The sequence below is a fragment of the Haliotis rubra genome, unplaced genomic scaffold (genome assembly GCF_003918875.1).
Source record: "Haliotis rubra isolate DU_JTF1 unplaced genomic scaffold, ASM391887v1 Scf29, whole genome shotgun sequence".
Taxonomy (NCBI): domain Eukaryota; kingdom Metazoa; phylum Mollusca; class Gastropoda; order Lepetellida; family Haliotidae; genus Haliotis; species Haliotis rubra.
In genome coordinates, this window is record NW_025766957.1 from 1,409,599 (window position 1) to 1,464,330 (window position 54,732).

Genomic DNA, 54,732 nt, shown 5'->3' on the forward strand with positions numbered 1-54,732 from the left:
ATTGAAAATCCCATGTTTGTCTAGAGGCACTAACGTAGCACTCGTGTTCCCCGCGTCCTCCCAGTGATAGAGTACTATCCTGTATTGATGGCGATACAAACACGCATTCAGTGAGTCATGGAAACAAGTTAAATATTGACGAGAAAATGGTCTACCATGTCTCTCTCTCTATTCGTGTGATCCTTGGTGAATTTGGTAGACAATGCATCATCTAAAGGGATATATTCCATGAATATTCTGTATTGTCAAAACACAAGATTTTATCATTCAATAGAACGAATGTTTTATTGTCCAAGCTACGATAGAACCGCCGCCTTTGTATACTGGACAGTCTCTTGGTACTTTCCAGTAGTACGTCTGAGAGTGACCATTTATTCACCTGAGAATCAGTGCCGTTATTTAACAAGGATACCAAGCTCACTCATATTATGACTCCGAGGCAGCTGCCCAGCTAACACACAGCGTTTATACAACGTTTTTAAGTGATTCTGTCAGGAATGTTTCATGAAAACATTCCTGTACCCTTCTAGAACGATTTTTAACGTTATTTTGAAAAGTTAGGAAATTGTTTCGAGTACCGTTCTTAAAATGTTTCCAAGAAACAAAATCCAAACTTCTACACACCAGCTTTTTAGAAACGTCGTTCAAACATTGGCGAAGGTTTTCCTAAAGTGTGACTGAAACCAAATCACAACGTTGTAAAATCGTTGTTAAAACATTTCGAGGTAATCTTTTCCTAATAAGCATGTCTCTGTTCACTGCAGGAATGTATATTAACTTGAAAATAATGGTCAATCAATTACATCTGTACCTAAATATTTGTGAGGATTTACAACTGTAGTGAACATTTTGTCAAGTGGAATAGTATGTCATGTGTTTCATTACTATCACTGATTTTTTTACTGTACTATTTACAATAGAACTAACATTTCATTGCGTTTACTGCTCTGCGTGTAAGTTCAGCCTTCTCTGCGTGGAAAACTTGTATCGGTCTCAGCTCACAGATTTTCCCAAATACTTTATCAGTTCAGAGCAGAATCCGTGCATTCCAAATCGGACGCTGTACATAGCAGGCGGGAAGTTCCACCACATTGCTAGATATAGAAGATTGTCCATTTTACCCTTGTGACATGTTTGGAGGTATGTATATTCACATTATTGTTCTAAAAACGTCAATTTGCACAGTCAACTGATAAATTATCACTTACGAATTTCAGTCAAATTCTATGTCTTGCCTTGTGAACGTTTATTCTTTGTTTGCAACTGTGCTTACTCCTAGGATGTTCTCTCAACCTATGTGTGATATGTTTTACTTGTGCCATCAAATTTATGTGACGATTACAAGCATAAATTTATTCGTGGTGTTAGATTGAGTGGGTTTTCTACTCCATGAGCACCAACGTTCACAAGATCAAAATCGATTGTACAAGCAAAATTAGAAAACCTGTTTTTTAGGTTTGCAGAGTGGTAAATAAATAAATGTACATTCATACCCAAACTGTTTCACAGTATATCTGTGTATGCAAATAATGCAATGTAGAGTGCATGGTGATGTCAATTAAATTACAAACAAACGTCGACTATTAATAAAACTATAATATTACCTTTTATTAAATGACCAAAATGTAAACATGGTTTCAAATATAAAACATTTCCTTGTTCCCTCTGCCCCGTATCCAATCGGCCGACTTCGATTTGATCACGTAAACACAGTCTTGCTTATCATCGATGTACAGGAAATCAGGGGATAAATTACATTCGAGTCGGTGATTCTCAGTCCGTTATTTTATAGCATAAACAATACTGTTATAAGGTAAACATGCATCCCTAAACCCATGAGAGAATTACATCAGATTCCGTATTTAGATTTGCGGTTTTGCTCATGGCCCTACGAGCTCAGTGTGCGGGTTGTTCGAGCTCAACATTTAGGAAGCTAATCCACGCCACTCAGCTGCCTGTGTGGTACGAACCTGCCCTGTCTGTTGTTGAGGTGGTAGTAAAAACTATGTGAGTATAAACTTGGTGTTGCGTTTATCTATGAATGTATGTCTGCCAGTACATGAATGTTATGTGGTTAGTTAGGAGTCACGGTCGTCCGACCCCTCACTCCTTGACTTAGCATCCTGCAACGGACCAAGCGAGTGGAGCGCCAGAGCTACCATCTCCCAGGAAAATGTGGAACGACCATAATTAATAGGTAACTGTGGTAGGAATGACTGAGGCCCAATCGCCGGTTACGACAATACGTCACTTCCCCAGCAACCAGACCTCACAACAAATGTCAGCACTCTCATAAAGTAAATATAGTATGCCACTTTGAAACAAGAAATGGTGTGTCATGAAGCCATACTTTTAAATAAAAGTTGATCCTGCCATTAAAAAGGCAGCTGATCATTTATAACTTGAGTCAAGTCTAAGAAACACACAATATTCACTCCCGTAAATACATTGCGAGTAACAACTTTCTTCTGTACATGACGCCCGTATTTTGGGAAAGTATCATACAATATAACCAGATGAAATAAGTTGCACACTTTGACAAATTGCGTTTATTTGGCTGGTAATACATTCATATTGTATATGATTTATGGCCTGGGGGTCATGGTGGGCGAGCTGTCTAAGTCGTCGCGCTAGAAAGGGAAAGGGGCTTGGATCGATTACCACTTGTTACCGTGTGTAAAAACCTTGGAGCTAACATTACTTGCAGGCTCTATCAGTGTTATCACAGCCCCGAGTGTGAACCCAGTCATCCGATGGTAGGTGACCAGATGGTGGACACACGAACACGTACAGATACCTAGTTACGGGTATAGTAACGTGCAGTATCATTGGATAAAATACTGTGACTGTGTGTCCTAGTTCACCCAGCTGCAAATGGGTACCTTGTGGGGATGAGGCTGTGTGATAACTCGCTGCGCTCACAGGCTGCATGAGTTGAATACTCCCCAGGGAGTTGAGCTTGTTAAAAAAGAATGCCAGAACAAAATACATCGCTGATCAAGGGAACACTCCAGTGCCTTGGGCATGTACTAGTTGCAAGGATATGTGTGCTATAAAAATATCCTATAATAATAGGTTAATTGATCTGTATTTACTTTTTAAGCTTTCGAAAATTGCTGGTGGGAATTTGTACTCTTCAACATACTTTCACAACACAGGAACATTATTTAGCATCAATTTAGCATCATCAAGAATGAAGTGACAGTAAATATTTATAGAATTTCTATGCGTTTTTTTTCAGAAACAAACGCAAGAAGATCCCGATGAGAAAGATGACTGATTATTTTCCATAATATATGTACATAGACGTGTATTGATGAAATGAAGTATTCTTTAAAGCATATCATTATTTTGTTTTCATGTTTACTAAATTATAACGGATGACAGTAAATAACAAATTTACTTACGTGTATGTATTTATTGGATGGGATTCAAAACACTAAATGTTGGTAAACGAGCCTTGCAACCATATGAAAAGATGTCCTTCCTATATGATATCTCTACAATTGCAAGTAGTTTCAACCCTAAGGGGGCGGTGGGGTAACGTAGTGGTTAAAGCGTCCGCTCGTCACGCTTATGATCAGGGTTCGATTCCCCACATGAGTACTATGTGTGAAGCCCATTTCCGGTGTCCCCCGACGTGATATTGCTGGAATATTGCTAAAAGTGGCCTAAAAACCATACTCATCCACTCACTCAACCCTTACGTTTCTGAAACGTTTTGGAAACCCCATGGAAAAACGTTTTAGAAGGTTTCTAAGGTTTCTCGTCAACGTTTCGTCAAAACGTTTTCAAAACGTAGACAAAAACTCACAAAATTATGTTTTCGAAACGTTGGCTTGAACATTTTTAAAAAGATAGGGAAACGGCCAGAGGATCGAACGATTGACTTTCCACTCTCCAGTGAGATGCTCCAGAAACTGTAATATGGATGCAGTGGATGGAATGGTGCCAAGGACTATAGTAGTAATATTCCAGCAATGTCACAGTGGAGGACTCAAGAAATGGACTTCACACATTGTAACCATGACAACCAGCACTCTATCCTCACATTTCTTTGCACTCGATAATTGATTTCCAACACTTCCATAATAAGTAAAGATAGCTTGGTGTGCCTCGAACGATTTGTTGTTTCTCTGACAGTCGTTCCTCCCTAGAGTGTGTCAACAGCAGGAACTCGTATTGGAAGAACTATACCGTTATAAATACATTATGCCCCTGGTGGGAAAGCCGCATTTAGTAATAAGATGTTCTGACTTAAGTTAATTACTTGCAGCTAAAAAGGTTCATAGGAAGGTCGTATTGTCCTCGTGGAGTAGTTTTAGGAGACACGTATTTTCATATAAGCATGCAGTAATTAGCTGAGTCGTTATTTCAAGAAAAATCTTGGTTAAAACAATATGCATTTCCCCAGACATTAAGTACTAGAATGAAAAGGTATAATATAGACTCCATTAATATATACTTATAACTGTATCATTACAACAGGAATGCATAGCTCGTTGCATAAAAGCTCCTATATGCTTAACAACTGATACGTATATCTGGTATACATGTTCCAGTTAGTTCAAAACACCCCGATGTATTTGTACATATCTTTCGCCCAGATAAATAAGGAATAGAGACAACGATCCACTTGCACAAAGCTAACAATCGTAACTCAATACGTTTAACATAGTCTTACGGTCGTCGTAGGGCTAAGATTTTGTGTTTTTTTCCCGTTGCTTTGAAAGTTGGTGTGTGGTATATTTATCGTGTCAGTAACCCATCCAGGGTAAAACATGTTCAGGGTAAAAAATAATCGTAAAACGTTTTGGATCTACATTCTTTCTTGCATTTCACAATGCTTACACGTTCCATAAAACTGGATATCTGCTTTTATCACTTTTTGACATGACAGGACAGATTGCAATGGTATTATATCTTGTTTCGCTGATGTCTTGACGTCTTTTCTTCTCAACGTTGTCCCGGACTTTCCTTGTTAGAGTGCGCCGGTGTGGTCTGTCCAGTGCATCTTGATCTATCTGTTTCGGGGCGATTCCAGTGTGTGCAGGGTCACAATTTGTATTGGGAATGGTAGGCCATCCAGCCCATATTTCACAAGGTATATATACATAGAGTCATAAAGTCAATACATTATCCTATCAATGGTATTGTGTTTTGCATTTTAAAGAATGTATGTGAAAATAGCACTGTTCTTCTTGAGGTGAGTTCTTTATGTAAACTAAGATGATTTGCGTCATGAGTATCACCATAAATTGTTTGCAGATGATCATGCTGAAGGACGGGGCCGGTGAGTCATGCCCCAAACCGGATTCTATTATCCACTTGGGCACAATGTGTCCATCCCATTTCTTGTGTCAAACAAATGTGGATCTTTGGTAGGTCAAGTACATCATAAACAGTACCGGACCCAAAACTGAGCCTTGTAGTACTCCCACTGCTCTATGCACTGTTGCCAATCATTTGGAAATCAGCAAACCGTTGGCATTAATTTTCTATGTGTTTTACTGCCAGAACTCTTTTCTCTTGGGAACTCTCTACAAAGCCATTATTACAAAACTGATTATTTAGTGCAATCTAGTTTTCCATGATGTAACGTTACTTTTTACTGGCTTTCGTTTTATGAACCAGGATTACATCAGCAGTTTTTAGGAATACTGGGAGATTTATGTACATGTAAGGGATCACTTGAAGGCGTGTTTTGACAGGTATGGTGTTTCATGGTGCTTCAGTTACTGTAACTTAATTTGGTAGGAATAATAATTTGGTAGGCAGGACATGTTTCCCGCATTTAGAAATAGTTTAGCAATATCACACTGGGGGACACCAAAAGTAGGCTATACACATTGTACCCAATCGAATCACACACACACACACACACACACACACACACACACACACACACACACACACACACACACACACACACACACACACACACACACACACACACACACACACACACACACACACACACACACACCTCTATGGTGATACGATTGATTTTCAGTGATCCATTTATATAATTTTCACCGCTAAGTAGCTTTTTCTACCGCAAGGAATCTGTTTTGGTTAAAATCGGGACTGTTAAAAAATTACTTTGATGTTTGGTGTTACATGAATTTGCCGTTTATTCGAAACGCTTACAAAATCTAAAGAACGGAATATGTGGAGAAGATAATGTGAGCAAATATAAATGTCTGTTTCCATTTGTGCCATGTGTTTCCGTGTTATTCTTTTTGGCGAACGATTGACTTGCTTTTGCGTGTGTTTATCACAGTTTGTATGGTAGGGGCAGAATACGCTTACCTTTTCTCACTGTTTGACGATGACTCATAAACACACGCTCAATATATAATCGGAATCGTACAGAGACTTCTTATGGATATGCAATACGAGCCCAGCAAAACCATTTTCGTGAATGTTGTCAATCACATGTGTGTCCAAAGGGACAGATAATTCAAGTATATAAATAATTTGAGTGAATTTATTAAAAAGGACAAGGTCAGGTCCGTAAGCCCGAATACGCCTGAGGTTATATACAGACTTATTCCAAAGAAATATATACTTGTCATTTTCTGTGACACTATAATAATGCTCTTTTAATCAAAATGGGTTCAGTACCTGTCCTTGAAATAACTTCTCAAGTTTGGCAATTCATGAAAGACTTGATTTATTACAGGAAATTCCGATCAAAGGATTTGTTGTTGTGTTTCGAATAAAGATGGATGCTTTCGTTTCCTTGTAAAACTGACACTATACAAAAATGAAATCAATAGCCCGATAGTTAGAAGTGTATCTAAATATGCACACACGGGCAAACAAACGCCTGTATAATGTTCCATAAATTATCCACACGAAGAGCTCGTTGATACAGCATGTTTTTGTCTCAGACAAAACAGTCGTGTCTCTAACTGAGGACGCTATCGCGTTTTAAACAACAGCTCCACAAAGGGTGACCCAGAATTAACGCTTGACAGGAGTACATAGAACAGAATAACACACACGTTTGTTTGTGGTTCTAATTTTAACTACGTTTCAGTCTCAGTTGTCATTGATCAGAAATGTTCTGGTTTGCTCAACCAAGTAAGAATTTATCACAACTATATTCATTAACTATTTGTATTACAAGGGGGTATGCAAATTAAATGAAACACCGAGAACAAGTAGGGTTGGTCTAAGTTAACGCTCATCACGTACTGCACGTGCATTTGTATGACTGTTCCAATTACTGCGTTTACGCCCTTGTAATACTAACCAATAACAGCGATTTGAATCTATGATCGTCTGTTAAACAACTTTTATCCTCAGTTGAATAAAATTCTGAGATTTAAATGTTTAATTGGCAAGGTAAAATTATGAGGATTCGCAATCTTAATTTCACTTTATTTGATTTACTTTTTTGTTTCAAGTGAAATTCATCGGTACGTTTTCACTGCAAACAGACTATAGGGCTACGAACGTTTCGAGAATAAGGGCCCTGCTCCTCAAACCTTACAGCAGAGCAGTCCTACTTCAACTCTCGTCTCAGCAGTGCATGAATGATGATAGGGAATAGCTTTGGGCGATTGAAAGGAGGTTCAGACGTTTCCTGGAAAGACTGGATGTTGACATTGGCTTTGTGTCAACTCCTATGGCTGTAGTTGTAACCTGGAGTGGGACTAATAACAGAGAAGGGCACTGCCCAACCAGGATCTGGATACAACGAGGCTAGACTCAATGCAAATGGCAAGAACATAAGGGATGTCAGCGAGGCACTTTGGGAGCAGCGTAAGAAAATGAACAGAAAACTTCAACGAACATTTCACTTCACTTTAATCAGTTAAAGTCAAATAATATTCCAGAATATGTTTCTACTTTGTTAACGCAAGAATAATGTGAAATACAATTTGACAAGAAACATCATTTGCTTGAAATAAAACATTGTTTGACATTTATTACGTTATTTTTAAAATAACGAACTAAAAAACGCAATCTGGCAGCAAAGAGGAAACAATAATTTATGACAACCAATATTCTACCTTTTCTGGCATAATGTAATTAAAAGGTCCCTTTAAAAAGCACAACGTTAAAGAGATTGGACTAACGATAAACAGTTCCATGTCTACATATTAATGAACGTCTTGCCATTGGCGCCCATGGTGACAGACCGACGCCAGCCAGTTGAGGTATCCATCAGGCCGCTGGAATCATCAAGTCCTCTCACAGGTGTGGACTGGAGGTTGACGGCTGCAAGGTGGTGTTAGACGGGCCTGGGGGTTGGAGTTGCGCAGAGCTAGGACCTGGATACTTCTGAGCACGGCTGTCAAGAAGCAACTGAAACATTCGGAGCTGATGTTGTCTGTCTGCAGCTTTCTGTTTTTTCTTCCATCTCCATTTTCTTCAGCTCAAAATCACGTTTTGCTGCTTCGTCATCTCATAATCCAAACGTGCCTTCTCAAGTTCTATCTGCCTGCCTTCAATCATCTCATTAGACTTGGTAAAATTTTCCATCACATTATTAAGTGAAACCTCTAGACTACTATTCACCGCTTCCCCTGCCGCGGAACCGTCATCATCATCATCATCAGACTGCAGTTGGTCAGATGTTCCGGTAAAGCACCATATCCGAGGTTGATGCACAGTAAAGTTGCGCCTGTATGTGTAATCCATTCCAGATATCGAGAAGACACTTTGTTTCTTCTTCACTCCAAGCATTTCCACGGGATCGTTTGGATTTAGGAGGTATTTTCAGTGCTGACCCAAGCGCTTGCAAACAGATTGAATGTCTAAATGTGGTTGCGTGATATCTATAAAAAGATTTCCTGGAACTGATGCTTTGATGAATAGGTGTGTTCTGACGTTTGGTCGTTCTGACCAAAACCAACGCTTTATAATGTTAAAAACGCGTTTATATGCATCAAATTCCCCTGTATTCTTTATTCTGTATAGGCGACGTTTTGACAGGCCGAATCAAAGAAGTCACTCATGGAAGGCTATGCAAAATTGAGCCACATCATGCTGCATGCAAATTGGGCACACTCTCCATTCATTATCAGCTGGTACATCTGGTGACATAAAAAAACAAACTATTCTTGAAGTAAAAGGAAATTGGAACCTTGTCAGCTTCTATAATGGCAAGAAATTTGAAATCTTCTACCTGTAACTTTTAGAGAATAACCCACGAGGTACGATATATTTCCCATTGGATCGTTCATGTGTGTTTCAAATGTCGCCTAGTTACCAAACAAAACAAACTCGAACTTCGTCTTCAGAAGTAGAATAAGAGTAGTACTTGTATGATTTCTCTGAACAAACCCATAATATGGAATCTCTACTAATAGCAGTCCTTTGTACTTTTTTCTATTACACTAATTCCGACTATATCATAATGCACTTAGTAATCACGATTAAAGTCCAGCTCATCCTTGGTCAGGTAAAATGGGATGTTCACTCTCACAGCTAGTATTATTGAGAAGTTGCAGATCAGTGTGGCGGGTAGCCTAGTGGTTAAAGTGTTCGCTGATAACGCCGAAGACGGGTTCGATTCCCCACATGGGCACAAAGTGTGAAGCCCATTTCTAGTGTCGCCCGCCGAGATATTGCTGGAATGTTGCTAAAAGCGGCGTAAAACTCACTCACTCAATACGTGTTGTGTCATTATTTTGTGACTTTCCTTATATATGTACTCTTTCTTTGGATATATGATTTATTTGGGTAGATCGATGCTTATGCTGATGATCACTGGGTTGTCTGGTCCAGACTCGATTATTCACAGAGCGCCGTCATATAGTTGGAAAATTGAGTGCGGCGTAAAACAAAACTCACTCACTCGTTCTATCATTGTAACTACCATGCTTTATCATGAAACTTACGATTACCTTAGTGCTAAGATCATTCAATGAGCACAGTACAGCAAGGGTTGCTGGGGTCGGTTCTTGTAATTACAGTCATCTATACATTGATAACGGTACCTCACGCTGAGCGGGTAGAGGAAGCTTATCGATGTGTCCAACCTTGTCCTTTAACGACTTCAATTGTAATAACAATAATGTGTCAACTCCGTGTACTAACTTACGTAATCATCGTCAGTATACATAGGTAGTGTGAAACATACAGTGAGGCCAGACATCTGTCAATCACGGCCTCTTGGGAAATCTAACTTCGCTGTAGCAGTCATTAAATCAGGATACACAATCCATTTGTGATTTTCACTGCAGATAGACCCTGGTAGCTGGTAGATAGAGTTACACAACGCCTGTTCACAACTTGTAGTTCAAAGCAAGAACACTCTGATGCGAGGCATCAACACGGTGGCAACTAAAGGTGAACAAATCAAAAGTACAATAAAATATGTTCCCCAGTTTTTTAATCAACACACGCAAGTTTACAACAATATTGGTTTCTACGGAAGTCTTTTATAGGTATGGAAGTCCATCAGTACGGAAGCCTTTTAGGGCCATGCGTTTTCTATGTTTTTTTAGTGAAATTTCAAGATTGTAAGTTGAAATTTCAAGATGTCGATCTTAACATTTCAAGAAAATAAGCAGTAGGCTTCAATTCATTTCCTGTTCTTTAATGAGTTTGTGGGGCTTTGTTAAACATAGAACTGGAAGATGAACAACATCACGGGGATGTACCAAACCAGTGAAGATCTGGGTTAGAACTGTTCTTCGGCAAGACATACTTGTCGTATGAGGCGACTAACGGGATCGGGTATTTAGGCTATTCGAACCCCCTGAACCCCTCTTGGCTCCTACAATGAACGTGTATTATGAATTTCTTTGAGAGGCATATTTAGAAGTTGTAAAGAAGAAGTCAACTTCTTTATTGCAATGAATGTGACGTTTTGGTGTAGATACGGTGTTATTCATAGAACATAGTTTTCCTTCATGTATTATGAAGGTTACAATTTTAAAATGCTCAAGTATATATTTCAGCCTGTAGAAATGGCAGAGTACGTTAACAATGTGTTTACTTTCGTGTGTGTTGTTTATGTAACAATTGCCAGTCATATTTGAGGAGCAGTCAGAAACCAATGGAGCAACGTAGCTTGCCTGTTCCCTTCAACAATGACATCGTAACTTCTTTGAGAGGCTTTTAGAAGTTGAAGCAGTAAGGAAGGATAACAAGATATGGATGAACAACTTCTTTTTTACAGTGAGAGCGACGTTTCAGTGTAGGTTCTAACACCGTTATGAAGCAAACTAAAAAGACTGAAAAGGTTTGCAATGGAGACTTTGGTGGCCCATATCATACTTCCTCTAATAACATGTTTTATTACCCATACGGTCTAGGATACACAGATGATTATTTTTGTGATAATCGCACACTATTATGATCTTTTCAGTGATTCTCAACGTTGATTGGTCAGCTAAGCAGAGAAGAAATATGATTGGTTGACGGAACTACTTTTCATTACCCAAGTTCATTGACAACTTTTCAACGTTTCATTGATAGAACGTGCTGTACTCACACATTCCGAGATTTAAAAAAAGAAAACAAGATGGTTAAAGAATATGAATACTCTTTTTATTAGACATCATTATTTTGCAATGAAATTGCGTTATAAATAGTAGTCTGTTTAAAATAAATAAATAAATAACCTTAACAAAACCAAAACAATCGTTTGCATTGTTTGTAAACAAACATGGCCGCCATTAGACTTACCTCGATCAACATCAATGACATAGTTAAAGTTGACGGTGACCTAATAGGAAGACTGATAAGAATATTACAGCCCTTGAATTCCTACAACCTGCTTGTTGTTAAAACTGAATTTGGGGAAATAGAATTAGCAAGATACTGACTAAAGGCGTTACCTTAAGTGGGACAAGTGAGTCCCTAAAGCTCGGGACAGTGAACTTTAATTTCACTCGGGACATATTTCCCATAATCACTCGTACCTCGTGGGTTATTGTTTTTATTACCCATTCTGTAATTAAACCGAGAAACCAGTACTTATGAACTCAAAGCCACACCTTGTTATGCGTTTACAACGTAATCAGCTGATCCGTATTAAGGCGCAGAGGAAACCAAATGGCTCACGCCTACTGGAATCGCATACGAACCCCAATATAGTACTGTAGAAAACGGTACGAAAAACAACACAATTCATCAGTTTCCAACTTCGTTTCATGACGATTTTATTACCCACACCCCCTTGTAAAGATTAAGTTTATTCTTAACGAGTACAATCGCATATTTAATATTTAGTCGTAGATCGCAAATGTGTAGCCTGATCTATTCGTGACAGAAAGTTGGTGACTGTGGTTGGATACAAACAGCAAAAACCTGTCAATATATTTCAACGTTAACTGATACAACAGTGAAAGTCTGCAAGAGAACAATAAAACGCAGGAATGGTGAACTTTTTGCTAAGAAGACGGTTCACAATTATTGACGTTTGTCAACATTTTGACTTTGACCTAGTTTTGGATCGCGTCAGTGTCCTTGTCAGGAACGATAACTCTAACTTTAGTCCGATCTCCCAGTCGACAACAGGCAAAATACGCCTTTTCGGTGCAGGTGGTTGGTTGAAAGAAGAATCATTTGAAATAGTGAAGTTGAATACTCCACCGTAAATTGGACCAGAAAAAAGAGTATGAACAGCATGGATATCATGGGAAATTGAATTCATCTGGAACATGACTGATTGGGACTGATTCGACTGAGGCTTTGGTGCATTTTGTTGGCAAGGGAGAGACAGGCCTGTGTCACGTGGTGTGGAATCACAGTTGGACGACAGAAGTCTGTTTATGTTTTGGTGTTGTTCTTCATTCATTGTGGAATAACTGTTGGTGGATTGAACTTTTTTGTGCCCCGACACTTGCATGATCTGGTGAGCTGGACACCTTTGTCAGACAAAGTTTGAATCATGCGTTTCCTGGCGCTATGGTTTGTCAACCGTTTGTCATTAGAAAGCCCTGCTTTACTTGCCATTGTTTTTTTATCAGTAATCCCAGTTTATTTCTGCCAACCGGTTGACGTTTAAACCAAGTATTCCCGGTTCGTACCCCAAACTGGGTGTTTGTTGCCAAATAGAATGGATGATCGTCAGCACTTTATCACATTGACTGTATATAAGGAGTCCGACACAAATTGATTGCACCACATTTATTCAGTGGATAGGTCATATCAGATTACAGACAAGATCACAACAACATATTTGTGGGTACCTTTACAATTTTAGTGGGACATTCAACAGACAGTATTATTAACAGTGCTTAAGAGGGAAATTGTACGTCTATAATAACACGAGTAACGTGTCAAACGCCCATCTTTTTTATAATGCATATATTATTGAATGCAGATACACCCCATTGAGGAAATGAAATAAACACATCTCTGTGTGCTGTAGACATCTATACATACTTATTTCAAAGTTGAAATATAACCAGAACAAAAGGAAAAAACTTGGTGTAAAACCAACAAACGACATAAAGATGGGATGTAATCAACAACTGTATTCTTAAGTGAAGTGCTTTTACAAATTAATACAAATCACTACAAAGGTATTACGGTGGCAGGTAAAATCAAACGCTGTTTAATAAAAAGAAGCAGTGATTAGAGCAATATAGGTAATGATGGTAATATTCACCTCACTGCACTGATGGTGGAGTATTCTGAATATATGTATACCTGGAGAATGGTATAATCGTATTTGAATCGTATTCGCTAGATCAATGTCCTATCTCGGCCACCATTTTGTGGAGTGGAACCAAGGACAATTTTCTGGTAGCATGTTAGCAGCTGGAAGCAACTAATCTATCGATGATTGCCATCGAAAATCGACAATGCTCGAATACGCGGAAGGATTGGGCTACTTTGATAACATATCCCCGGCAATTTTTATTCTGGTATGGAAGTATGTGATATTTTTTTTAAATCATGAAATATATACTTAGTCAGTTTGCATTACAAAGAACATAGCTAACAGAATCGCGTTGCCTAATTTAACGTTTTTGATAAGGATAGGGCCATAAACGGTGAGAGATCCAAATACACACACACGTGCGTTTGTTTCAGTTGCTTTTTCTGTCATTTTTGAGTGTCTATTTTGGGACTAATTACAGCTGAAATCAAATGTTATTTTAATTGCCTATTTAGGAAGAGAAATCCCATTTGCTGTTCTTAAACCGTATTTAGACATGTACATTTGGAAATGAAAGGTGTACAACTGGCAATAATCACATTAGAATATGTTTCCAACAGTTCAACGATTGGTTCAGTAACGTTTATAAATGTTAGAATAAAACAGAAATAGAGTTCTCCGTCTTGTTTGATGTAGTTCTGATACCCACACACGGATGTGAAATCCTTCGAGAGGCGCACAAATCGCTATTCGGCTTGAATAACACGAGTGGGTCACGAATGGCCCAGTACATGTGTTTTCGTCGCAATACCCATCAAAGTCATAAGGAGCATATTTCACACATTTCTGTCCATCCATGTTTCCCAAGTGTTGTCAGGGTGGATATCAACGGGTCGTGCTCGTTCAAAGTATAACTGGCAGGTGTTGGTTGTGTTCTGGTAGCTGACTGACCTACAACTGATCCTGCCTTGGCAAATTTCGATGCAGTTTACCATAGAGGTGGCCGTCACTGAAGACAACATTTTGCGTGTACTCCAACCATAAGGCACCACCCGCTCAAAGTAATTCCCGGGGTAGCCATCTAAACAAAGAGCATAGTTTTAGAGCCTGTTTTATATCCAGATCAATGCGTGAAGAATCAAAGTGACAAGGAGCTGTTCACAAAGTCCAATAACTGTTCAACAGTCAACCTTCCTTTACTGTCGAGCGATATTCAAGTATGTCTAGCCACAGGTATGTACATTTCACAACTTTTGAAAACAATTGAGCATGCTCTTGTCAGCGGAGACGTGCTCCAATGTTAGTTGATGAGGGTTACATTTAGGCCCCCCAAAAGGCTGTCAAAAAGTGTAATATGGATTCAGATGTTAGTTTGACTTGACATGGAAGGTTATGCAAAATTCAGCCGCATCATGCCGCAGCCCGCAAATTAGGCATGAACATTCTGATGGAACTTGAATTGGAATGACCTTGTATTCTTTTGTTTTTCCACGTGAACAGTTTACTTGCTTTTAGATGTGTTTGCGACGGGTTGCATTGATAGGGCAGGGCGCGCTCACCTTTTCGCAAACACCTGATATCATTACTGTTTGAAAGTTATTAGAACACATTCTTATGATACAGCTTGAATCGCACAATTCTCTCAGCCTTTAGCAGACATGTCTTATGGTAATGAAAATGGTTTTGTAGCTGTGCAAATGTTCTTAATTAGAGAGAGAGACACACATCATTTATCCAAATTGTATACATGTGATTATTTACAAAGCACCGCCATATTACCGCAATATTGTTTAGTACAACAAATAATAACAAACGATAAATTATGAGGTCACCCACTTTGACTTTATAGGTGTAGCAATGACCATTTTATTATCGTCAGTAAAGAGAGAACTTCGGGTAATTATTTGCACAAAGATCTTCTTGGCCAGAAGCACATACAATATAATACGACAGTAGTAAATATTCTGTCAATGCTTCAAAAAATAGATAAATATTTTTGATGCACTTATGAGCACAGCAATAAAGATAACAACAAAAGGACACTGACTGTTAAACAACCGCTTGGTAGTTCGATCAAATACGCAAAATTTTGAATATTTTTCAAAATGATGAAAATATCTGCAAAACAAATCAGGACCCACACGTATCTAAGAGCTATTGGTTATACTTACCAAATTCCCAGTCAAATATTGCTTTCCAACCGGATCCAACTGCAAAATATTGGACCTCAAAGTCCCTCTGCTGTTCAGTAAACATGAAGGTTTGTTCTCCCACGTAAGCCCCTTCACCGACGCTAAGCAGTCTGCCAGTCCAGTTGACCCACATTGGCCTCATCTCGTTACAATTCAAGTACCGGTATCTTTGCGAGTATCGGGTTGAACAACTACTGCACGGCTCCATCAAACACTTATCATTTCCCCATCCACCAAGCAAAATGTAGGCGTTCTTGGCTGTGCTGAAGTCGTGGCCATCATACAGTCGTATGTGTCCATCGTTGCACCCCTTGACCCTGAAGAGAGTTGCTGACCTATTCTTGACGTCAACGCCGTAGTCGTGTGTATTGTACATCTTGTAGTCTCCGGTAGAAATGACGTTGATGTTTGTGCAGGAACCACAGACGATAAAATAGAAGCCTGTAATAAATGTAAAACACTAGAGTCTGGCTTATATTTAGTATGGATGCATTTTGAGACATATCACTTTTTGTGTATTCACAATACATGACATGCCCTGTAAACAAATTAACTCCATGCATTCTTAGGCAAAGCTGTCAATATCATCTGAAACAAGTTATCGTTTTCATCCCCGCCCAGATCATCAAGTGATCGACCCACTGATCGAACGCAATGCCATCGATTCAGCAATAAAGTCAACTCAAGTCATAATCTGGCCGTAATGAAAGAAGACATAACGACCGTATGGTATCAGAACAGGTAACTGGTCGTAGGGGTAGCATGAGACGATTTGTACAAATTATATACGAATAGCTAACTGGTCGAAATAATTGGAGAAGACAGTACGACCTTACTTTATTGAGGAAACAGTTAATTGGCCGTAATTGCGACCATACTTTGTTAACTGGTCGAGAGAATGAAAGGAGACATCACGTGCCTGTTTTTTCTCGGCACAGGACGAGAGGTGAGTTTAGTTTTACGCCGCACTCAGCAATATTCCAGCTAGATGGCGGCGGTCTGTAAAAAATCGAGTCTGGACCAGACAAACCAGTGATCAACAGCATGAGTATCGATCTGCGCAATCGGGAACCGATCACATGTGTCAACCAAGTCAGCGAGCCTGACCACCCGATCACGTTAGTCGCCTCTTACGACAAGCATAGTCGCCTTTTGTGGCAAGCATGGGTTGCTGAAGACCTAATCTACCCCGGATCTTCACTGATCGGACGAGAGATGACATAACAATATTGCTTTGTTTTCGGAACAGTTAACTGGTCGTCAGGAGGAGAAAAAACATCACGAGTGTACCTTGACCAATTGAAAGAAAACTTAAACATATGACGTCTTGTGGTATTGACAGGAATGGCATTGAATGGCTACAATCGTTGAATAGAAAATATATTGTTAGATCTGCTGTTATGTGGAGTTTACGGTTCAGCAAGGAGAAAAACAAGACCAATCATTTCAGAAAAACGATGTAACACGCAATGAACGCTGTTGGTATACCATTGCACAAAGCCCATATTGTTTTTAAATGATAGTAAGATTCGGTAGAATGATAACATGTATGTACTGTGTGTACTGATAATGATCAGTTAACAGCAGGACAACAAGAGCAGGGAAACAATTGAATAAAATAATGAAATAAAAACCAACGGAAAAATTTAACTTTCGAAATAAACTTGAAATAATGCGAAAATAAGTGAAATGATCAGAGAAACTCGAAATTTCCAAAAACAACTAATAGATACAAGAAGAAATTGTGATTCAGAAAATAGCTTTATGTAAGTGTTACGGTTAACAATTTTGCCGTGACAAAAGGTTTAAGAGTCCCCTATGCACAGAATAGTAAGTCTAAAATATTCAATAATATATTGAACAAACAATGAGCAAACTACAATGAATGACAATACATATTTCTAGGACAATACAATTGAGTCACAAATATAAAATATTGGGTCACAAATATAAAATATTAACTCACCAGTCTTGACATTTAGAGTGAGAACAGATATACTGAATGAAGGTTGTTTACAATGACAGCAGTTGAATAGACAAGCACTGTCCGTTTTGAAACGTTGATCAGCTTAATGATGGCAGACATATGTATATAAATCCAGTCATGTGAAATCCCATGTCGCACAACTCAACAACCAGCCTTCATATAGTTCTTACACAGTTCTCGAGCATTCTAGCAAAGCTAGGCTCTATCAGAACGTTATGGAAAACTCCACGGCATGACGAGAGCCGGAAATAAACAAGATTGCAAAGGGAGGCAACTCTGAAACGCTATCAAAAAGGTGTGTCGCTACAAATGCTATTGCCATTGAATATATATGTATGATGCAAGATGCGAGCCACAACCCACATTCAAAACTTTAAACATTGTGACCCATAATAACTATCACTTAATCAATGTGATATTACAAATTAGAAATTAAAAGAAAAACACTCTAATAACATAAGAAAGTAGCACCATAATATTACACTTGCGTAAAAAAGTTAAGGGACAAAAGCACATTTCAGCATGACATTAAATTATGCATAGCAAACATATAAAACAGAATTTCCAAGCATGAATATGAATATGCATTGTGTGCAAACATGTGATCTATGCAAACACAACAGTTGTGGCAATCCGTCGAAAATTGACCAATTTGATATGAAAGAAAGTGTCAACAAAATTGTTTGCATCGCACGAATACAACGTTGCCTGAACTTTGTTAGGTCGTTTTGTTATTGCACGTGCAGTCTGCGTTTTCTATGCAAATTTGAGAATAAAAGTCGCCACCGCGATCATGCTGTTCTCAAATGACTTTTCATCATGGTTCGACGTCATCTATGCAAAGTTGATAGGGCAAGAGCCATTGCGTGGCTCCAGGATGGTTTGACACAAAGACATGTAGCCCGGAGGATTGGTTGTAGCCAGCGTGATTGGTAGACTATGGAAGCGGTTCCAGGCAACCAATTCAATTAAAAATCGTCCCGCTCTGGGAGGCCAAGATCAACATCACAGCCTGATCACCAGTATGTCGTACAGTTGGCCTTACGTCAGCGCGCCGTCACAGCTAGACGTCAGAGAGATGATATGTGTACCACAGGACTCCTCTGTATGTTGTCCAGGGAAATTTGACTGGTATCAGATACAGGGACGAAATTGTGCGTCCGTTTGTTTGTTGTTCCTACTCTTCGCCAAATTGGAGCTTGTTCTCTTCTTCAGGATGATAATGCTAGGCCACATCGGGCCAGACATGTGAATGATTTTCTCAATCAAACTGGCATTGTGAGAATGGACTGACCTTCATACTCGCCTGATCCGGCACTGATTGAGTATGCTTGGGACGAGTTAAGAAGGAGGCTGAGGGACAATGATTATCAATCTGGTAATCTTCAAGAATTGGTCCAGTTTCTTCAGGCAGAGTGGCAGGCTATCCCACAGATGTGTATTCGCGGTCTGATTGACAGTATGTCTCAACGATATGCTGCATGTTTAGGAGCGCATCGTGGTGTCACCCGTTATTTCCGGAATTAAAGATTGTTCAAAGGATGCTTACAGTCATTGAGTTTGCATAGGGCATATGGTTTGCACACAGTGCTTAGCTTTAGGACAGCATACACCAATTCGAACCATATTCATGCTTGGAACTGTTTTATATGTTTGATTTGCATAATTAAATGTCATGCTGAAATCTACCCTTGACTCTTAACTTCTTTTGAGTAGTATATATTCAGTTTAAAAAATTACGTAAATTCATTTCTCTGATTATATTTCAACATTAATATAATCTATTCAAATGAGATATTCTGAGATGTTTGTGAAATTGGACAGAACTATTACGTATACTCTCAACAGTATCATTCACATGGGTACAGTGTGTGAAGCCCATTTCTGGTGTCCCCCGCCGTGATATTGATGGAACATTGCTAAAAGCGGTGTAAAACCATACTCACTCACTCACTCAACAATATCAAACTGAGAGAACATCTGTATTTCATACTAAAGGTAAAAGGCGTTAATTTCCATTTCCCCCCTTTCTATCAGTAACAATACGTTTCAGACAATGTATAGGCGATCAAGTGAAACAGCTTGCCTTTGAAATGAATTACACAAACTTGATTCCAAGTTCACAAAGAAATAAAGTACCGGGCAAAAGAAAGTTATAACCGACTTCACCTGGCCAAAACATCGAAACAAAGACGTGTGTGAGATTTATGATAAGTATTTTACAAACAGAAATCATTTTCCAATGAATTGACAGAAAATTTAGTTTAATGCTGGTCTTGCGCGTGTTGAAATTCATTAACAAAGAGACAAGGGGTCTAAATTAAAAATTACACAAATCAGAGGTTCATTCAAAAAGTGCATAAAGACTCACATAATGAGACAAGAGTCTGGGGACACACCATCAACAGCGAGGATGACCTCCCTGGACATCCATACACGCCAACACACGTCTCTCCATTGACATCGTAAGTCAAGAATCCTGTTTAAGTTCCTGTCGGTTCGTTGGAGGCAGTACATGCTGACGATCATGATGAACCTAGGGAAGTTCAATGGGGTTCATGTGTGGTGAACGCGCTGGCCAGGACAATACGTTGACGTTAACGTTGTGCAGGTATTCTCGAAAATTCTATCGGTGTGAGGCCTCGGGTTGTTGTGCTGCAAAATGACGCATCTCGGCTGTTGTCGAATAAAGGGAACGACAAAAGGTCTCAGCACTTCATCCCTATCCTGTGGTTCTTTGGCCATATATGCCGCCCCATACCATGATGCCTCCTCCATCGGACAGATTAACTTCTTGAACGCAGTTTGGCGCCAGTCGATCTCCTCTACGTCCGAAAACTTCGCCGTCATTTCTGAACAGACTAACAGACTTTCCTCTATAAAGAGCCCTCTCTGCCAGTCATGTCGCTACCACCGACGTACAGCTCATGCCCATTGCAGTCTGCGTTGACGTGTAGACGGGTCACGGCCATTCCACGGAAGGGGAAATAGACTCGTACACCAGCAATACCGAGTCGTCGAAGGACCGTTCCTCTGTTGATTACGTGTTCTAGTGGTGTTGCCGCCGTTGACCTTGCCTTCACGAATCTGTTCTGAAGATGGACGTGCTTGATGTTGCGGTCTTCGGCCGGTGTCGTGACTCTTGGTCTTTCTGATCTTGGGCGGTTTGGGGTCTGGTTTGTTTGCTGGTAGCGGTTTATCAATTTGGTGGTCTGGCTGAAGATGAAGGTTCTTGCCAAATCACGTTGTGAAGCCCTCGTTTTTGCCATACCGATCGCGCTTTCTCATTGCGCTTTCGTAAGTCTTGGCATATTCGTTGTAGTCTTTTTGTTACTCTGTCCAACATCAATATTGTGCCACAACCAGGCACGTGCATTTGAACAATATCCCACAACTATGTTTTTCATGTTTTTAAAAAATGCTCGATTCGTACGAAGTTTCCAGGCAGCTGTGTTGTTATCGGGACCATATTGCGTTTTGGCGATTACTTTAAAAGTGATAACTTTCTTTTTCCCGGTAGTTTATCTCCAAATTGACAACATATTTGAGCCTGAACTTTTCTTTGTCCCTACTCATGTCTTGCCTACTTCATGTAAGAACCTGACGCTACTCCAGCAACATTGAACAAGCTTGTAGTCAAAGATACTGTTCAAGTGCATTATGGAAATAAACATTGAACAAAACAAACATGTTCGAATTCTTTCATACGTAGACAATACTGTTTAGCAATAAAATACAATTTGCGTTTAATGTCGATGGAATGTATTGTGAGTTGCGGGGTTTTTTCAAATTCAGCCCTGAAATGAATCTTGTGATGATTTCAGGAGTCGACGAAGGTGTTTCAATTGAATTATCAGAATATTACAAGCTATTATGAAATATCCCCAACCTAGAGATTGTTTGAGGGTTATTGCCGTTTCACGCCCCATATAATCAAATGTGAATAAAAGTCCTACTTCAGATATCATTTGTACTCCATATCACAGATATGAATCGCTTCTACTATCTCGTGAATATTTGTGGAATATTCTGGAATTCCACCAGTTAATGTTACGCAGTTCCTTTGTATAACCCTGAAATGTTTGAAACTGGATTATTAAAAAGCACATGTAATCTGTGACAACTTGTAATTACCTGCAAAAATGGTCATAGAGAAGTCCATCTTTGTCCAGAAGCACTAGCGTAGCACTGGCGTAGATCCTGCCCTCCCAGTGTAAGAGTGCTATCCTGTACTGATAGCGATACACAAGCGCAGTCATGAAAACATGTTAAATATTGACGAGCAATTGCAATTGGTCTAACATGCCTCTCTTCATTAGTGTGATCTTTTGTGAGTACGATAGATAATGCATCGCCTACTGGGAAATATTCTATCAATATTCTGTCGTGTCAAAGACAAGACTTTATCATTCAGTGATACTAGTGTTGGGAATTGGTTAAAATCTCACAATTGATGATTTGTTCATTACCACCGATCACTCATCGAAAATAATTGGTTAGCGTCACTTATGAAATTTGTTAATGCACACAAAAATAAGGAAAAAAAACATGTAGTTATTTTGGGGTTTGGGGCAAAATTTCACATCTTTAAAGTATGACTAGTATGTTAGGAACATAAATCTCTTGGTGTCTTTAAGATAAATTCAATCATGACTTGGAACGCTTGTAGTGCTTATGAAATGTAACAGACAAATCCAACCTTGTAAAAAATATTGTTGATGAAAACAAGTGTTCCAGAATTGTTTGTGTTCGATTATGAGAAAACATGATCGATTGCTTGGTCGTTTAGTCACTGCGACCAATCTTCGATTATTTCAATTAATCGGATCACCACTAATACTCACAAAGTGAATCGATGTCATTAGGAGGAATGTTTTATTGTCCAAGCTACGATAAAACCGACGCCTTTATCTATAAAATGGATAGTCTCCTGGTTCCTGCGCAGAACTATCAAGCAGTACGTATATATGTGAGTGACTGAGTGCAATAAAATGAGCTTACACCGTCATGTATCGGTTATGCACCCGATATTCAATCTGTCATGCCAGCTGGCACTCTGTACTCACATTTCTTGGCAAAATTGATTTCCAACAATTGCGTAATAAGTTAAGGTTAGTTGGTGCGCCTCGAGGGATTTGTTGTTTATCTGGCAGTCGTTCTTACCTGGAGTTTCTGTCAACAGAAGGAACTCGTATTGGAAGAACTATACCGTCATAAATATATTATGCCCCTGGTTGGCAGGAACCGTACATGACAATTGTGTAAAGGTTTTGCATTTAAATAATCTATGTGAAAACGTCGCTGTTCCATATTCTTACAAAATAAGATAATTTTCGTCATGAGTGGGATCCTAAGTTGTTGTTGACGATCATGCTGTGCGACGGGAGAGATAGGGTAGTCTAGTGGTTAAAGTGTGTGTTCGTCACGCCAGTGGGCACAATGAGTGAAGCCCATTAGGGCTGGGACAGGTCAATATTTTCTACCCGGGTACCCTACCCCCTATTACCCTACCCTACCCGGATACCCGATATGTTTATTCTTGACATCAAATTTGTAAGAAATGGCAATATATTCTTCAGCTCGACGGCTAAATATCTTAATCATGAATTATTTTTATAACAACTGACTGCAAAATCTGTCTAAATCTTCAAAGACAATACACCTTTTGATCATAAAAGAATAACATATAACATTGTTTCATCTATTAGTCACATGATCATAACGGGTCCGGGTATTGATATAGGTACTTCTCATTACCCACCCGTCCCAGCCCTAAAGCCCGTTAATGGTGTCCAACGTTGAAAGACAGGCACAACCGCCCTCACTCATCCAACATTGTGGAACGTAGAAGTCTAACGTTTTCGAGTTGAATGAAGAACTTTACCAACAAACAAAACTGTCTGATAATATTCATCGCCTGAAAACGAGAGTGTTCTATGTCCACATTTGGTGAAATTTGAGTTATTCAGTTCAGGGTATGTTTTACTGCATATTCTCCATGCAAGATTTGACCGTGATATATAGCCTAGACAGTGGTTTTACATTGTTGTATCTCCATACAATAACACAAATTTTTAGTTCCAGAGTATTCTTAGTGATCACGTGACAGGCAGATGGAACAATCTGAAAGTTTTATTACCATCATAATAGACATGCACGTATATAAATTGAACATTTTCTTTATTTATGCTTTATTTAATGTAATTGGTGATCTATGCAATTAAAACCTGTTAAAACAATAAAAATACAACCTGTGACGGAAGAAATAATCATACAACAGTTGTACAAAAATGATTCAGTTGCATTTCTGATGCACAGATCGCTCTGGTTCTGAACAAAATTACGAATCTATTTGGCCGAAGGATCTATCTCCAAGCCTTTTTCGTTAATTTCTTATTTATTTCAAGACTTTTAACATACTTGTGGTTATTTTCCCAGTCTTTTGGATATAGCACAAGTATATGCACAATTCCACAGAATTTGAAAACATTGTTGTTCTAAACTTCAAGAATGATTTTATCGAAAATAATTTATTTGGACCAGGAACTCTCTGGTTTTCGGTGAGGTGCCTGAGCCGGAAGTAGTCACACTGTAATATTCCACCAGTGTGTCCATGATGTAAGACATGGGATAGTTGTAGCATTATCATATACTCTCCCAAAAAGAAAAGCAAAGGTGTGTTTTCACGAATTTAATCTGCTAACTACTATAAAGTGACATAACCGATCCCCCAACCCCCCTTCGGGTATTATGAATGATTTTCGGTGATCGATTTATATCACTGTCACAGCTAAATAGCCTTTTTCTAGGAGGAATATGTTTGGCCTGACATCGAGTGTTTTTAATCACTGACCTTAATGAATTTGCTGCTTATTTGAAACATTTACAAAATCTAAAGAACAGAATATGTGGAGGAGATAATGTGAGCAAAGATAAATGTCTGTTTCCATTTGTACCATGTGTTTCCGTGTTTGGGTTTTGGTTGGTCTTTTCGGTGAGCAATGTACTTGTGGATATGCAATACGAATCAACCAACCAAGACTACTTTTTTCGGAGAATAAGAAGACTCCTCAACACTGTAGCCTTCTGCATTCACCAGAGTACCAGAAAGGCTGTATTCCTGGCAACAAACCCAAGTAATAGTGACATTTCGTGAGCGAGTTCCGCACATTTGCCATCTTTTTTTTATGAATTTGTTAATCACATGTGTGTCCAAAGGGACAGAAAATTCAATGTAATAAATAATTTGAGCGAATTTATTAAAAAGGACAAGGACAGGCCTGTTGGTCTGAATACGCCAGAGACCGTGTAAGGTCTTATTCCAATGAATTATATACTTGTCATTTTCTGTGACACCCTCTACTCAGATTACACCATAAATGGACCGCAAGCATGGCGAAGAAGGAGAAAAGCACATGAATATTTTAGTGACGAACAGAAGAGCGAAGGACCTAAAGAATCGCCATGGTGTATTCTTCTTTAAATGGAAATGGTTTTGGATGTCAGTACGTTCCCATACGACCCGTGAAGGTCCGGGTTAGAATGAACCTTCAGTAACCCATGCTTGTCGTAAGAGGCGACTAACGGGATCGGGTGGTCAGGCTCGCTGTCTTGGTTGACACATATCATAGGTTCCCAGTTGCGCAGATCGATGCACATGCTGTTGATCACTAGATTGTCTGGCACAGACTCGTTTATTTACAGACTGCCGCCATTTGGCTGGAATATTGCTGAGCGCGGCGTAAAACTAAACTCACTCACTCACTCACCTTACCATACAAATACGTCTGAAGTGTGGCTGACCAGCAATTCATGAAAGACTTTAGTTGAACTGGTAATCACTCGACATGCATTGACGTAATCCATTCATGAGGTACAGAAACATCATTATTATCATTACCATTATGTTTTTACAGATTTAGATAAAAATGCAGCAGAGAGGGCTCGGGTTATCCTGGCACAGTCAGGCTGGTAAGGCTCATCGTCGGCTCAGGGCCCTTGCCCCCTCTACACGCAGCCCAAACAGCGTATGGGGCTTCTGCCAGGAAACGAACCCACCAATAACTTTCCGGAGTATGTAGACTCCCCAACACTGTAGCCTTCTGCATTACCCAGAGTGTCAGAAGGGCTGTGCTCCCGGTGGAGAACCCGGGCACTCTCCTGATCTGCGCCAAGAGATCAGGAGGTACTAAACCAAGGGCACCGAGAACAATGGGGAGTCTGACGGCAGTGTACTTGGGATGCAAGCGAGACATTTTAAAGGCGAGGTCCGCATATTTAGCATGCTTTTCCTGAATCTTGCCAATCACGTTGCTGTCAAAAGGGACGGAAATGTACTATTATTATGAAAAGTTTTGTTGCTTTCCTTTCCTTGTAAAACTGACACAAAAATGAAATCAATATCCCGATCACACAAGTTGAGTCAGAAGTGTATGTAAATATGCACCCGCAGGAAAACAAAAACAAAGGAGAATGATCCACATTGAGATGTTCTATAAATTATCCATACGAAGAGCTCGTTGATACAGCATGCTTTGTCTCTGACAAAACAATCGTGTCTCTAACTGAGGACGTTATCGAGTTTTAAACAACAGCTCACAAAAGGCGACACAGAATTAACGCCTCACAAGAGTACACAGGGCAGAAGAACACATACATTATGTTTGTGGTTCTAATGTTAACTACGTTTCACTCTGGGTGGTAATTCATCAGAAATGTTTCGTTTGGGGTCAAGGACGTACGAGGAATTTTCAAAAAGAATTCATTAATACTAACGTGTACTTAGTTCATGTCATCAAGGGACCAGAGCGTGGTTGAAGAATGCCCTTCACAAACATTGTGCACCAAATGTCCCGACGTAACTAGTCCCGATTTAGGACAGTTTTCAAAGTGGATCGTCATTTTCACATGTCACCATATCCTAGCTGCGTAGATCGATGCTCAAGCAGCCCCTATAACGTGTACTCATTGAGTGAGTGAGTGAGCAAGTGAGTTTGGCTTTACGCCGCTTTTAGTAGTAATCCAGCAATGTCACGGCGGAGAAAACCAGTAATGGGCTTCGCACATTGAACCCAGTACTCAATGAAGAAAGAAGTAAGTTTGATAGTGTCAAACGATTTGTGGTATATCAGGTTATAGAGAAGTCTAAGTAAACTTGGGCTCAGTATTATTCGTTACACTGCAAAACTGGGTCTGCAAAACCTAGTAGAAGATCGCATCAGCTGATCTTCTGGCGACCTATGACTGTCCAATAAACGCGAGACGGCCAAAACGGATTTAACCAATCAGACAACGTCTACTTGTTAGGGTTCGGCGGGACTTACAAAACGATTTTTGGATTTTATCTTCCCTGGTCGCCGACACTGATATATCAACAAACGAAAATCCGCATTAAACACAGATATTTGACCTGAGGTATATACGCTTATGGGTTTCTAATGACATGGTTACTATTAGCTTATATTTTCGCAAGATAACATCCTTCTTGAATATTGACAAAAACGCTATTTTCTGCGACTGTTTACTCAATACGTGTATCACTCGGAAGCGATCAATTCGTCACCACTCGCCCCTTTCCGTAACCTCCAAGAAGATTCGTCCCCCTATCGATGCTTATGCGCGAAAATACGACAAACCAATCAGATTACGCGTAATGGATGAGGTACTTTGATAAACATAATCCCGACTACTTAAATCGTTTATGGCATTATCTAATTGTTTAAAAATCATGAAAAATATGTATCGTCTTATTGAAAGTACTAAGAACGTAGCTAAAAGAATTGTGCTGTCTAATGTGAAGATTTTTTATAAGAACCGTGCGACTGACGGTGAGAGATTCAAATACACACACGTGAGTTTGTTGACATAACGGCTCTCATGGGTCCAACTGAGTGTATTTCTGGCGATCTTGCGGGCTTGTTGTGGTGATTGTACGTGCATGGAATGCATGTTGACCCGTTTTTTGGTAAAGATCTCTTCATCCAATGATCCAATCGATCTCAAACTGTGCAAGTGGATGTTTTGTCAGACAACCTAATCACATTGTAAATCACCGATTTTATGCATTTGTATTAAAGAATCAGTCTATGTAACTGTCAACAAAATAAACAGCAGAACGCAGACGGCTTGCAGAGGGAGGGAGCCAATGACCTGTAACAGCGGCAGTGCTGGGTCATAAAGGTAAACGTTCGTCAATGTAGGTCAGCTATGCACTTGACAGGTATGAAGAGGTGTCACAGGTCGTGAATAGGGTAGGGTGGGTGCCACCAGTCCTGTTAACCATCATACGGAGTTTGTTTCTCTGAGTTGTTCAACATTAACCACAAAACCCATTAGTGAGAATTTTTCTGTAGGTTAAAATCTTTAAATTTTTAATGTTAAAGTCATATTTTGTTTATGCATTACCTCAGTGGAAATGTATTTAAAGAACACAGAAAGTATATTTACACTAAATCATTAATTGGACCACCTATGGTTAGAACTCAACAACTGTTAAAGCCCCGTTCCCTCGGACACAAGCACACACAATCATGCACATTCATTGAAGAAAAGATAGAATGAAGACAAAAGTGTTATGTTTTGATGTCGTTCACATTCCAAATAAAGAAATGTATTTCTAATAGCTTTAAGCATAAAGATAGTTAATATTTATATTTTCATGATAATTTTATGTGAAATGAGTGTTTCATGTTACACTATAAGTCGTTGGAACTAGTCAGTGCTGTCATTGTTAAAAGAAGTTATATTTCTTTGAGCATATCTGGTTGGATACTATTATTATCTGTAAATACAGTGAGACCTCGGATATCCGGACACATTCGTTTTTACGTGAATCGTCCGGATAATTGAATATCCGGATATCTGGATTTTTGGTTTTCATACACCTCAAGGAAAATCCAAAACGTTTATGATCATCAAGCGTTTATTGTACATGTATAGACATTCAAAAACAGCATCACAACATAACAATCATACCTTTACAATTATTCAGTTTTGAAAAAGTCTTTCATTGAGGACTGATTACACTGGGTGTCGCTCCTTTGCAACACGACGGACAACATTTTGTCCAGGTTTTCACGGTCGCCATTGTTCTCAAAGTTGCTGAGTAGGCCTTCGTAATATTTATTTGCGTCAGCAAACGAGCAGGGTAGTGGGGCTGTCTGATCCTCCGTATCACCGCCACTTTCTTCTTCGGTATCTTCTTTATTGGTGACCATGTCGATGATTGAAGCATCTGTCAGTCTCAACCTGGATGTCAATATCAACATACTCCTCGGCAGTGGGCGTGGCTTCTGTGGTGTCTGTATTGCTGGCATCGGCAAATTTTCTGAGTTGTTCGGCCAGCTCAGAAAGCACCATGTCGTCGTCTGTGTCTTCCTCTGTATGTTGACGCAGGATATCAACGTGGCGGAAGCAGTTGGCTATCGTCGAAGGTTTCACTGCATTCCAGGCTTGTTGACCATCCTCAGTGATTGTCGCAGGTTCACTACCGGGGCCTCATCATTATCCACACAGTTGAGGAGATGTCGGACGAGGTGTTTCTTGTAATGGGCCTTGAATGTGCGAATACTTCCGCCATCCAAGGGCTGAATGTGGGCCGTAGTGCCCTGGGGTAGGAAGTGAACCGTGACATTTGATAATTTCACATTAGCACAGTTGTATGACACGCCTACCACGCGACCACATCTGTCTATCGGGCTGTGGGGTAGCCTAGTGGTTAAAGCGTTGGCTCGTCACGCCGAAGACCCGGGTTCGATTCCCCACATGGGCCCAATGTGTTAAGCCCATTCCTGGTGTCCCCCGCCATGATATTGCTGGTATTTTGCTTAAAGCGGCGTAAAACTAAACTCAGTCAGTCAGTCAGTCATCTGTCTATCAAAGTAGATCAGCCAATCGCTGAACAGGTCAGATGTCATCCAGGCTTTTGTGTTAAATCGGTAGCGAGCATACACTTCGGGGTTGAAATCTCTTCCGAAGCAACGTGGTCAACTTTTCTAATAGCTTTAAGCATATAGATAGTTAATATTTATATTTTCATGATAATTTTATGTGAAATGAGTGTTTCATGTTACACTACAAGTCGTTGGAATTTGTCAGTGCTGTCATTGTTAAAAGAAGTTATATTTCTTTGAGCATATCTGGCTGGATACTATTATTATCTGTAAATATAATAACATAATTAAACTGCATCAAGTTCACTCCATTCTTCCACAGAGGAGTCATCAGTGTCCAGACGAATGACAACTGGATTAACTGTTTGCTCCTTCAAGCAATCTTTGAGCCAGTACTCTTTCTCCACCTTCTTGACATGTTCAACACATGCATGCCAGCGTGCAATGTCAATGTCACATATAGCAGTGTTGACAATGTGCTTGACATCTATCATTCAACTTGAATGATTGATTTTTCCGGGCCACTGAACTTTTAAGGTCTCCCCAGATAAGTTCGATTGGGTTGAGATCACAGTGGTACGGTGGTAATCTCAAGACCTTATGGCCGTGTTGGCGTAGCATGTTGTCAATGTTATATGTGGGTGGAGGTTTGTTACGTTTAATCAAAGAGTACAACTGTGGTTTAGTGGCCTTAATTGAAAATTGTATATTGTTATTTGCTAGCCATTGCTGCATATCTGACTTCTTTGTATTGGAAGTTGGGCACCTATTGTTTGGATCTCGAACACTGTGATAGGGAGCATTGTCCCTGACAACAAGACTTTCGTAAGGCAGAGCTGGCAACAATTGTTCCTCAACATACTGTGTGAAAACCGTTGAGTTCATTTCTGTATGATAGTCCCTACAATCTGTGCTCTTTGACCGAAATACCAGATCACACCCAGGTAGGAATCCACGGTCGGAACCAGCATGAAGAACGATTAAACGTTCACCTTTGCCTGTTGGTATTTTCCTACCATCACTGGGATCAGTGGGTAGCCACTGTCTGGCAGCAGTATGGTTTGCATTGACCCAGGTCTCATCTAGGTATATAGGTTCGAACCCATCCTCTCTTGCCTGCATAATGTCTCTCAGATAGTTACACCTTATTTTCACAATATTAGATCTCTCAGACATTACAAGTTTCTGGTTTGCTACCTTCTTGTACTTGTATCCAAATTTGAGCAGTAGTTTGCTTAGCATAAACCTAGAAACATTAATGTCGTGATCCTCTGCAAGGATGTGTTTTAACTTTCTTGTGGACAGGTGTTAATTTCTAGCAAATAGCCGGCGAATGACATCTCTGATGACCCTGATGTCAAAAGAATCTAACTTTGGATGCCTACCTTTTTGTACAAGGTTTTGTTTATTGGTTGTTGGTTTATTTTTCACAATTTTTAGCACGATGTTCTTTTTCATGCCAAGGGCAAAAGTTGTACGTTTCATGTAATCCGACACCTTATAAATCGGTTTGCTACGTTTGCTCTCTTTTTAAAAAAATTCAACACATTTCTAATTAAACGTTTAGCATCATCTGCATAAGCTTTCATGATGACAGCTAGAAGTAGTAAATGTGAATGATCCAAACGGTCTATCACTGTGCAGTGCACAGGTAACTATCATGAACTGCACGTGCATTTACCTTTATGACCCAACACTGCCGCTGTTACAGGTCATTGGCTCCCTCCCTCTGCAAGCCGTCTGCGTTGAACAACTCAGAGAAACAAACTCCGTATGATGGTTAACAGGACTGGTGGCACCCACCCTACCCTATTCACGACCTGTGACACCTCTTCATACCTGTCAAGTGCATAGCTGACCTACATTGATGAACGTTTACTTTTATGACCCAGCACTGCCGCTGTTACAGGTCATTGGCTCCCTCCCTCTGCAAGCCGTCTGCGTTCTGCTGTTTATTTTGTTCACAGTTACATAGACTGATTCTTTAATACAAATGCATAAAATCGGTGATTTACAATGTGATTAGGTTGTCTGACAAAACATCCACTTGCACAGTTTGAGATCGATTGGATCATTGGATGAAGAGATCTTTACCAAAAACCGGGTCAACATGCATTCCATGCCAAACTATAGCATCGGTTTCAAACAGTCGGCAATGAATCCACAGTCCATAAACAAAGAGAACAATTTCGTATAACACCATTTATCGTGGCGCTGAATGCAGTGGATTCCTTGAAATGGCACCAACATACCTTCTTGACCTTCGAATAACACAGTGTATCCTCTGACAATGTTGCACTGCAATGGTTGAAAGTTCCATGATTCGAAGAAGAACATGAGAGTTTAAAGTCCAGCAAATTTCGCACATTAATATTGCCGTTCAATCCACTCACGAGGTCGATAATCGCACAATACTGTATGCAGATCTCACAGTCACAACACACACATATTTCTTACTATAGGTCAATGTATTCCCTGTGAGATTTGACTCTTCACGTGATATGACTTTGTTATTCCGGGACAAGCCTCTTCTTTGAGGTTACGGAAAGGGGCGAGTGGTGACGAATGACTTCACTCTTGTTTATTTAACAACGGTAAATGGATCCATGCCGACGTTGCCATCCATGAAATATCTTGTTTTGACTTTAAAGCTTCCAAAAACATGTTTCCTTGACCATTCATATATGCACTAAAAATCAAATGCACACATTTCTCCATTTCTCATGTTTATACTTTCTTGCAAATCATTATATCCAGCGACAAAAGAAGACGGGGAGTGGTCTCTCCTCAACAAGCCTCTTAGAGTATGCCTCGACTCGTCACGTGACCAGTTTTAGCCGCTTATTTTTTTACAATTGAGCCTGATTTGTTTTCAAAAGCTGATTACATTCGCCGAGTGTTGTGACAACTGAAAACCTATATGTAGAAGTTAAGTCACCTATTCTGGCACTTCATTTTAAGTCAAAAAATTGTTATTAGTGACAGTATTAGTACAGTAGATTTGTAGTAAAATTTCAATTCGGCATGTTGTAGCTCACTGGCTTCCATTCTCGGTACACAGCGAAGAAAGACTAAATTTTATGGACAAAAACTTCTTTCACATATTCCTTTAATTCTTAGAAGGGAAATATACCTTTAGTCGAAAGGTTTTTGCAAGTAATAGTGATAGTTTTATGATTTAAAAAAAATTGTTAGGGTGTATTTGAGCCGTGTGCAAAATATGACATATCGCCGATCTGATCCGATCCGCCATTGAAATACTACAGGGCGGTGTTTGAGTGTTTCTAGTTATTATTCTAAAAACTTCTTTCAGACACACCTTTGATTTTTTTGAGGGGAATATACCCTCAGTTGAAAGGTGTTTGCATGTAATAGTGATAGTTTCATAATTTAAAAAATATATTGTTAGGGTGTATTTGAGGTGTGTGCAAAATATGACATATCGCGGATCTGATCTGATCCGCTATTGAAATACTACAGGGCGATTTTTGAGTGTTTCTAGTTATTATTCTAAAAACTTCTTTCAGATACACCTTTTATAACTTAATTTTATTATTATTATTATTCCAGATAGAGACCTGTTACATTTAGAGGTCCGTGCCCAGGTTTGCAACGGGCCTCTTTTAGCATATGTCATATTACATCATTGATCTGGATTTTTTTAGGCATTACAAACACACACAAACACACACACACACAAAGAGAGAGAGAGACATCCACTAATACATGACTAAATATTGTTTGTAGTTTTCGATAATCTATTTTATTTTATTTTTAAACAACTTTCTGTTGACTGATCCTTTGCAAGTATAATTGAACATTTTAACTATAATTTGAATATTTCTATTCCGTACCTGTGCCATCTCAACCTTATTTTTTTATGAGGTGAATATACCATCAGGTGTAATTTGCGAGTAATATTGATAGTTTTATAATTTTAGAAAATAATTGTTAGGGTGTGTTTGATGTGTGTTACAAATATGATATATGGCCGATCTTTTCTGATCCGCCATTGATGCCTGTGATACTTGAGTGTTATAGTTCTAAAACTCTTTCTTTCTTGTTGATCTTAGTATTGACAAAACTGGAAAGGTGATTACGACGCTTTGTGATAGTTCTAAACTCTCGGTATTTGAGGGGTGTGTGACATTGTCAATTAACTTTCTGTCTATGTCCATGCCATTCCACATGTGCAGGAAGATATCTGAATGCTAAATTGCTAATGTAAAAAACGTCTCAAAGTAGATTTAAAAAGAATTGACAGCATGCGATTGTTTTGTGTTCTTTAAAATGTTTGGGGAGGGATGGCCGGGGTGTATCATTTATTCTTTCATTCAGTCACACATGTATGTATTTCTTTCCTTTTTTTTTCTCTATTTCTTTCATTCATTCACATATAATTCTTGCTATAATTCATTCATTCATTCATTGTAAAATTTGGAAGATAATTTAGAAATTGAGAGAAAAAGGCAAGGGGAACTCATAAGCATTCAACATAACCAGAAAAGCATTGATACATAGTGAGACATTTTGCTCCAATTTACTGAGTATTATTTCCGACTGATATTACAAACGGGCTGAAGTACTCTTAAACGCAACCGAAGTTGCACTGGGAACGAACCAAGTCCCTGTGAGCGTTGGAGCATAACGAGGCACACACCAATTATAGTACAAATGGTATAAAAAGCAAGCGAGTGACCTATCCCTGCTGTAGATTATCCCTGGTTATATCAAATGAAATCAATATTGCGTAAACATAAAAAAGTCGGAGAGCTTTAAGTTGCTGATAATTGTGCCCAAACGTATATGTGTGAATTTAAAATGTTTATGCAATTCCTTGCTTTAATGAACATAAGGACATTTTACTGAGAAAAAATCAATTACACTCCAGCTTACGAGGCAAGTGTTGCGCTCCATTGCTCCAAGACTAACTGGTCAGGAAATATGTAAATAGAGTATAGCTGATTTAACATCATGCAGTGTTTACCTTTATGTCGGGCAACGAAAATGTTGATCGCTGAGCGGTACTGGAGGCAATTCAGATGATGTATGACACTGCAATTGAGTGGTAACCCGGGATTATCATTTGTTCATTTGGGTAAGATGTGACTGAAAAGAAATGACGCATCGCGACCGGTGAAATGCCGAGGTGCCGTAATAAGTGATAAGGACACGAGATAGCGACAACACTGTCAACAGCTAAATGCATGCCATCCTACTTTTTGACGATTTCTGACTCGAGTTGGTCAGTAAATGAGTAATGGCGATTTGACGTACACGATAAGCACAGTATGTAATATGATTAGGTCTAGTAACATACATGAATATTTAAAACATCCCCAGGCTAACCACGGTACATAGAGTGAATCTGGTGATAGAGAAGGAGAGGCACAAGAGAAACACGGATTATTGTTCATTTCAGTAAACTACGATTTTAACGAACACAGATAAAACAAACTTACAGATATATTGAGCTGCTTTTAAGTCCTGGCTGCTTGTTTGATATTTTAGTCGAAATATGTACGTCTAACAGCATATCATCCTGTGACTGACAAATATACTGTGTGTATCATCCTGTGGCTGACAAATACTGTGTGTATTATCCTGTGACTGACAAATACTGTGTGTATCATCCAGTGACTGACAAATACTGTGTGTATTATCCTGTGACTGACAAATACTGTGTGTATCATCCTGTGACTAAGAAATACTGTGTGTATCATCCTGTGACTGACAAATACTGTGTGTATTATCCTGTGACTGACAAATACTGTGAGTATTATCCTGTGACTAACAAATACTGTGTGTATCATCCTGTGACTGACAAATACTGTGTGTATTGTTAAGTTATATGTCATGTCTGGAGATGTCCTAGGAAGACTCAGATAACATGAAACTGTGGTGGGAGACGAACACTTTATTCCATGTTGGTTTTGCCTTGGCCTACACAGACGCACGCTGCCCATGGACCAGTCGTTGTGTACAGACTCTTAGGGAGTAATCATTATGCAACATCTCCCTTTCTTTAGAAAAGTAAAGATAGCAATTAACACACTATCCCAGCAAACAATTTAAACAAATGCTAAACAAGTTAAAATGAACAAATTAAAGTCTATATCTCTTTCTTGAGAAATTAAAAGTCTTTGCTGATAAGCAGCACCACACGTCATATCTTCCTCCCTTTTTTTCTTTTTAAGGCACAAAGTCCCTGTATCAGGGTGGTGGTCTGACCACCCTGCCTCTCCTCGTTCTGATCTCTTGACCAGGTGCTGTGCCATGAACAGAACTGTCCATGATCCTAGGAGTGTTCACAGGAGTGTTCACATCAAAGTCTACAGGAGTTTTCAAAATTTTCACAGGAGTTTTCACAAGGGTTTTCACAGGAGTGTTACCAGGAGAGTTCACAGTTGACTGAAACTCTTTCATTGACCTTTCATCCATTCTCTGCTCTTCCAAATCCAGTTTGACATCTTTAGTCTCAGGGGCAACCTCTTGGGATTTTCTTAGATGGCGTCTATTTCTCCCGAAGAGATCTTCCATCTTCTGTACGTATGTCATACGATCGTACATCCACTTGCTGTTCTACAACAGCTTTCTTCCATTTCTTTTTGTCACGACTGAATGGCTTCACCTGAACTACATCTCCATCTCTCAGTTCTGAAAGTTCACCTGCACCGCGATTGTAGTAGTAAGCTTCTTGAAAGTGCGGCAGGGACGTTTTCACTAGTTTTCGGCTGCAGCAATCGACTTGACGTTGGTAGCTTCGTTCTCGTTCTGCGCCCAAACAACCTTTGAACTGGCGAGCTGCCTACACCATCAGTCGGCACATTTCTTAAGTCCAATAGGGCCAGAAAGTGGTCTGACTGTGCATGCTGAGACTTACTCATGAGTCTCTTGACGATCTTCACAGCACTCTCCACTTTCCCATTCGACTGTGGGTACCTGGGTGATGAAGTGATATGGTCAAACTCATACTCTGTTGCAAATGTATGGAAAGCTTCAGAATTAAAGGGAGGTCCATTGTCTGACACAATCTGATTGGGAAGTCCATGCCTCGCCAAATGGGATTTCAACTTTTTAATGATTTCAGGTGCCCTTTTATCATGCAGTCTGTCAACCTCAAAATAGTCCGAGTAGTAGTCAACAGTGATCAAAAAATCTTTTTGATCAAACTCAAAAAGATCACACCCTAGTTTCTCCCATGGACGACTAGGTATTTCATGACTGACCAATGGCTCTCGTCTTTGATCCTGTTGCAGCGTATTGCAAGTATCACACTTGCTGATGAAATCTGTGAGGTCAGCGGCCATATTGGGCCAATACACAGACTCTCTGGCTCTTCTGATACAACCTTGTATCCCCAAGTGACTGTAGTGAATTCTTTCCATGATGCCAGGGCGGATACTGACTGGCACAACAACACGTTCACTCTTGAACACTATGCCGTTTTGAACAGAGAGCTCATCGCGAAAGGGGAAAAAGACCCTGGCACACCATGGCACATCATCTGATGACGTTGGCCAGCCGTCCTGAATCAGATCCTTCAGTATCGTCATTGATTTGTCTTCCACGGTTGCTTTTTGTAACTGGTCAATTCGTTCCTCAGATATTGGCACATACTCAACCATGTTGATGGATTCAACGTCAAGCGCTGTCTGACATCGAACATCAACAGCAAACACATCTCCGTCATCAGTCTCAGTATGTTTCACATGTGGAAGATATGCTCTACTCAGAGTGTCAGCAAAGAACATTTGAGATCCCCTCTTGTAGATGACCTCAAAATCGTACTTCTGAAGTCGTAACATCATGCGTTGGAGACGCTTCAGAGCACACAACAGACTTTTGCGCAGTATTGACTCCAATGGCTTGTGGTCCGATTCCACGACGACCTTCCGTCCGTAGACATACTGTTCAAATCGTTCCATGCCAAAGACAATCGCCAACATTTCTTTCTCTATCTGAGCATATTGTTTCTCAGTGTTGGTCAAAGATCGAGATGCATATGCTACAGGCTGACCATTTTGGATCAGACAAACACCCAGTCCATTTTGTGATGCATCACACTGAAGGCTTGTCTCGGCGTCATTGCCAAAGTACTTCAGTACAGGTGGTTCAGACAGAATATGTTTGATTTTTTCCAAACACTTGCCATGAACTTGCTCATCCCACCTGAAGTTCACATCACTTTTCAACAGATCCCTCAGAGGTGCAGTCACTTCAGACAAGTTGGGTACAAATTTCTGAACAAAGTTCACCATCCCTAAAATGCGCTGAATACCCTGCTTATCCGTTGGTGTGGGCATGTTTGTGATTGCTTCAACTTTCATGTGATCAATCTTTGATCCATCCGAGGTTACGACATGTCCCAGATAAGGCACCTCAGTCAGTTTCAGTTTCAGTTTGGATCTGTTCAGTTTGATATTTCTGTTCCTGCATCGATCAAGGAACTTGGACAACTTCTCATCATGATCAGCTTCAGCCACTTCATAAGTGTCTCCAACACCATAGATCAGAACATCATCATGTACAGCACGTACTCCATCCAAGCCACATATTGCCTCATTCAAACGGCTGAAACTCCTCAGGTGCTGGTGACAACCGAATGGCATTCGTAGCCAACGGTAACGGCCCCAAGGCGTTTCAAATGTTGTCAAGAAACTGCTTTCCTCCTCAAGCTGGATATGCCAAAATCCATTTTTAGCATCTGCTAAAGTAAAGCACTTAGCGTTTGATAATTCCGGCAGAATGTCATCAATTGTCTTTATTGGATAATGATTCCTCTTGAGAGCTTGATTCAGTGGTTTAGGATCTATGCAAATCCTTATCTTGTCAGTACCCTGTTTCTTGACCACAACAAGGGCAGAGATCCAGTCAGTAGGAACATTCACAGGGGTGATGATCTTCAGATCAGCCAGTCTTTCAAGTTCAGCCTTGAGTTTCTGTTGTAAGGCAAGTGGAACCTTCACGACATGGTAGCTGGACTGGTGTCACAGTCTCATCTACTTCAAAACGCAACAAGCCATCAAGTGTGCCCTCTCCCCTCAAATACATCCTTGTAACGATGGATTATGTCCGTCCAGGTCCAATCTTGCTAACTCTGTAGAAACATCTCCACTACCTGAGATCTGGAAAATGTTCTCAAAGTTCACAGTGATTAGCTGCATTTGTTGAACAGCTATTGCACCAAGTATTGGTGGTGAGCCTCTGTCCCTCGTTATCAAGAATTCAATGGTGTATTCACCCTGATTCCTGGGATTTTTGACAGTCACTTCACACTTGCCAACAGTTTGAGATTTCACTCCATTGTACATTCAAGAGTAGTATTGACCTGTGTTTCCAACTTTTCCAGGTGGGGATCCTGAAACACATTAGCGTAGATAGTCTCTGGCAACACATTGACAGTAGATCCACAATCTAACTGAAATTTGACCTCAGTTTCCTTGATGAGGAGGACAGCAAAAATCTTCCGTAAAAATACTGTTGACTTTCACCATGTAATTGAACACTGTTCACATTTTCAACATCCACTGATAAAATATATTCATCCTCAGTATCTTCATCACTCAGTAGTTGAACATTGGCTTGACTCGACTGGCACACATAAGCAAAATGATTTGGTCGTTTACATTTGTTGCAAATTCTTCCCCATGCTGGACATTCCTTCCTGCCGAACACATGACTCGTCCCACAAAAATTGCACTGTAGAGACTGATCACTTCTGGTAGTCAATCCAGGTTTAGTTTCCTTTCCTTTGGGTTTTTTGTAACCTCTAGTTTCACTGATAGCTTGCACATCCTCAGTGTTTGATAGAGATTTTAGTCTAGCAGCTGCTCTCTCATGGGACCTACAGATGTCAATACAATCTTTCAGTGATAGGTTCAAGACTGCAGCAGTCTCTTGCGAGTGGAGTTATCACAAATGCCCATCACCATTCGATCCCTGATGAGACTATCTTCAAGCGTTCCATAATTGCATGTTTTAGCTAGAGTCCTAAGTGTTGCTACATAAGTATCAACAGATTCAAAGTGTTCTTGATTCCGTTTGTTGAAATTGAACCGTTCCCATGTTTCATTGGTCTCGCCAATGCAGTAAGCTTCTAGTTTGTCCAATATTTTCTCGACTTTCCTCCTATCATTTTCACTGTCGAACTGCAACCCATCCAATATGTCTAGAGTCTCAGAACCAATACAAGTTAACAGTGTAGCTGATCTGCATTCATCAGAATCTGTCTTTGATCGAGAAGCAAGCTCATAGTTTCCCCACATTCGTTTGAACTTTATGAAATTTCTCGTCAAATCGCCCTTCAGATCAAGCCTAGGAGGCAAAGGAATGTTCATAGGTACGTGTATCACTTGTGGTGAAGGAATATTTCCACTTTCATCAGCCATGATTGAGTAGTAGTAGCAGTAGTTTCGCTTGTCCATATATTACTCACGACTAGCAATATAATCCGATTCACAGAAAATCCGTTAGTCACAGATTCAATATTGTCACACAAAACTATCGAAATTAGGTGACACTGAACCACGTGCGTCTCGGCTCTTTCAATCAAAAGATATTCAGTCAGTAATGCACAACAATTTGTAAAGTTTGTCAGGCGTACTCACTTCTGACACCATGTTAAGTTATATGTCATGTCTGGAGATGTCCTAGGAAGACTCAGATAACATGAAACTGTGGTGAGAGACGAACACTTTATTCCATGTTGGTTTTGCCTTGGCCTACACAGACACACGCTGCCCATGGACCAGTCGTTGTGTACAGACTCTTAGGGAGTATCATTATGCATCCTGTGACTGACAAATACTGTGTGTATTATCCTGTGACTGACAAATACTGTGCGTATCATCCTGTGACAGACAAATACTGTGTGTATCATCCTGTGACTGACAAATACTGTGTGTATTATCCTGTGACTGACAAATACTGTGTGTATTATCCTGTGACTAACTAATACTGTGTGTATCATCCTGTGACTGACAAATACTGTGTGTATTATCCAGTGACTGACAAATACTGTGTGTATTATCCTGTAACTGACAAATACTGTGTATTATCCTGTAACTGACACATACTGTGTGTATTATCCTGTAACTGACAAATACTGTGTGTATTATCCTGTAACTGACAAATACTGTGTGTATTATCCTGTAACTGACAAGTACTGTGTGTATTATCCAGTGACTGACAAATACTGTGTGTATTATCCAGTGACTGACAAATACTGTGTGTATTATCCTGTAACTGACAGATACTGTGTGTATTATCCAGTGACTGACAAATACTGTGTGTATTATCCAGTGACTGACAAATACTGTGTATTATCCTGTAACTGACAAATACTGTGAGTATTATCCTGTAACTGACAAATACTGTGTCTATTATCCTGTGACTGACAGATACTGTTTGTATTATCCTGTAACTGACAAATACTTTGTGTATTATCCTGTGACTGACAAATACTGTGTGTATTATCCTGTAACTGACAGATACTTTGTGTATTATCCAGTGACTGACAAATACTGTGTGTATTATCCAGTGACTGACAAATACTGTGTGTATTATCCTGTAACTGACAAATACTGTGAGTATTATCCTGTAACTGACAAATACTGTGTGTATTATCCTGTGACTGACAGATACTGTTTGTATTATCCTGTAACTGACAAATACTTTGTGTATTATCCTGTAACTGACAAATACTGTGTGTATTATCCTGTAACTGACAAATACTGTGTGTATTATCCTGTGACTGACAAATACTGTGTCTATTATCCTGTGACTGACAGATACTGTGTCTATTATCCTGTGACTGACAGATACTGTGTCTATTATCCTGTAACTGACAGATACTGTGTCTATTATCCTGTAACTGACAAATACTTTGTGTATTATCCTGTGACTGACAAATACTGTGTGTATTATCCTGTAACTGACAGATACTGTGTGTATTATCCAGTGACTGACAAATACTGTGTGTATTATCCAGTGACTGACAAATACTGTGTGTATTATCCTGTAACTGACAAATACTGTGAGTATTATCCTGTAACTGACAAATACTGTGTGTATTATCCTGTGACTGACAGATACTGTTTGTATTATCCTGTAACTGACAAATACTGTGTGTATTATCCTGTAACTGACAAATACTGTGTGTATTATCCTGTAACTGACAAATACTGTGTTTATTATCCTGTAACTGACAAATACTGTGTGTATTATCCTGGAACTGACAAATACTGTGTATTATCCAGTGACTGACAAATACTGTGAGTATTATCCTGTAACTGACAAATGCTGTGTGTATTATCCTGTAACTGACAAATACTGTGTGTATTATCCTGTAACTGACAAATACTGTGTGTATTATCCTGTAACTGACAAATACTGTGTATTATCCAGTGACTGACAAATACTGTGTATTATCCAGTGACTGACAAATACTGTGAGTATTATCCTGTAACTGACAAATGCTGTGTGTATTATCCTGTAACTGACAAATACTGTGTGTACTATCCTGTAACTGACAAATGCTGTTTGTATTATCCAGTGACTGACAAATACTGTGTGTATTATCCTGTAACTGACAAATGCTGTGTGTATTATCCAGTGACTGACAAATACTGTGTGTATTATGCTGTAACTGACAAATACTGTGTATTATCCTGTAACTGACACATACTGTGTGTATTATCTTGTAACTGACAAATACTGTGTGTATTATCCAGTGACTGACAAATACTGTGTGTATTATCAAGTGACTGACAAATACTGTGTGTATTATCCTGTAACTGACAGATACTGTTTGTATTATCCTGTAACTGACAAGTACTGTGTGTATTATCCAGTGACTGACAAATACTGTGTGTATTATCAAGTGACTGACAAATACTGTGTGTATTATCCTGTAACTGACAGATACTGTGTGTATTATCCAGTGACTGACAAATACTGTGTGTATTATCCAGTGACTGACAAATACTGTGTATTATCCTGTAACTGACAAATACTGTGAGTATTATCCTGTAACTGACAAATACTGTGTGTATTATCCTGTGACTGACAGATACTGTTTGTATTATCCTGTAACTGACAAATACTTTGTGTATTATCCTGTGACTGACAAATACTGTGTGTATTATCCTGTGACTGACAGATACTGTGTATTATCCAGTGACTGACAAATACTGTGTGTATTATCCTGTGACTGACAAATACTGTGTGTATTATCCTGTAACTGACAAATACTGTATTATCCTGCAACTGACAAATACTGTGTGTATTATCCTGTGACTGACAGATACTGTTTGTATTATCCTGTAACTGACAAATACTTTGTGTATTATCCTGTAACTGACAAATACTGTGTGTATTATCCTGTAACTGACAAATACTGTGTGTATTATCCTGTAACTGACAAATACTGTGTATTATCCAGTGACTGACAAATACTGTGAGTATTATCCTGTAACTGACAAATACTTTGTGTATTATCCTGTAACTGACAAATACTGTGTGTATTATCCTGTAACTGACAAATACTGTGTGTATTATCCTGTAACTGACAAATACTGTGTATTATCTAGTGACTGACAAATACTTTGTGTATTATCCAGTGACTGACAAATACTGTGTGTATTATCCTGCAACTGACAAATACTGTGTGTACTATCCTGTAACTGACAAATGCTGTTTGTATTATCCAGTGACTGACAAATACTGTGTGTATTATCCTGTAACTGACAAATGCTGTGTGTATTATCCTGTATCTGACAAATACTGTGTGTATTATCCTATGACTGACAAATACTGTGTGTATTATCCAGTGACTGACAAATACTGTGTGTATTATCCTGTGACTGACAAATACTGTGTGTATTATCCTGTAACTGACAAATACTGTGTGTATTATCCTGTAGCTGAGGGGTGATTTGTTTTGTTATGGCTTACAGATACTGTCTATATTGCATTATTATCCACAGTCTGCATTCTCATAAATTAAAATGTGGTCAGTAATAAAGAATACAATCAACTTATTATTTTGTCTTTAGCTCAAGATACAGTAGAAGACACACACTCAGTGACATGACTCAGCATGTTTGTGGAGTTATACGAGCAATCCCCAGCCGCATTTTTTCATTGTCAACCAAACTGTCATACTGTAGTTGTAATGTATTATTCATGATCATGATGATTATACAGGCACTGACAGTGTATATATATTGATAGGTTGTGTAGAGTGTACCAGTAGAATGCTATGCTAGTCTGTCTCACAGTCCCCAATCATATAATTTTCCTTGCCCCTTCTGCAATGTAAAAGCACTAAATGGAGAAAGTCGAGATTTACCGCTGGTCCTAATCTCCAATATCATTAGGGCTCAATTTGAATTGAAATGGAATTATCGGTTTGTATCAAAATGATATATTTTCAGGGTCTAAGTGATAGTCTAAGCCATGATGTTTTTTGTTTCTGTATATTTTCAGAGTCTGAGCAATAAGTCATGGCCTACATAGAAATGAACCACGATGCCATCAACCAGCCAGTCAACTTCAGCCCTGCACCTCGTCGCCATCTCAGCCTGGACTCTGTTGCCAGCATCCAGGGCTCCTTCTCCTCAGAGGAAGAGTATCACTTCACCGACTCATCCCACCCGCCTCAGATGCTTGCTAGTCTCAACTCCCTCCGCCAGACGAGTCTCTTCTGTGATGTCATCATTTGTGTTGGTGGTCGTGAATTCCCTTGTCATCGTGTTGTGCTAGCATCCTTCAGTGCCTACTTCCGTGCGATGTTTGCCTGCAACCTGGTTGAGAGCAACCAGAGAAAAGTGACTCTGAATAACGTTGAACCCGGCATTGTGGAGACACTTCTAGAATTCGCCTATACTTCGGAAATTCTCATTACGCATCAGAATGTTCAGTCACTGCTATCAGCTGCCAATCTGTTTGAGATCTTGACGGTCCGGGAGGCCTGCTGTCAGTATCTGGAGCGCAACATGGACGACAGCAATTGCATAGGCATCCACTGTTTTGCAGAGGCCCATGACTGTATTGAGCTGCAGGAGAAGTCAAAGGAGCTGATCCTGCGCTGCTTTCCTACAGTGAGTCTCCTGGATGAGTACCTTCAGCTGGAGCCAGACAAGCTGCAGGAGCTTCTGCAGGTGGGTGTTACTGTTATCCTGCAGTGATGTTCATATGTTTCATATATGTTTTAATATATACTGCCTCAGGCCAAATAAAAAAAATATTGTGCTTCCGATTACACCTCTTTAAAATTTAGGGTAGGTAGGTATTATTTTGGGGTTTTTCACATTTTTTTCAGAAGTAAAAAGTCCTAACTAATAACACATTTATCGATGTGTAATTGTTTATTCAATCAAGCTTGCGGCCATCATGTCGACTTTCTCTATCAGAATGACCGATGTCCATCAGTGCCAGGTAAAAACAATGGTATCTGAAAGCTTATTTTATTAAACAGTAAACAGATCAAATCCTTAAACTCTGGTACTAGTCCAGTTCAAATAGGTTGAATATTTTGAGAATGGCTTTAAACAGCAAAGATAACTAATCCTTGAACACTGGTATTGGTTCAGTTGAAATAGCTGGAATATTCTAAGTGTGACATTAAACAACACACAGATGTTATGCTTGAACACTGGTAATGGTACTGTGGTGAAAGTGGCGTCAGACCCAGCTCACTCTGACTACGTGTTCATGGTATTGTAGGACGACGACCTCAGTATAGAACATGAGGAGATGGCCTTCGAAGCAGTCACTCATTGGCTTGAACATGACTTAGCGTCACGAAAACAACATCTGGCCAAGCTCCTTTCAGCAGTCCGGCTTCCACTGGTCAGTCCGTACTACCTGCATGATGTGGTGGAGCGGAATTCCACGGTTAATGAAACACCGGCATGTAGGCTGCTGGTGGATGAAGCCAAGGCTTACCACATGATGCCTGACAGACGCACAGAGCTTCATACTGTCAGATGTCGGCCCAGGAGATGTGCAGGTGAGATGATCTCTGTGGGGACCCTGTGCTGGTCTTACAGGGCACTAAACTGATTAATGATCAGACTTGGTTGACAACATGTCTCAAGGCTCTGATTGTTATTATTTTCCAGAGCTCCAGATAAGATTTAGCTCATGTGGGTACTGTACCCACTGTATTTTTTTGGAGTGGGTATTATGAATGTTGAGTGGGTATTTCATTTTCCGTTACCCACTGCTTTCAAATATGTGCGTATTTCAGTCATTTTACTCACCTAAGTATTATGTCATTGAGTAAGTTTACTAAGCAGGTATGTTCTGCCTTATGTCATACCTAATCAAAACCAACTTAAATATAATGGAAATGATTTCATAAAAACTCACACATCCTGTACTGACAGTACAACACTTGTCCTATACTAACAGTACAACTTGATAGCAATCTATGTCTTTTTCATTACACAAGCAATTTTTATAAATACATTCCGTACGCATTTGTTTTGAACTTTTTGCGTATCTAACATTTTAAATGCGTAACTGGTACGCAACAATTATATTTTCAATGCGTAATTGGAAATTTTCTTTGCATATTTTACCCGGATACGCAGCTTATCTGGGCCTCTGATTTTCATTGTTATTGTCTGGTGAGATGATCTCTATGGGGATCCCGTGCTGGTCCTACAGGACACCCAACTGGTAAAGTGATCAGTGTTGGTTGATAGTACATGTCAATGCTGTTGATTGTTGGTATTATTTTCATTGTAAGTGTCTGGTGAGATGATCTCTGTGCTGTCCTAGAGGACACAAACCAATCCTGAACACCACTCATGATTACTCATTATATATATCCTGTTTCTGTTTTTCAGTCATAGTTGAAGTTCTCATCTCAGTTGGCGGAGAGGATGATAGAGTCATCTTGAAGAATGTTGACACATATGACCCAACCACCAACACCTGGAGGACAGTGGGTTGTCTCCCCTTTGCTGTCAGCAAGCATGGCCTGGTTGTGGCAGGTCAGTGAAAATCTCCGAGTGAAAATCTCTGATACTGAGTGAAAATCTGATGCTGTACACAGTTGGAAAACAAAAAATGGACAGTATTTCAGGTTATGTTTAGTATCAGCGTGAGCATTCAGAATACAATTTTTTCACCATATAATGTGCTTTGACACTAAGGTCGAACAGTCCTCAAAAAGGTTTACTCTCATTCTGCCTACATCTCATTCTGCCTACAGACATAAAAAAAGTGTAGGCATAATGAGAAAAATCATGTTGAGCTGAAGAGCCGTACACTGTGAAAGAAATCTTTGTGTTTCAGGGGGAGACTGCCTCTATTTGGTGGGCGGTGAGACTCCTGATGGTGTGGTCACTTCTGATGTGTGGTGCTGTGATTCAACTTTAAATACCTGGAATCAACGCCAAAGTATGAACAACGCTCGGTCTGAACTAGGTGTGTCACCTCAGATAATAACATGTTCAGTGTCACCGGGTGGATTCCCACGAGCAATTTGTGGTTAAAGTTGGGTGAATACACATGAATAATTTGTGGTCTGAACTTGGTTGTATGACTAGTCTGAACTTGCTAAGTTGATATGTATGTCTGGTCTGAACTGGGTGAGTTGACATGTACAACTAGTTTGAACCTGGTAACTTGGTATATACAACTAGTCTAAAGTGAGTGAGTTGGCATGTACAGCTGTTCTGAATTGGATGAATTGACATGACATGAGTGGTTTGAATGTGGTAAGTTGGCATGTACAACTGGTTGGAACAGGTCAAGTTGGCATGTACAACTGGTTGGAACTGGTCAAGTTGGCATGTACAACTGGTTGGAACTGGTCAAGTTGGCATGTACAACTGGTCGGAACTGGTCAAGTTATTACTCAGAAATTGTCATTCACCACTGGTTTTCAAATTTGCTTTGGGTATTCATTATGTACATATGCTCTTGATGAATCAGGTTTGACAAACTGTGATGGCTTCATCTATGCTGTGGGAGGATGGGACGGTCACAGTCGACTGTACTCCGTGGAACGCTACTGCACAACAACCAACACCTGGACCTACGTAACACCCATGAAGATGGCGCTCACAAGCCCAGCAGTTATCTCCCTTGCAGGATTTGTGTATGTCACTGGTATGTGTGATGATAACACTGATGCTGTTATAACTTATTTATAGTGGTGGTGGGCGGTGGGGTAGCCTAATGGTTAAAGTGTCCGCTGGTCACGCCAAAGACCCGTGTTCGATTCCCCACATGTGGTCAGTTTACAAATCATCATAAGACTGCAATTTTTATGGTCAAATTATCCCAACTGGATAATTTTGTTTCCGTTGATAAATCATGTTAATAAAGATTTCCTTTTTCAATATGATCTGAGAAGAAAGTAGTGTTTCCATATAGAGTTTTCCACTGGATACAAACCAACTTCAAAACCGACATAAAGCATATGATTGTCAAAATAATTGTATCTTGAAAACAGTGATATGAAGAGTAAAGTACTGATTTTAAATAGAATTGAATATATTGAAGATGATTAGTTGATGATGAAAGCAGTTGTTGCAATTGACGTTCACCTTCTGAACCTAGGTGGGGCTGTTCTGGAAGATGGCGATGGTATTGACAAAGTTTCTCGGTACAACCCACGCACTGACACCTGGGCAGAGAGGGCGCCCATGTTGATTGCACGGTCAGGGTCCCAAGCATGTGCCCTGAATGGCTGTATCTATGTTGTGGGTGAGTTCTTCTCAGCTCCTGTATATTAAGTTTGAGCATTTCAGACATGAAAACCTTTAAGGATTTCCCCTTGACATGAGAGATGAAGCTTTTACTCAGACTTATATGTGTATTTTAAATTGCATTGTTTATTTTTGACTGCTCTTTAATGCTGAAAAATGGTGTAATGTTATCATATGTGTTTGTATCAGTCGTTTGAATTTTACCTTCTGCAAACTTGGTAAAGAGGCAAACCTGAACTATTCTGGGTGTCTGTTTATATCACGGTTTGTTTGGTTTGCTTGTTGTTTAACGCCGCACTCAGCAATGTTCCAGCTAAATGGCAGCAGTCTGTAAAGAATCGAGTCTGGACCAGACAATCCAGGGATCAACATCATGAGCATGCAGTTTGGTATATGATGACATGTGTCAATCAAGTCAGCAAGCCTGACCACCCGATCTCATTAGTCGCCTCTTATGCCAAGTATGGGTTGCTTAAGACCAATTCTAACCCAGATCTTCACAGGTTATATCACGGTTCAGACAATAGTGGTTGCACTCTCTCATAAAGATTTATCATCAGGCGTAAGGCGAAGTTATTACAGCAATTTGTGCCTCTAAACCTTCGACTCCCCACCACCCGTGAAGATCCTGGTTAGAATTTATCTTCAGTAACCCATGCTTGTCATAAGAGGCGACTAACGGGATCAGGTGGTCAGGCTCACTGACTTGGTTGGCACATGTCATCGTATCCCAGTTGCGTAGATCGATGCTCATGCTGTTGATCACTGGATTGTCTGGTCCAGACTGGATTATTTACAGACCGCCGTCATATAGCTGGAATATTGCTGAGTGCAGCGTAAAGCTAAACTCACTCACTCTCACTCACTCACTCACTCACTCACTCACTCACCACCCCATCCTAACCCCGTTTTAAATGACAAGGCACTAAATAATTGTGTGTTTCCAGGTGGCTGGCATGCGTCCACTGAAAACACCAACAAGATGGAGTGCTATGACCCTGTGACAGACACCTGGTGTCAGAAGGCGTCCATGAATGAGCGGCGATACCGACCTGGGGTGGCTGTGGTCGGGGGCAAGATCTATGTGTGTGGCGGCGAGGAGGGGTGGGACCGGTAAGTGTGTTAGAAGGATCAGTGTGGAAGTGTAAGGCAAGGGTGCTTCTATATTTGTGTGTGATGTTGCGGGGAGGGGTGGGGCCAGTATGTCTGCTACTGGTCTGCTAGAGGAGGGACACAAAGGGGAAGTGATGGGCAAGAAGAAGGATCAGTTGGGATAGTGTGGAAGTGTGGGGCACTGGTGCTTTAAGATTTGTGTGTGATGTTGCGGGGAGGGGTGGGGCCAGTATGTCTGCTAGAGGAGGGACACAAAGGGGAAGTGATGGGCAAGAAGAAGGATCAGTTGGGATAGTGTGGAAGTGTGGGGCACTGGTGCTTTAAGATTTGTGTGTGATGTTGCGGGGAGGGGTGGGGCCAGTACGACTGCTAGAGGAGGGACACAAAGTGGAAGTCATGGGCAAGATTTGTGTGTGATGTTGCGGGGAGGGGTGGGGCCAGTACGACTGCTAGAGGAGGGACACAAAGTGGAAGTGATGGGCAAGATTTGTGTGTGATGTTGTGGGGAGGGGTTGGGCCAGTACGACTGCTAGAGGAGGGACACAAAATGGAAGTGATGGGCAAGATCTGTGTGTGTTGTGGCAAGGAGCAATCAGACTGGTAAGTATGTAACAAGCCAAGCCTTTTACATCTACAGGGCACAACTCTTCCATTAATTGTGTGTACCACAAGGCCATCAGTGTCTTAAACATAATATGACATAAAATAATATTATGAGGAAGTTGACAGCACTAATGTTTCAGCACGGTGAGTGAATGTTGTTTCTGTGTGCAGGTATCATGATACTGTGGAGTGCTACAGTCAGGAAACAGACAGCTGGGAGATCGTTGGGGAGATGCATATCAGCCGCAGCTGGCTAGGTTGTGTTTCCATGGTGATGAGGAAAGACATGGTGGAAGAGAGGTCATTGTTTGAGGAGACACTGCCAAGTCATCTGACAAACAACATTTGATGAAAAGTTTCACAAATTATCTGGCAGCGAACTATCAATTTCCAGTTGACGTCTGCTGTGCTATCAGGGGAGGTAATATAAATCTCTGTGAGCTGAGGCAGTGTATATCTTGAGAAAACTGCTGTGGTCCTCACTAGGTCAATGGGCAAGGTTGGGACACCTCTCCTTTTTTGCAGACACTTTACATGTCCACCCCGCCATGATGTTGCTGGAATATTGCTAAAAGCAAAAACTAAACTCACTCACTACATGTCAACCGTTATGATTAATTTATGTTGACTCTGAGTAGAAACGATCCCCTACGCTGGTACGTAAGAGGTGACATAATGGTTTGTGTGGCATGTGACGTGGATGACATCATGTCATTGTACCCCGATGGCATAGATTGATGCTCTTTGTATCAATCACTGAAGATTCAAGTATCTACAGACAGCTGTTATATGTCATGAACATCAGTGCAAGGCTAAACAACAAAAACACACTTGAAGGAGCATCTCGTTCAGTTTATATTCACTGCATCACTGCATGTGTTGTCCACAGCTGAATCAAAGACCAGACAAACCCATGCCTCAATACTGAGGGATTTCCAGCATCCTTTCACATAGAAATCTAAAACGGACACAGAGAAATAGAAAGAGGTTCCACGGGGATGCAGGATGCAGTGACTTGTATGCATGTTTAGAAATGAATGTACCAGTGACACCCGGGTTAGAATTGATCTTCAGTAACCCATGCTTGTCGTAAGAGGCGAGTAACGGGATCAGGTTGTCATGCTCGCTGACTTGGTTGACACATGTCATTGTATCCCAATTTCATAGATCGATGCTCATGCTGTTGATCACTGGATCGTCTATAGATTATTTACAGACTGCCGCCATATAGCTGGAATATTGCCGAGTGTTGCATTAAACAACAAAAAAAGAAAGAGAAAGAAGTGAATGCTGCTAGTTCATAATTTGGTACTACATAAAATATATTTCTGTACAAGTTCATTATAAAAATACAGTTATAGATTCTTTTCAATTTGGGATTGACGTTTCTTTTTTGAACTATTTGCCTTGGAGCACATGCAGTGTTAAATAATTTGATGTAGAGTGGGTTATTTGATTTTACTGGTTTCTCTGGAACCCCATTGCATGATTAGCAGCCATGAGTTCCCTGTACTTCCTGAATAAAGTATTTTTGCAGGTACTGGTTTCTCTGGACCCCAATCGCATGATTAGCAACCATGAGTCCCCTGTACTTCCTTGATAAAGTATTATTGCAAGTACTGGTTTCTCTGTACCCCCATCGCATGATTAGCAACCATGAGTCCCCTGTACTTCCTTGATAAAGTATTATTGCAGGTACTGGTTTGTTGCTGGCAACGGTTTGTCTGGTCCACATTACGTCATGTGCATCTTGCTGTGAGATCACTCAGATGACTGTAGCTTTGAAGGTATTTCATTAGAAGATTACAATATCAAGTGTTCATACTTTGATTACACACGAGCATGGCCCTGTGCTTCAAAGCTATCTTAGCACTAAATTCTTTTTATTAAAACTGTTTTACTCATAATATTGATAATATTGCGTCTTTGATTATCATATCTATCAATGTATCCAAGACGTATTTATTGTATAGGTATCATTGTTTGAGATCCAGATAGGTGTCATTGTTGGAGATCCAGATAGGTGTCATTGTTTGATATCCAGAAAGGTGTCATTGTATGAGACCCAGGTGGGTGTCATTGTTTGAGATCCAGATAGGTGTCATTGTTTGACATCCAGATAGGTGTCATTGTATGAGACCCAGATAGGTGTCTTTATATGGGATCCAGATCGGTGTCATTGTTTGAGATCCAGATAGGTGTTATTGTATGAGATCCAGATAGGTGTCATTTGTTTGAGATCCAGATAGGTGTCATTGTATGAGACCCAGAGAGGTGTCATTGTATGAGACCGAGATAGGTGTCTTTATATTGGATCCAGATCGGTGTCACTGTATGTTATGTCAGGGCTCCAGATAAGGGCCGTGTATCGGCGTATGTACGGATAAAAAATATGCACGATACGGTAGGAAATAATTTAGAAAACGTCGCAGATACGCACCACAGCAATGGTGTACGGTCTTAGAATCATTTACAGACGTATTTATCTGAAAAAAGTATTGTTTTATTGTTTATTGACCTGTTTACACAAGAGTAGCAATATTGTGGTGCATATATGAAACGAAACACAAGATTACTGACGTCCATTAATTTTCATTCAGTACTCTAAATGTACGCTTAAGGTTTTCCAGTCCTCTTGCATTGAACAAATAAGGAGTACGTACTCCTGATGTTGAAAAAAATTATCTGGAGCCCTGTTATTATCATTCCAGACAAATTAACACCAAACAAACTGACAACTCATTATTTAAGGTTAAACAATTATGAATGAGAGATATTACGCTCAGCCTCTGACTTATAATAATATTAATATTGGGGTGGGGGGGGGGCTATTTTCTTCTTCAAGACCAGGTCATGGCTTAAGGAAATGTATATCAACTCCAGTTTAAATGTAAATCAACTCCCTGTTAATGTAAATCAACTCACCATAAATGTGACTAAACTCCATGTAAATATATATGAACTCTATGTAAATGTAAACAAACTCCCTGTAAATGTAAATGAACTCCCTGTAAATGTATATGGACTCACTCTAAATGTAATCTTCTGAAGCATTGGTTTTCTGGAATATCAACGAGCTCTCTACACTCAACTGAGATATTTCTGAAAATAACTTAAATTTAGTGTTTACAAACCTGCAAATTTGAGCCTTCAGGATTTATCCCACAGTGACTGAAAAGTACTTGGATCTCTAAATAATGTCCTGAGCTCCGCAATGTGATGCAGGGCGGTGGGGTAGCCTCGTGGTTAATGTGTTGGCCCCTCTTGCCGAAGTGCAAGGTTCGAAACCCCACATGGGTACAATGTGCGAAGACCATTTCTGGTGTCCCCGGCCATGATATTGCTGAAATATTGCAAAAAAAAACCGGTGTAAAATCCAACTCACTCACTCACTGTTGTGATACAGACTGATTGCATGGAACAATGATGACTACGAGCTCATGGTCTAAGGGGCGGTGGGGTAGCCTAGTGGTTAAAGCGTTCGCTCGTCACGCAGAAGACCCGGGTTCGATTCCCCACATGGGCACAATGTGTGAAGCCCATTTCTGGTGTCCCCCGCCGTGATATTGCTGGAATATTGCTAAAAGCGGCGTAAAACCATACTCACTCACTCATGGTCTAAAGTTTTGCTGGTAACATTTCCAGCCTGCAATCTGTGGAGATGCATATCTTTGGGATTGTTTCAAGTAACCTAAGCTTGTCATAAGGGTAAATTAAGTGGATTGGAATGTTGATTACAAAATACTGTTGGGTGAAGACTTGATTATTAACAGGATGTTCGATTGATATAAATGAAATATTGCTCTTTTATTTCTGCTTAAAAGTATCAATAAATGGTATACAAACTTATAAACTTATGTAAATGAAAATGGGAACAAATACAAATGGAATTATTTATTAACATGACAGTGTGTATCTGTACAATGACATGACATTCCAAACATGACATGTAAGTACTTGGTGTACTTCAGGTGTTCCGGTGTGGGAGGGAAAGCTATGCTTGTGGCATGTGTCGACGTTTGGGGATTGGATGGTTATATGATAATTGTATGTACCTCGATGTACTGGATCGTTATGTATACAGAGAACCAACAGTCTCTCTATGTCTCCAGTTCAATTTAAAATAATTGACTTTACTGTACTCTTAACGTCACTCTTTTTTCAGCCTTTTGTAGTGTTCTGTTTTATTTAGTCATCAGTGCTGGAGTATTCCCCTGGTCCCTTCATCTAGACATGGAAAGTGAGGGATGTGTTTATATAAGGAGAATGTACATGTATTTATATAAGGAGAATGTATGTGTATTTATTTAAGGAGAGTGTACATATATTTATTTAAGGAGAATGTGTATATTTCTTGCCCGGTGCAATAATACAGAATACCTGAATGTTATTTATTTATAGTACCAGTGTTCAACATTCAAGTATTGTCATTCTTCCATGGTTGCTACATAAGTCATACAGAGATGAGATTATATGAAAGAAGTTACAGGTTAATTTATTGACCATCTGTGGTTATCAATATATGATGTCATGAAATAAACCATCATGTGTTATTTGTGTTGATGTCTTCTTTTGGGTCTCAGAGAAAGAGCTTAATACACACTTCAAGGAAGCCATCATGCAATACCCAGACTGGAAG

General features: G+C 39.9%; 4 protein-coding genes across 4 annotated transcripts in view; 1 reads left to right on the forward strand and 3 right to left on the reverse strand.

Annotated features, from left to right (window-relative positions):
- Window positions 1-66, reverse strand: part of LOC124281874 — a 22,249-nt gene extending 22,183 nt beyond the window's left edge. The window contains exon 1 of the mRNA XM_046717889.1: window positions 1-66. This exon is cut by the window's left edge and continues 14 nt beyond it. The gene's annotated coding sequence lies outside the window, so the exon portion shown is untranslated.
- Window positions 67-13,119: 13,053 nt separating this feature from the next.
- Window positions 13,120-21,975, reverse strand: LOC124281885. The gene is made up of 3 exons (XM_046717900.1): window positions 21,890-21,975; window positions 15,748-16,209; window positions 13,120-14,657 (listed from the first exon to the last, which is right to left on the reverse strand). The coding sequence occupies exons 1-3, from the start codon at window positions 21,915-21,917 to the stop codon at window positions 14,413-14,415; spliced, it is 735 nt and encodes a 244-aa protein (XP_046573856.1). The 5' UTR covers window positions 21,918-21,975; the 3' UTR covers window positions 13,120-14,412.
- A 12,630-nt stretch (window positions 21,976-34,605) lies between these two features.
- On the forward strand, window positions 34,606-51,241 carry LOC124281795 (kelch-like protein diablo). Its single transcript, XM_046717785.1, has 9 exons — window positions 34,606-34,744; window positions 44,137-44,810; window positions 45,376-45,661; window positions 46,506-46,652; window positions 46,957-47,088; window positions 47,599-47,775; window positions 48,229-48,375; window positions 49,325-49,490; window positions 50,265-51,241. The coding sequence occupies exons 2-9, from the start codon at window positions 44,154-44,156 to the stop codon at window positions 50,440-50,442; spliced, it is 1,890 nt and encodes a 629-aa protein (XP_046573741.1). The 5' UTR covers window positions 34,606-34,744; window positions 44,137-44,153; the 3' UTR covers window positions 50,443-51,241.
- LOC124281875 (uncharacterized protein K02A2.6-like) lies at window positions 36,312-40,037 on the reverse strand. Its single transcript, XM_046717890.1, has 2 exons — window positions 39,579-40,037; window positions 36,312-38,630 (listed from the first exon to the last, which is right to left on the reverse strand). The coding sequence occupies exons 1-2, from the start codon at window positions 40,035-40,037 to the stop codon at window positions 36,312-36,314; spliced, it is 2,778 nt and encodes a 925-aa protein (XP_046573846.1).
- Window positions 51,242-54,732: the final 3,491 nt, after the last annotated feature.

Excerpts from the sequence above, each read along its gene's own strand:
- LOC124281885 (XM_046717900.1), bottom strand. The coding sequence starts at position 21,917 with ATGGACTTCTCTATGACCATTTTTGCAG. Across the intron at positions 16,210-21,889 it reads CTCTATGACCATTTTTGCAG|GCTTCTATTTTATCGTCTGT; the intron begins GTAATTACAAGT and ends CATTTATTACAG. Across the intron at positions 14,658-15,747 it reads AATATTTGACTGGGAATTTG|ATGGCTACCCCGGGAATTAC; the intron begins GTAAGTATAACC and ends CTCTTTGTTTAG.
- LOC124281875 (XM_046717890.1), bottom strand. The coding sequence starts at position 40,037 with ATGGCTGATGAAAGTGGAAATATTCCTTCACCACAAGTGATACACGTA. Across the intron at positions 38,631-39,578 it reads GTCTCATCAGGGATCGAATG|TCCAGCTACCATGTCGTGAA; the intron begins GTGATGGGCATT and ends CTGTGACACCAG.
- LOC124281795 (XM_046717785.1), top strand. The coding sequence starts at position 44,154 with ATGGCCTACATAGAAATGAACCACGATGCCATCAACCAGCCAGTCAAC. Across the intron at positions 47,776-48,228 it reads AGGATTTGTGTATGTCACTG|GTGGGGCTGTTCTGGAAGAT; the intron begins GTATGTGTGATG and ends TTCTGAACCTAG. Across the intron at positions 48,376-49,324 it reads TGGCTGTATCTATGTTGTGG|GTGGCTGGCATGCGTCCACT; the intron begins GTGAGTTCTTCT and ends GTGTGTTTCCAG.